The sequence below is a fragment of the Oncorhynchus tshawytscha genome, linkage group LG01, assembly GCF_018296145.1.
Source record: "Oncorhynchus tshawytscha isolate Ot180627B linkage group LG01, Otsh_v2.0, whole genome shotgun sequence".
Lineage (NCBI taxonomy): Eukaryota > Metazoa > Chordata > Actinopteri > Salmoniformes > Salmonidae > Oncorhynchus > Oncorhynchus tshawytscha.
The window spans coordinates 9,781,988-9,854,076 of NC_056429.1; the positions used below are offsets into that span (position 1 = coordinate 9,781,988).

The 72,089-nt window shown below is 43.1% G+C and overlaps 3 protein-coding genes across 5 annotated transcripts in view; 1 reads left to right on the plus strand and 2 right to left on the minus strand.

Annotated features, from left to right (window-relative positions):
• Positions 1 to 4,776: 4,776 nt before the first annotated feature.
• Positions 4,777 to 10,933, minus strand: LOC121838823 (E3 ubiquitin/ISG15 ligase TRIM25-like). 2 transcript variants are annotated; one of them, XM_042327979.1, is made up of 6 exons: positions 10,277 to 10,933; positions 9,125 to 9,220; positions 6,286 to 6,510; positions 5,843 to 6,002; positions 5,658 to 5,717; positions 4,777 to 5,426 (listed from the first exon to the last, which is right to left on the minus strand). In XM_042327979.1, the coding sequence occupies exons 1-6, from the start codon at positions 10,871 to 10,873 to the stop codon at positions 4,915 to 4,917; spliced, it is 1,650 nt and encodes a 549-aa protein (XP_042183913.1). In that variant the 5' UTR covers positions 10,874 to 10,933; the 3' UTR covers positions 4,777 to 4,914. The 2 variants fall into 2 exon arrangements, with proteins under 2 accessions (XP_042183913.1, XP_042183956.1); XM_042328022.1 differs by lacking the exon at positions 6,286 to 6,510.
• Positions 10,934 to 28,000: 17,067 nt separating this feature from the next.
• Positions 28,001 to 43,106, plus strand: LOC112219198 (tripartite motif-containing protein 16-like). The gene is made up of 6 exons (XM_042328255.1): positions 28,001 to 28,620; positions 29,679 to 29,774; positions 41,565 to 41,798; positions 42,010 to 42,169; positions 42,295 to 42,354; positions 42,589 to 43,106. Exons 1-6 carry the CDS (start codon positions 28,039 to 28,041, stop codon positions 43,095 to 43,097), a joined length of 1,641 nt encoding a protein of 546 aa, XP_042184189.1. The 5' UTR covers positions 28,001 to 28,038; the 3' UTR covers positions 43,098 to 43,106.
• An 18,785-nt stretch (positions 43,107 to 61,891) lies between these two features.
• The window catches only part of LOC112218341 (tripartite motif-containing protein 16), an 11,844-nt gene continuing 1,646 nt past the window's right edge, over positions 61,892 to 72,089 (minus strand). The window contains exons 2-6 of one of the 2 annotated variants that reach the window (XM_024379050.2): positions 70,787 to 70,882; positions 63,218 to 63,451; positions 62,874 to 63,033; positions 62,689 to 62,748; positions 61,909 to 62,454 (exon numbers count right to left, since the gene is read on the minus strand). In XM_024379050.2, the coding sequence (XP_024234818.2) occupies positions 61,934 to 62,454; positions 62,689 to 62,748; positions 62,874 to 63,033; positions 63,218 to 63,451; positions 70,787 to 70,882 (1,071 nt within the window). In that variant the 3' untranslated portion in view covers positions 61,909 to 61,933. Of the gene's footprint in view, positions 62,455 to 62,688; positions 62,749 to 62,873; positions 63,034 to 63,217; positions 63,452 to 70,786; positions 70,883 to 72,089 lie in introns of both variants that reach the window. The other variant, XM_042328182.1, reaches the window with a different exon arrangement.

The window sequence follows — 72,089 nt, forward strand, 5'->3', positions numbered from 1 at the left end:
TCATGGATATTTTGCCCCAATGAACAGTGAAGTTCTCCGGTCAGATGTCCAGGTCTACAGTACTGGTTGATGACAGGGTTGTGTTGGATGACAGTGAAGGGGAAGGGCTGGATGTGGAGGATGGCTGTGAAGGGGAAGGGCTGGATGTGGAGGATGGCTGTGAAGGGGAAGGGCTGGATGTAGAGGATGGCTGTGAAGGGAAGGGCTGGATGTGGAGGATGACTGTGAAGGGGAAGGGCTGGATGTAGAGGATGGCTGTGAAGGGGAAGGGCTGGATGTGGAGGATGAGTGTGAAGGGGAAGGGCTGGATGTAGAGGATGGCTGTGAAGGGGAAGGGCTGGATGTAGAGGATGGCTGTGAAGGGGAAGGGCTGGATGTGGAGGATGACTGTGAAGGGGAAGGGCATGATGGCTCAAATGTTAATGTATCCTTGATGGCACCAGCTGTGTCACTCCTTGCTTGTCCTAGACTCAAATGTTACTCTGTCAACGTGAACAATATCGACAAAAATATGTACTCCGGCTGAAATGTTCCACAAAGCCCCTGATACTGTGAGATCCCAGATGATCTCCAGCTATGGCACATCAAGCACCTCTCACAACTCATCTGCTATAACACCATCCTCTACTCCTTCACATCTCTTACCAACTCATCCATCTGCTAAAACACCATCCTCTACTCCTTCACATCTCTTACCAATTCATCCATCTGCTAAACACCATCCTCTACTCCTTCACATCTCTTACCAACTCATCCATCTGCTAAAACACCGTCCTCTACTCCTTCACATCTCTTACCAACTCATCCATCTGCTATAACACCATCCTCTACTCCTTCACATCTCTTACCAACTCATCCATCTGCTAAAACACCATCCTCTACTCCTTCACATCTCTTACCAATTCATCCATCTGCTAAACACCATCCTCTACTCCTTCACATCTCTTACCAATTCATCCATCTGCTAAAACACCATCCTCTACTCCTTCACATCTCTTACCAACTCATCCATCTGCTAAAACACCATCCTCTACTCCTTCACATCTCTTACCAATTCATCCATCTGCTAAACACCATCCTCTACTCCTTCACATCTCTTACCAACTCATCCATCTGCTAAAACACCGTCCTCTACTCCTTCACATCTCTTAAAACCTCTAGTGACTCCCCATCCCGCATGAGGGAGCGTAATCATCGACTGACACTAATTTGCATAACGCAACGGACATAAATATTCCTAAAAAATATTCCTATTCATGAAAATCACAAGTGAAATATATTGAGACACAGCTTAGCCTTTTGTTAAGCACCCTGTCATCTCAGATTTTCAAAATATGCTTTACAGCCAAAGCTAGACAAGCATTTGTGTAAGTTTATCGATAGCCTAGCATAGCATTTTGTCCAGCTAGCAGCAGGTAACTTGGTCACGGAAATCAGAAAAGCAATTAAATTAAATTGTTTACCTTTGATGAGCTTCGGATGTTTTCACTCACGAGACTCCCAGTTAGATAGCCAATGTTCCTTTTTTCCAAAAATATTATTTTTGTAGGCGAAATTGCTCCGTTTGTTCTTCACGTTTGGCTGAGAAATCACCCGGAAATTGCAGTCACGAAAATGCCGAGAAATATTCCAAATTAGCTCCATAATATCGATAGAAACATGGCAAACGTTGTTTATAATCAATCCTCAAGGTGTTTTTCAAATATCTATTCGATAATATATCCACCGGGACAATTGGTTTTTCAGTAGGACCGATTGGAGTAATGGCTACCTCTGTATTTTACGCGAGAATCACTCTGGGAGCCATCAGGTGACCAGTTGCACAATGTAGCCGCTTATGGGTATTCTTCAACATAAATGCGTAAAACTACGTCACAATGCTGTAGACACATTGGGGAATACGGAGAAAGAGTAATCTGGTTGATAGCCCCTTCACTGCTCAATAGGGACGCATTGGAACGCAAAGCTTTCAAAACATGAGGCACTTCCGGATTGGATTTTTCTCAGGCTTTCGCCTGCAATATCAGTTCTGTTATACTCACAGACAATATCTTTACAGTTTTGGAAACTTTAGAGTGTTTTCTATCCTAAGCTGTCAATTATATAAGGGGCCGCCTGCCTCCAAGTCCTGGGAAAAGTAGTTGTCTGTAGAAACACCAGGGGCCTCAGGAACATTTTCACTTTGTGTTTCCAACACTGTCTCATAAGCATGTTTGATGGAGCTGTTTTTGTGTTCTGGATAAATGAGACGCAAATGTACATTTAACAGCATATGTTTTTTCACATCCCATAAAAGGATAACTCATTTCTCTGCCCTCTAGCAAACCATCCTTCAGTCAAATATCTATTGGGCAAATAAACATTTTGTCTGCTGATTGAAATGGAGCACTTTTCACAGATCTTTGATATGTCTTGTGGTCTCTGTAGAAGTGAGACTTAAAGGCAGTAAATTGCCTGAATGAACGGGAACATTTGGGCCACAATTAAAAGATCAATTGAGGTTTCATGTGCTGTCTGAATGATAATACTGTATTAGATTCATGCAAACAAGATTTACACTGAAACATTTGAACTGTGTAAGGTTGATTCTGGGGAATAACAAATAAACTAAACTGTATGTGAAAACAGACCTGAGTTTAAATACTGTTTATCATAATGTTGAATACTTAATAAGCGGTGCTTGATTAAGTTTGTATTCCCTGGCTTTCGTTGTGCAGCTGGAGGATGAGGCCCTCGTCACCTGTTGTGATCTGTCCAACAAATATCCCCCGGTGAAGGCAGGGTCCTGTCTCATCCAACACTTCAATGACTGTTATGGAAGTGAGCATTATCTAACATTAATTATTTTGTCTTGTGAAATTATGTTGAAAAAGAATGTCATTAATGAGGGAATCAATAAGTCCAGTACAACCATTACCTCTCATTCACATCCCTCTATCATCACTCCCTGGGGGAGTACAACCATTACCTCTCTCCTCTTTCACATCCCTCTATCATCACTCCATGGGGGAGTACAACCATTACCTCTCTCCTCTTTCACATCCCTCTATCATCACTCCATGGGGGAGTCCAACCATTACCTCTCTCCTCTTTCACATCCCTCTATCATCACTCCATGGGGAAGTCCCAATAATCTCTCCTTCCTCCTGAAGTGGAACATTCCTTCTCTACTCCTCACAAATGTTAAAGCATTGGGTTGGTGTTGGCATGGGGTAGAGGGAGTTTACATAAACCAGTCATTTCCTTTAAATCCATGAAGGGGAGTGGACAAGTTCTACAGGAATTAAACCATATTGAGGGTGTCTGCTTTCTATAGAGAGAGAGAGAGAGAGAGAGAGAGAGAGAGAGAGACACACACAGAGAGAGAACATCAGGTAAAGTTGTGGAGATGAGGGTATATGTGATCAGAACCCCTCCAGTCTGGTTAACCACAGTTAGGTCCAGTATAGACGATCAATACAAGTCACCATTTAGAATGTGATCCAGTTCAATGGATCTGAACAGAACTGGGGGACGTCAGACATGAAGTTGTCTAAACACAACTGGAATATCATTAGTTAGTGATTCATTGTTAATGGATTTTCAATGAGGAACACAGAGGAACAACCTGACAACACACATAACAAACTAACAATAAAAACAAAGAGGAGGAAACCACTAAAGTCATTACCATATTGTCATGTTGTAATGACAGGGAGAAACCATCTAACATCTAGAATACTACTTTAGATCTGGTCTAAAGAAGCCTAGTGCACTACGCAGGGAATAGGGAGCTATTTGGAACAGAGACACTAACTCATGTATGAAAATCTTTCTCTCCCTCGTCTGTCTGATATGTCTGCCCATTTCCCCTCCCATTTCATTCTATTCTATCAGCCACACCACTAGCTCACCTCCACACAATCCATTTACAAGTTAAAGACACACCTTGGAATAAATAACAAAGGAAAACTATTACAATATGAAGTTTGTGTTGTATATTTTATTTCATAAATCATATTTAATCACTGAACAGTAGCAGACCTAACTTAATCTGTTTCTGACTCTGGATAGTGGATCAAAAAGACCATCAATCTCCAATGACATTAAAGTACTATTCTGAACATTACTGATATACTGAGTGGCAAGTCAAGATATCTGCTGGTTTTATTGTTTGGTCAATACCTCCACCTGCTGGACAGGATTAATGTTGCTTGACTGAGCAGTATGGGAGGATGAAAGATGACAAATTTAAGGCCGGTTTCCTGGACATCTACATTGAACATACTTTTTAGTCCAGGACTAGGATTAATCTGTGTCTGGGAAACCAGTCCATATAGTTGAGTTACTATCTGTTCATGTCCAGGAAACCAGTCCATATAGTTAGTGATTCTACCTGTTCAATGCCACTGAGGAGAATTACATCGAGACAGAGAACCAATTGAGAAAACATATCAATGGTTCTGAATGCCAACCAATATACATCAACACCACACATCATGATTCATGGAAATGTACAACATTAAAACATTGCATTTTATTAAATATGAAAACAAATTATTTTAATGCATGAAATCTGAAGATCAAAACAGTCAAAAAAATATTTAGTAAAGAAAAACAGAGCAGAATGAATCATCACATCTGTGGACCATCACCACCAGCATGACTAGTATCTATGTGGACCCTACTACAGTTTAACCAGCTCAGCTATAGACTACACCAGCATGACTAGTATCTATATGGACCCTACTACAGTTTAACCAGCTCAGCTATAGACTACACCAGCATGACTGGTATCTATGTGGACCCTACTACAGTTCAACCAGCTCAGCTATAGACTACACCAGCATGACTAGTATCTATGTGGACCCTACTACAGTTCAACCAGCTCAGCTATAGACTACACCAGCATGACTAGTACCTATGTGGACCCTACTACAGTTCAACCAGCTCAGCAGTACCAGAGAGCCAAAACCCAGGATAGAGGGGCTGAGTGAATGTGGTCTGGACTCTGTAGAGGAGGGTCATTGTGTCAGAGACATTGTAGAAGGACAGAGTACCTGCCTTGTGATCCAGGTACACTCCTACTCTGGAGGACTGAGGGCCTGATGCTTTAGTCTCAACATTATTGTGTCTGAAATAATAACCATCACTAGAGCACTGTAAACTCCAGGACTTGTCATTGATTCCGAATGCATTACCTCTCTCTGTTCTGCTGATGTCTTTATATGAGACTGTTGTAATAACATACACCCCACTCCACTCCACCTCCCAGTAACAGCGTCCAGACAGACCCTCTCTACACAGAACCTGGTAGTTGTTTGTGAATCTGTCTGGATGGCCAGGATATGGTTGGTCTTGGCGTGTTTGGGACACATTTCTGTTCCCTTCAGACAGAGAGAGACGTGTGCCTGCTGTGTTTGGGTCCAGTGTGAGCTGACAGGAATCTGGGAGAAGAGCAGAGACCAATGAGGGGAGTTAGAACAATAAGTTAAGTCAGATACTGTATCTACCCTGTCTTTGATTAGAGCACAGCAGAGATCAAATCAGAGAAATATGAGGAGTCAAATAGATACCTAGTCTTTGATTAGATCTACTATTGCTATATATTTCTAGAGAGATTGTTAGGAGTGTCAGTAAAAAGAGACTGTTAGTTACTTCACAATAAAGAGACTCACATTGTAACAACTGTTCTCTGGTCTTGGGCTCTGGAGGCAGTACAACCTCCACTATATTCACTACAGACACACAAACACATTGACAGAGAGAGGGAATGTTATCATCATACCATATTCCACATGTATATGACTAGTAGGGAACTTTCAATGGTCTAAAGTTGATGTTCTTATTATTTTCAACACACCTGTAGTGGAGATCTTGTTCCATTCTCCTTTAAGGAAGTCTTCTAGTTTCTCTCTCAGTTCAGACACAGTCTTACTCACGTCTCCAAAGTACTGAAGAGGACGGACAACGATGCTGGGTAAGTCTGAAGATACACTGATACTGGAGAGAGACTGATAACTCTGGAGAGAGAGAGAGAGAGGGGGACAGAGACAGAGGGACACAGAGAGAGCGAGAGAGGGACAGAGAGAGTGGGGGACAGAGACAAAGAGGGACGGGGGACAGAGGGGGACAGAGAGCGAGAGGGTGACAGAGAGCGAGGGACAGAGAGAGCGACAGAGAGAGGGAGACAGACAGAGAGAGGGAGCGACAGAGAGACAGAGAGAGAACAGAACCAAATGATTGAGACGAATAGTTTCACATTAAGTTAATTTCATATCACATGTAACAAGACTGTTGAGTTACCTGGAGGAAAGTGATGTGATCCTCTGTGTGTGAGAGCTGCTCCAGCTCAGTGCTTCTCTTCCTCAGCTCAGCTATCTCCTGCTTCAGTTGCTCCAGGAGTCCTTCAGCTTGTCTCACTTGAGACTTCACTTGGGCTCTGATTAGCTCCTTCACCTCAGAGCTCCTTCTCTCAATGGAGCGGCTCATCTCAGCAAATATCTTATCACTGCCCTTCACTGCAGAGCGCTGTTGAGAGAGAGATGGACTTGTCTTAATTTAATGAGCCATCCTCATTACACTGACACACACCCCCCCTAAAAACACATTGCGTGCCACCACAACCTCCACACAATCGCATTATACAGTACCCGATACCACAGTACAATACACCATCCAGCACCACATTCCAACCGTACATCCAACCCCTCCTCTCCAGCCGTACAGACAGCCCCCCTGAGCTCCCATACCTCCTGAAACATCTCCACACCGTTGATCGTTTTGTAAAACTCCATTTCAACCCTAAGGCGTCAACAGTAATGAGATTACCCTGGCAACACAGAAAAAACATGATGAACAGTCTGTCATTGCAGAAGACACCCCTCCCCAACTCCCATGTCAACCCGAGCCAACCAGCTATTGGAGTCAAGGGCTCCATGTAATACCTTCCACTGGATGACCCCTGACCTTTCCAGCACTGGGAGCTGATAGAGCACCCTCCACCTATACCCTGCCATGCTTTCAGCCCCCACAATCCCCTGCCACTGATGCCCCTTCACTCTCGCTAAGCTCCTGATGTGTCTAACCTTGACAATGAGGGTGTACAACACCTTACTTTACCTCTGAAAACTCCCCCAGGCTCAGAGTGTCCTTTGGACTCTCCTGCCAGTCCCCAGTCTCTGCTCTCACTTGCAGTGGTGTAAACGGTGGTGGCCCCTCCTCAGGCTGCTCCAGCCCCCTCCTCACAGGGTCAAGCAGAGCCTCCTGGACCTCCTCCATGACTTTCTCCAGCAGCCTAAGAGACGTCAGTCCCGAATGCTGTGCCAACTCTCCCCCACCCCCGACCAGAAAATAATTCACTAACTTGCTCGGGAGGGAGGATTCTGCCAAGTTGTTGATGATCAGCACCCTCCCTCTGTATGACATTTGGGAGAGGAGCCACTTTGCCAAATGGCTGTTGATGATGCAATGCCAAAAACCAGGAGGTTATACCTGTCTAGACTTTTGTGTGTGTTTATTGTCAGGTACTGTTTGGAGATCAACAATTGCCTGTCAGCACACCATTCATGATCAGAGACCCACACAACCCACTACCACGGAAGTGATGGAATGAGAGAGAGAGAGAGAGACATCATTACAACACTGTACATAGACATAATATAACGTTTCTCCTTCTTTGGAGTTTACCGGCGGTTGGAAACCCACATGTTGCATTACCTCTGTAATATCAAACTATAATATAAACTATCATATCAATCTACTTAACTTCGTGATACAACATGGGAAAAGGAACATTCAATTGAATAAAAAATAACAATAAAAAACCACTCTTCCAACTAACCCTACACTCAGTAAAAATGTATTAAAAACCCACTACCCCATTCAACTACTTTGACCCAATCTGCTCCTGCACCATGCCAATGACCTGGGAGGATGGGACACCACCACTCAACACACCCTGTAACTCTTCTGAAATCAAATCTAGTATGACCAAATACTTCTCTGCAGCTGCCACCACAACATCTATTTTCTGTGATTTACGTTCCATCTCTGTGGTACAGTTGATAACCATTGCTATGAACGCTAAGAAGCCAACCTTACTGAAGCATATATCACTCGTTGTCCTATCCCTCTGTGCTGCACAGATCTACTACTCACAGGGATCCTCTCAGGATCCCTCACCCTTGACCCATCCTCCTCTACTTTCTTCACTGCCTCAGCATACGACACCTTCTGCACAACTCTGACTCTATCCACCTCAACCTGCCTCTCTCTCACCGGGCACTTCTGATCCCCAGCAACATGGACACCCCTACAGTTGACACACAACTTTATCCACTGACACTACACAATCCTCTTTCCCATGACCTCCTGCACACTTCCCACATCTTGGAATCTCCCTCCTACAAACTGCTGCAACATGACCATAAACGTTGCACCTGAAACAGCTCAGTGGATTCAACACAAAGACTCTAACAGGATAACTGATATATCCTAACATGTCAGGTAAAGACTCAAAACTTAAAAGGACTGACAGTGACTCCTCTGTTTCACCACGCTCACCACCGGGTCTGCGTCGTACCAAACGGTGGTCATCACAAACACCAGGAGTCTTCAACTTCAATTGCTCCACCTCCACACTTAACGCTACCCCAGAAATCACTCCTTTCAATGGTGTCCTGTTCCCAAGACCAAAGCAAGAAACATATCCTGACCAATGTAAACATCTGTTTCCCATGCCAATATAACCCATTTGACAGAGAGAGAGAGAGAGAGAGAGAGAGAGAGAGAGAGAGAGAGAGAGAGAGAGAGAGAGAGAGAGAAAGAGAGCTCCATGTTAATGTATAGGGGACACAAGTCAGTCATGGTTATGTGGTGAGGTAGGCCCGCTTGCGACTTCAAAATCAGTGTCGGCCCAATGGGGACTGTCTTCTAGGTGTAAAGGTCAAGATGTTGGTCTCTCCCGCAGTAGACCTAGGTTCACATCCCATTGGTTACATTAAGCAGTCTATTGTCTGAAAGGGGTCCAGACAGCCTGCTCCCAACAGTGGTGTCAGTGGCATTGGAGAGGGGCCCCTCTCCTCTCACTCTGACTGGAAGAGAGAAGTGAACTGGTGTGTCTCCTCTGGTCAACAATACTCACCTTGAGAGACTCCACAGCCTGTTGGAGCTCCTTCAGCTCCTTCTCTCTCTCCTGGAATCTCTGCTGGACCTTCTGCTGACTCATCCTCAGCTGCCTCTGTGGAGAATCACTCTTCAATGAGCTATGAAGCTGTAGTAGTCCAGTAGATCAATAGTATAGTAATGTGACATAGGGCCCATAGAGAGGAATTGTGATAGAAAACTTACATACTTATCTGATTTATTTGATATTAATAGTAAACAATTATATAATTATCTAAGCTAAGGCTGAGTTTAATTGTGTCTAGGTTTTACTAGATATAGTCTGGGTGTAGGGGACATGGGTTTTAATAGAGATCGCTTGAAGCTGACAATTGATTAATGTCTTGGTGATTAAATGCATGTGAGACAAATGTCTCCGGTCTGACTGAGCCTGTATTCTATAGATAAGATTGTGTGAATGACTCGAGATAGAGAGAACCTGAAACAATAGAATCCTTTCATCTGGGAAACTTATCCTGAAGGAGTAGAATAACCCCCCCATGCAGATAAACATCAGTATGGACACAGATTGGGTTATAGTGCCCAATCTGCATGGGGGGCAGCCATGGTTGATGCAGTTTTAGGTTTGGTATATAAAGACCCGGTATTCCCTGAATGATTCAAGCACTCGGTCCGACAGTCAAGACAATAATTCAGCGATATTAAATAAAGATGGTAGTTTGAAGAAATGACCGAGTCTCTCTCAGTACTGACTTTCCACAACACTATCAAGTTGTATTTGTTCTGTAGATCAATAGTATAGTCATGTGACATAGGGCCCATAGAGAGAAAGGTCTACAATCTTGATGGACCCTTTACATTATAATGTTGATTTGTTGCTATTTGAATGATTATAGTTTTAACAGTCGGTGTAAATGTATCAAGGAGTTGAGACTGAACTTTAGACTCATTAAAGGCCATTCAGAATGATAACAGTGTTTGACTTTAGACAATGGTGATACATTTGGAGAGTCTGGGTTAACATGGCAATATACTCAAGGTTGTGTTCATATTTGTTCTTCCGTGGATCAATTTCATTTGAATGATCTCATATTCAAACAGTCTTAGTTCCTACTGTATCTTTAATTATTTGTTTATCAGACAGTCATCAAACAAATTGTTCTGGTCTTACCTGTTTCTCAGTCCTCTCTGCTGCAGCTGACACTGTATCATGGCCTTTATGTTCATCCATCACACACTGATAACAGATACACTGCTGATCGGTACGACAGAAAACCTCCAGCAGTTTGTCATGATGAGAGCAGATCTTCTCCTGTAGTTGTGCGGTGGCTTTGACCAGCTTGTGCTTCATGAAAGTAGGAGATTCATAGTGAGGATGGAGGTGAGTCTCACAGTAAGAGGCCAGACACGCCAGACAGGACATGAGGGCTTTCTGTTTTCTGGTCCCAGTGCAGACATCACACGCCACATCTCCAGGTCCAGCATAACACAGATCAGGAGAGGGAGCAGCCTGGAGTCCTGTCTTCTTCAGTTCCTCCACCACCTCAGCCAACATGTTATTTTTCCTTAGAGTAGGCCTTGGAGTGAAGGTCTCTCTGCACTGAGGACAGCTATAGACCCCTCTCAGAACATTGTTATCCCAGCAGTCCTCAATACAGATTCTACAGTAACTGTGTCCACAGGCAGTAGTGACCGGCTCCTTCAGTAGCTCCAGACAGACAGAACAACAGAACTGGTCCTGGTCCAGCAGAACTCCTTGTTGAGCCATTTGGATGGTTGTTCACTCTCACACAGACAGATGAGACAGAGACTCAGGTCAGTTTTGTTTCCTCAGAAGAGAGTTTGTGGGAGGGGAGGGACTTCCTGGTTCTGCCAGAGGGGTGGGGTCAGCAGGGTAGCCTAGGGGTTAGAGCATTGGACTAGTAACCGGAAGGTTGCAAGTTCAAACCCCCGAGCTGACAAGGTACAAATCTGCCATTCTGCTCCTGAACAGGCAGTTAACCCACTGTTCCTAGGCTGTCATTGAAAATAAGAATTTGTTCTTAATTCACTATACACAAACTCAGTGAGCATAACCTTGCTATTGAGAAAGGCCGCTGTAGGCAGACCTGGCTCTCAAGAGAAGACAGGCTATGTGCACACTGCCCACAAATTGAGGTGGAAACTGAGCTGCACTTCCTAACCTCCTGTCAAATGTATGACTGTTTTAGAGACACATATTTCCCTCAGATTACACAGATCCACAAAGAATTTGAAAACAAATTTTGATAAACTCCCATATCTACTGGGTGAAATACCACAGTGTGCCATCACAGCAGCAAGATTTGTGACCTGTTGCCACAAGAAAAGGTCAACCAGTGAAGAACAAACACCATTGTAAATACAACCCATATTTATGCTTATTTGTTTTCCCTTTTGTACTTTAACCATTTGTACATCGTTACAACACTGTATATATACATATAATATTACATTTGTAATGTCTTTATTCTTTTGGAACTTCGGTGAGTGTAATGTTTACTGCTCATTTTTATTGTTTATTTCACTTTTGTATATTATCTACCTCACTTGCTTTGGCAATGTTAACGTATGTTTCCGATTCCAATAAAGCCCCTTGAATTGAATTGAATTGAATTGAGAGGGGGAGGGATTAGAAGGAGTAAGAGAGAGAGGGGGGGATAGAGAGAGAGAGAGGGGGAGATAGAGAGAGAGGGGGAGATAGAGAGAGAGATTAGGAGAGAGAAATTAGAGAGAGAGAGAGATTAGGAGAGAGAGATTAGAGAGAGAGAGATTAGGAGAGAGAGAGATTAGAGAGAGAGATTAGGAGAGAAAGATTAGAGAGAGAGATATTAGGAGAGAGATTAGAGAGAGATTAGAGAGAGAGATTAGGAGAGAGATTAGAGAGAGATTAGAGAGAGAGACATAGATTAGAGAGAGAAAGAGAGATTAGAGAGAGAGATTAGGAGAGAGAGATTAGAGAGAGAGAGAGATAGATTCGAGAGAGAAAGAGAGATTAAAGAGAGAGATTAGGAGTGAGGCCACATTTCATCTGATCTGTCCTACAGGCCACAGTAATCTGATCCGTACTACAGGCCACATTTAATCAGATCCGTACCACCAGGCCACATTTAATCTGATCTGTCCTACCGGCCACATTTAATCTGATCTGTCCTACAGGCCACATTTAATCTGATCTGTCCTACAGGCCACATTTAAACTGTATTTTACCCACTTTAATCTGATCAAGACCAAGCTAAATTAGAAATGGTGGTTTAGACTCAAAGATACGACTCTGCTGTGCTCTACAACTAAAGCTGCCTAACCAGTATAACAGATACATACCTTTATATGGCTCTGGGACACATCTATATACTGTATGGCTCTGGGACACATCTATATACTGTAAGGCTCTGGGACACATCAATGGTCAAAAGTTTTGAGAATGACACAAATATTAATTTCCACAAAGTTTGCTGCCCAGTGTCTTTAGATATTTTTGTCAGATGTTACAATGGAATACTGAATTGGACCGACCAACCAGTGCTCCCGCACATTGGCTACCCGGGCTATCTGCATTGTGTCCCGCCACCCGCCAACCCCTCTTTTACGCTACGGCTACTCTCTGTTCATCATATATGCATCGTCACTTTAACCATATCTACATGTACATACTACCTCAATCAGCCTGACTAACCGGTGTCTGTATGTAGCCTCGCTACTTTTATAGCCTCGCTACTGTATATAACCTGTCTTTTTACTGTTGTTTGATTTCTTTACTTACCTATTGTTCACATAATACCTTTTTTTGCACTATTGGTTAGAGCCTGGAAGTCAGCATTTCACTGTAAGGTCTACTACACCTGTTGTATTTGGCGCACGTGACAAATAAACTTTGATTTGAAGTATTATCACAAGCATTGCATAATTGTTAAAGGCTTTTATTGACGATTACATGAAGTTGATGCAGAAAAATATTTGCAGTGTTGACCCTTCTTTTTCAAGACCTCTGCAATCTGCCCTGGCATGCTGTCAATTAACTTCTGGGCCACATCCTGACTGATGGCAGCCCATTTTTGCATAATCAATACTTGGAGTTTGTCAGAATTTGTGGGATTTTGTTTGTCCACCTGCCTCTTGAGGATTGACCACAAGTTCTCAATGGGATTAAGGTCTGGGGAGTTTCCTGGGCATGGACCCAAAATATCAATGTTTTGTTTCCCGAGCTACTTAGTTATCACTTTTGCCTTATGGCAAGGTGCTCTATCATGCTGGAAAAGGCATTGTTCATCACCAAACCGTTCCAGGATGGTTGGGAGAAGTTGCTCTCGGAGGATGTGTTGGTACCATTCTTGATTCATGGCTGTGTTCTTAGGCAAAGTTGTGAGTGAGCCCACTCCCTTGGCTGAGAAGCAACCCCACACATGAATGGTCTCAGGATGCTTTACTGTTGGCATGACACAGGACTGATGGTAGCGCTCACCTTGTCTTCTCCCGACAAGCTTTTTTCCCGGATGCACCAAACAATCGGAAAGGGGATTAATCAGAGAAAATGACTTTACCCCAGTCCAGAACAACATGTTGGTGACTGTCTGATAAACAAATAATTAACGATACAGTAGGAACTATGGCTGTTTGAATATGAGATCATTCAATTGAAATAGAGCCACGCAAAACAAATATGAACACAACCTTGATTATGTTAACCCAGATTCTCCAAATGTATCACCATTGTCTAAAGTCAAACACTATTATCATTCTGAATGGCCTTTAATGAGTCCAAAGTTCAGTCTCAACTCCTTGATACATTTACACCGACTGGTAAAACTATAATCATTCAAATAGCAGCAAATCAACATTATATTGTAAAGGGACCATCAAGATTGTAGACCTTTCTCTCTATGGGCCCTATGTCACATGACTATACTATTGATCTACAGGACAAATACAGTTTGATAGTGTTATGGAAATTCGGTACTTTCAGGTTCTCTCTATCTCGAGTCACACACACAATCTTATCTATAGAATACAGGCCCAGTCAGACCGGAGACATTTATCTCAAAAGCATCACTAATCATAGACTGGAATGTGGCTGTTTGGTTTTTATCACCAGGACATCAATCAATTGTCTACAAACGGTGTCAGTGGAGGAGGTGTTAAACCTATTGAAATCATTACCTGGTGGTAAATCTACAGGTTATGGTCTTATGGACAATTCTTTGCTTCTATCAATTTTTTGCTTCACTGTGCTGCTCCCCAGATTGCAGTTCCACTGAGATACATATTTAATTGGTCACTGGAAAAGGGGATGTTTGCAAATGTATGGAAGCATGCGAAACTGTCCTATTCCGAAAGACAGCAAAGAACCCATTACTCCTGCTAATAGTCGACCAATTAGTCTACTCCCTACACTCAGTAAGATGTTGGAGGGTATTGTGAGTAGACAAATGTGGGAGTACATGGAAAAGAATGATCTGATTACAGCCAATCAGCATGCTTATCGCAAAAACCATTCCACGACCACTGCATTGGTTGACATGACTGATCAGTGGCTCAATGCTATGGATAATGGCAGGTTGTGGTGGTACTATTTTTAGATTTCAGTGCAGCATTTGATTTAGAGGATCATTAAATAATTTTGACAAAAGTCATGCATTATGGTTTTAAGGAGGTAGCATTGAATTGGGTACAGTCATATCTAACTGACAGGAAACCTATATCCACCTATATCAATGGTTAATTTTCTTCCCATAATATGTTAAACTGTGGAATACCGCAGGGCAACTGCCTTGGCCCACTTCTTTATTTAATATATACCAACGACCTTCCCTATGCCATGGTTGAAACTCAATCTACTATGTTTGCAGATGATACTACAATTTATGCAGCAAGACAATTGATTCAACAGGTACAGCAGGCTTTACAAGGAGATTTGGAGAATATCAGGAAGTGGGTTTGCCAAAACAAACTTGCTTTAAACACCAAGAAAACCAAAGGTATGTTGGTCTGTTCAACTAGGAAAAGGCCAAAACAGCATGGGATACAATTAAGTATGGGAGGAGTACAAATTGAAGAAGTGGCAGAAACCAAACTATTGGGAGTGCAGCTAGACAACTCATGGTCGTCTCAAATAACTAATCTATGTTAAAAAAAAAATTAAAACAGCATGCACAATCAGAAGGATAGCTAAATATTTTCCAGGAAAAATTCTTCAGCAAATAACACAAGCATTAATTGAGAGTCAGGTGAACTACTGTTCGGTGGTCTGGGGAAATGCATCATCAAGTGAAGTTAGGAGGCTGCAGAATGCACAGAATAAAGCAGCAAGGATTGTTTTAAGGCGGAGATATGGTTCTTCTGTTGCAGTCATATGCGCAGTGTTCTTGGTTGGTCATCAGTCGACAAGGTAATTGAAAAAAAACATGCTTATTTTATTTCATAATATACATCATTTAAAACGGCCAAGTTCTATTCACAACGGTATTCAGTTGGTAAGAGACAGACATTCCGTAAATACTAGGAATAGATTGTCCACCATCTACGCGTTATCCAGACAGAAAAGAGAAATAGGCAAAAGAACATTTAGATTTAGAGCAATACAGAAATTGAATAAATTAACTGAGCAAACTAGAAACCTTTCAATATATAAATGTAAACATTATTTTAAAACAATTTAAATATAGTATATAGAAATGTTGTTGGATTATAGTAGATGAAGAATCAATCTTTTTTAGATTGAGTATTTATTGGGTCATTATGCTAGTATTATGTATATTTGTAATAGTGTGTTATATGTGAAAGTGTGTTTGTATTATAAATAGTATTTTAATGTTTTAGGACTCTTGGAAGATTAATCCAAATGGGGACTAGAAGAGATCAGCTTCAAATCAAAACCCATCAAAGACTATCTCTAGTAAAACATTCCTCTAACCCAGACTATCTCTAGTAAAACCCATGTCCTCTACACTCAGACACTTATCTCTAGTAAAACCCATGTCCTCTACACCCAGACTATCTCTAGTAAAACCCATGTCCTCTACACCCAGACTATCTCTATTGTCCTCTAAAAGACTATCTCTAGTAAAACCCATGTCCTCTACACCCAGACTATCTCTAGTAAAACCCATGTCCTCTACACCCAGACTATCTCTAGTAAAACCCATGTCCTCTACACCCAGACTATCTCTAGTAAAACCCATGTCCTCTACACTCAGACTATCTCTAGTAAAACCCATGTCCTCTACACCCAGACTATCTCTAGTAAAACCCATGTCCTCTACACCCAGACTATCTCTAGTAAAACCCATATCTCTAGTAAAACCCATGTCCTCTACACCCCAGACTATCTCTATTAAAACCCATGTCCTCTACACCCAGACTATCTCTATTAAAACCCATGTCCTCTACACCCAGACTATCTCTAGTAAAACCCAGACTAGCTGCAGGAAGATAGAGTGGACACAATAAAACTCAGCCTTAGCAGGCCAGTCTTACTCTTAGATAATTATATAATTGTTTACTATTAATATCAAATAAATCAGATAAGTATTTAATTTTTCTATCACAATTCCTCTCTATGTCACATTACTATACTATTGATCTACTGGACAAATAAAGGTTGATAGCTCATTGAAGAGTGATTCTCCACAGAGGCAGCTGGGGATGAGTCAGCAGAAGGTCCAGCAGAGATTCCAGGAAAGAGAGAAGGAGCTGAAGGAGCTCCAACAGGCTGTGGAGTCTCTCAAGGTGAGTATTGTTGACCAGAGGAGACTTCTCTCTTCCAGTCAGAGAGAGAGGAGACCTACATCACTGCTGGGAACAGGTTGTCTGGACCCCTTTCAGAGAATAGACTGCTTAATGTAACCGACAGGATATGAACCTAGGTCTAATGCGGGAGAAACCAACATCTTGACCGTTACACAAAGAGGACATTCCCCATTGGGCCGACACTGATTTTGAAGTCGCTTTCGGGCCTACCTCATCACATAACTATGAGTAACCATGACTGACTCAAATGTAGAGGTGTCCATGTTGCTGGGGATCAGAAGTGTCCGGTGAGAGAGAGGCAGGTTGAGGTGGATAGAGTCAGAGTAGTGCAGAAGGTGTCGTATGCTGAGGCAGTGAAGAAAGTAGAGGAGGATGGGTCAAGAGTGAGGGATCCTGAGAGGATCCCTGTGAGTAGTAGATCTGTGCAGCACAGAGGGATAGGCCAACGTACATACAAATACATTTAGTTAATTATATATTTTTAAAGATAAATATTTATATTTTGATGGTTGGCATTGTCTTCCAACGTAACTACCCCTTAACGTATAAACACAGACACTGGACATAGACACTGAAAATGAGTTTATAGCTCTCAAAAGATCCTTTGCTTTGCTGAGCAGTTCGTTTTCAGGAGTGTGCTGCCTGCCTTCAGAGGAGTCTGTCTGTGAATAATGGGGCGGCAGGTAGCCTAGTGGTTAACTAGGCAAGTCAGTTAAGAACAAACTCGTATTTACAATGACAACCTACTGGGGAACAGTGGGTTAACTGCCTTGTTCAGGGGTAGAACTACAGATTATTACCTTGTCAGCTCGGGAATTCAATCCAGAAACCTTTGGGTTACAATCCCAATGCTCTAACCACTAGGCTACCTGCTGCCCTTTCACAGAGGCCTAGTTTACATTTCCGTGAGTCATTTAGCAGACACTCTTATCCAGAGCCACAAGGGTTAAGTGACTAAAAAAGGCAAATTACAGATTTTTCACCTAGTCGGCTTGGAGATTCGACTAGGTGAACCTGTTACTGTTACTGCCTAACGCTCTTAACTGCTAGATTACAAACAACTAAGTGTTTAACACAAAAGTCAAATGGTAATAGATAAATGGTAAGCTGGTTAAATAAAAGACTGCTGTTATAACATGTCTTTTTATTTCACTAAATATCTCACAATGTGTAAATGTAAAATGTTTTATGTCGGATTTTAATCAGGAAAATCTCCTCTTTCTAATGACATAAGGTTGGGTACTCTGCTGTTATTGATCGCTAGACCAGAAATAGTCAGAACTTTCATTTCTTGCCGACTTCGTGGAAATGCAGACATAAAAGCACTTGGCACCATCGAGGTGCGGGTGTTTACTTCCTTCACCAGTTGTTATTATTATAATATATATTTTCTCCAGTTTCGTCATAAAAACAGATGGTAGTGGTAAAATAAAAAGGTAGACATTTTTTGGTGCCATTTAGGGAAAATGGAATTGGGTTTATGGCTGGATCAGCAGCTCTTCATCAACCGGCTGGAGAGACTCAATACAACAGGGGTCTCTGATTTCTATGCTGCAGTACTGAGGGTCTGGCAGCTGCTGAGACCCACACGAGACGGGGGTGTGGTGCCTGGTCCGTATGTATGGGAGGAGACCATCTTCCACAACCCACTGATCACTGGGTTTGGTGGACCTGGAGAGCAGGGTGGCAGCATTCTGACTCAGCAGCACAGAGGCTACTGTACCGTATGGAGGTGGGCTTAGAGGGAGTGAAGGGGCATCAGTGGCAGGGGGTTATGGGAGCTGAGAGCATGGCAGGATATAGGTGGAGGGTGCTCTATCAGCTCCCAGTGCTGGAAAGGTCAGGGGTCATCCAGTGGAGGGTATTACATGGAGCCCTGGACACCAATAGCTGGTTGGCTCGGGTTGACCTGGGAGTTGGGGAAGGGTGTCAATGACAGACTGGTCATCATGTTTTTTCTGTGTTGCCAGGGTAATGCCATTACTGTTAACGCCTTAGGGTTGAGATTGAGTTTTACAAAATTATCAACAATGTGGAGATGTTTCAGGAGGTATGGGAGCTCAGGGGGGCTGTCTGTACGGCTGGAGAGGAGGGGTTGGATGTACGGTAGGAATGTGGTGCTGGATGGTGTATTGTACTGTGGTATTGTTGAGTCAGTGTGTTGGCAGCAGCCACTCAATGTTAGTGGTGGCTGTTTAACAGTCTGATGGCCTTGAGATAGAAGCTGTTTTTCAGTCTCTCGGTCCCTGCTTTGATGCACCTGTACTGACCTCGCCTTCTGGATGATAGCGGGGTGAACAGGCAGTGGCTCGGGTGGATGTTGTCCTTGATGATCTTTATGGCCTTCCTGTGACATTGGGTGGTGTGGGTGTCCTGGAGGGCAGGTAGTTTGCCCCCAGTGATGCATTGTGCAGACCTCACTACCCTCTGGAGAGCCTTACGGTTGAGGGCGGAGCAGTTGCCGTACCAGGCGGCGATACAGCCCGCCAGGATGCTCTCGACTGTGCATCTGTAGAAGTTTGTGAGTGCTTTTGGTGACTAGCCGAATTTCTTCAGCCTCCTGAGGTTGAAGAGGCGCTGCTGCGCCTTCTTCACGATGCTGTCTGTGTGAGTGGACCAATTCAGTTTGTCTGTGATGTGTATGCCGAGGAACTTAAAACTTGCTACCCTCTCCACTACTGTTCCATCCATGTGGATAGGGGGGTGTTCCCTCTGCTGTTTCCTGAAGTCCACAATCATCTCCTTAGTTTTGTTGACGTTGAGTGTGAGGTTATTTTCCTGACACCACACTCCGAGGGCCCTCACCTCCTCCCTGTAGGCCGTCTCGTCGTTGTTGGTAATCAAGCCTACCACTGTTGTGTCGTCCGCAAACTTGATGATTGAGTTGGAGGCGTGCGTGGCCACGCAGTCGTGGGTGAACAGGGAGTATAGGAGAGGGCTCAGAACGCACCCTTGTGGGGCCCCAGTGTTGAGGATCAGCGGGGAGGAGATGTTGTTGCCTACCCTCACCACCTGGGGCGGCCCGTCAGGAAGTCCAGTACCCAGTTGCACAGGGCGGGGTCGAGACCCAGGGTCTCGAGCTTGATGACGAGCTTGGAGGGTACTATGGTGTTGAATGCCGAGCTGTAGTCGATGAACAGCATTCTCACATAGGTATTCCTCTTGTCCAGATGGGTTAGGGCAGTGTGCAGTGTGGTTGAGATTGCATCGTCTGTGGACCTATTTGGGCGGTAAGCAAATTGGAGTGGGTCTAGGGTGTCAGGTAGGGTGGAGGTGATATGGTCCTTGACTAGTCTCTCAAAGCACTTCATGATGACGGATGTGAGTGCTACGGGGCGGTAGTCGTTTAGTTCAGTTACCTTAGCTTTCTTGGGAACAGGAACAATGGTGGCCCTCTTGAAGCATGTGGGAACAGCAGACTGGTATAGGGATTGATTGAATATGTCCGTAAACACACCGGCCAGCTGGTCTGCGCATGCTCTGAGGGCGCGGCTGGGGATGCCGTCTGGGCCTGCAGCCTTGCGAGGGTTAACACGTTTAAATGTCTTACTCACCTCGGCTGCAGTGAAGGAGAGACCGCATGTTTTCATTGCAGGCCGTGTCACTGGCACTGTATTGTCCTCAAAGCGGGCAAAAAGTTATTTAGTCTGCCTGGGAGCAAGACATCCTGGTCCGTGACTGGGCTGGATTTCTTCCTGTAGTCCGTGATTGACTGTAGACCCTGCCACATGCCTCTTGTGTCTGAGCCGTTGAATTGAGATTCTACTTTGTCTCTGTACTGACGCTTAGCTTGTTTAATAGCCTTGCGGAGGGAATAGCTGCACTGTTTGTATTCAGTCATGTCACCAGACACCTTGCCCTGATTAAAAGCAGTGGTTCGCGCTTTCAGTTTCACACGAATGCTGCCATCAATCCACGGTTTCTGGTTAGGGAATGTTTTAATCGTTGCTATGGGAACGACATCTTCAACGCACGTTCTAATGAACTTGCACACAGAATCAGCGTATTCGTCAATGTTGTTGTCTGACGCAATACGAAACATCTCCCAGTCCACGTGATGGAAGCAGTCTTGGAGTGTGGAGTCAGCTTGGTCGGACCAGCGTTGGACAGACCTCAGCGTGGGAGCTTCTTGTTTTAGTTTCTGTCTGTAGGCAGGGATCAACAAAATGGAGTCGTGGTCAGCTTTTCCGAAAGGGGGGCGGGGCAGGGCCTTATATGCGTCGCGGAAGTTAGAGTAACAATGATCCAAGGTCTTTTGGAAAGACCGTGGTGGAACTTACCGCTGGTTTGGTGCTTGTTCACTGGGACGATTCTAACTGGAACATCCCCCCTCATAAGCAAGCTACGCAAACCAGCCAATAAGATGCCATGTTGAGTAGGTGAAGGCAAGACAAACTCAAACCAAAAACCCAATGGCTTAACAATAAAGTGGCAAGGGGAATCACCAATATAACCCTGTTACACTTCCTACTCGGCTACTCTGCAACACACTCAGTTCTAGGTACCTGGGACACAGGGGAGACTGCTTGGGTGGATCTGTCTTAATACTGTCACCTGTCTCAATATTGTCACATGTCTCAATACTGTCACATGTCTCAATACTGTCACCTGTCTCAATATCACCTGTCTCAATACTGTCACCTGTCTCAATACTGTCACCTGTCTAAATACTGTCACATGTCTCAATACGGTCACCAGTCTCAATACTGTCACATGTCTCAATACTGTCACCTGTCTCATCTACACAGACTATATTGACACTTTGTTCAGGTCACCTCACGAGTTCAAGGAAATTCTCAAATGTGTATCAATGAAAATCTTGAAGTCCAGGATTGAAAGAACTAAAATGGCTTCCCGTCCTCCTCATGTCTTCCTGTCCTCCTCGTGTCTTCTGTCCTCCTCGTGTCTTCTGTCCTCCTTATGTTCTTTGACTCATCTGCAATGACTATATTTATATTTATAGATGAGAGAATCTCATACTGCACCTGTAAGATATCCACCAGAACACCAGAGTGTTTATGGTCATCAACATGGCTAAGAAGAAGAAAAAATGCTCCAGATTACCTTCATGCAGGGTGTTTGGGTACCAGTTACCTGTAGTTGGACAGGAGAACAGATTCCCTTCATAGTGTGTTTGGGTACCAGTTACCTGTAGTGGGACAGGAGAACAGATTCCCTTCATAGTGTGTTTGGGTACCAGTTACCTGTAGTTGGACAGGAGAACAGATTCCCTTCATAGTGTGTTTGGGTACCAGTTACCTGTAGTTGGACAGGATAACAGATTCCCTTCATAGTGTGTTTGGGTACCAGTTACCTGTAGTGGGACAGGAGAACAGATTCCCTTCATAGTGTGTTTGGGTACCAGTTACCTGTAGTGGGACAGGAGAACAGATTCCCTTCATAGTGTGTTTGGGTACCAGTTACCTGTAGTGGGACAGGAGAACAGATTCCCTTCATAGTGTGTTTGGGTACCAGTTACCTGTAGTGGGACAGGAGAACAGATTCCCTTCATAGTGTGTTTGGGTACCAGTTACCTGTAGTGGGACAGGAGAACAGATTCCCTTCATAGTGTGTTTGGGTACCAGTTACCTGTAGTGGGACAGGACAACAGATTCCCTTCATAGTGTGTTTGGGTACCAGTTACCTGTAGTGGGACAGGACAACAGATTCCCTTCATAGTATGTTTGGGTACCAGTTACCTGTAGTGGGACAGGAGAACAGATTCCCTTCATAGTGTGTTTGGGTACCAGTTACCTGTATTGGGACAGGAGAACAGATTCCCTTCATAGTGTGTTTGGGTACCAGTTACCTGTAGTGGGACAGGAGAACAGATTCCCTTCATAGTGTGTTTGGGTACCAGTTACCTGTAGTGGGACAGGAGAACAGATTCCCTTCATAGTGTGTTTGGGTACCAGTTACCTGTAGTGGGACAGGAGAACAGATTCCCTTCATGCAGGGTGTTTGGGTACCAGTTACCTGTAGTGGGACAGGAGAACAGATTCCCTTCATAGTGTGTTTGGGTACCAGTTACCTGTAGTGGGACAGGAGAACAGATTCCCTTCATGCAGGGTGTTTGGGTACCAGTTACCTGTAGTGGGACAGGAGAACAGATTCCCTTCATAGTGTGTTTGGGTACCAGTTACCTGTAGTGGGACAGGAGAACAGATTCCCTTCATAGTGTGTTTGGCTACCAGTTACCTGTAGTGGGACAGGACAACAGTTTCCCTTCATAGTGTGTTTGGGTACCAGTTACCTGTAGTGGGACAGGACAACAGATTCCCTTCATAGTGTGTTTGGGTACCAGTTACCTGTAGTGGGACAGGAGAACAGATTCTCTTCATAGTGTGTTTGGGTACCAGTTACCTGTAGTGGGACAGGACAACAGATTCCCTTCATAGTGTGTTTGGGTACCAGTTACCTGTAGTGGGACAGGACAACAGATTCCCTTCATAGTGTGTTTGGGTACCAGTTACCTGTAGTGGGACAGGAGAACAGATTCCCTTCATAGTGTGTTTGGGTACCAGTTACCTGTAGTGGGACAGGAGAACAGATTCCCTTCATAGTGTGTTTGGGTACCAGTTACCTGTAGTGGGACAGGAGAACAGATTCCATTCATAGTGTGTTTGGGTACCAGTTACCTGTAGTGGGACAGGAGAACAGATTCCCTTCATAGTGTGTTTGGGTACCAGTTACCTGTAGTGGGACAGGAGAACAGATTCCCTTCATAGTGTGTTTGGGTACCAGTTACCTGTAGTGGGACAGGACAACAGATTCCCTTCATAGTGTGTTTGGGTACCAGTTACCTGTAGTGGGACAGGACAACAGATTCCCTTCATAGTGTGTTTGGGTACCAGTTACCTGTAGTGGGACAGGACAACAGATTCCCTTCATAGTGTGTTTGGGTACCCGTTACTGTAGTGGGACAGGATAACAGATTCCCTTCATAGTGTGTTTGGGTACCAGTTAACTGTAGTGGGACAGGACAACAGATTCCCTTCATAGTGTGTTTGGGTACCAGTTACCTGTAGTGGGACAGGAGAACAGATTCCCTTCATAGTGTGTTTGGGTACCAGTTACCTGTAGTGGGACAGGACAACAGATTCCCTTCATAGTGTGTTTGGGTACCAGTTACCTGTAGTGGGACAGGAGAACAGATTCCCTTCATAGTGTGTTTGGGTACCAGTTACATGTAGTTGGACAGGACAACAGATTCCCTTCATAGTGTGTTTGGGTACCAGTTACTGTAGTGGGACAGGACAACAGATTCCCTTCATAGTGTGTTTGGGTACCAGTTACCTGTAGTGGGACAGGAGAACAGATTCCCTTCATAGTGTGTTTGGGTACCAGTTACCTGTAGTGGGACAGGACAACAGATTCCCTTCATAGTGTGTTTGGGTACCAGTTACCTGTAGTGGGACAGGAGAACAGATTCCCTTCATAGTGTGTTTGGGTACCAGTTACCTGTAGTTGGACAGGACAACAGATTCCCTTCATAGTGTGTTTGGGTACCAGTTACCTGTAGTTGGACAGGATAACAGATTCCCTTCATAGTGTGTTTGGGTACCAGTTAACTGTAGTGGGACAGGACAACAGATTCCCTTCATAGTGTGTTTGGGTACCAGTTACCTGTAGTGGGACAGGAGAACAGATTCCCTTCATAGTGTGTTTGGGTACCAGTTACCTGTAGTTGGACAGGATAACAGATTCGCTTCATAGTATGTTTGGGTACCAGTTACCTGTAGTGGGACAGGAGTACAGATTCCCTTCATAGTGTGTTTGGGTACCAGTTACCTGTAGTGGGACAGGAGAACAGATTACCTTCATAGTGTGTTTGGGTACCAGTTACCTGTAGTGGGACAGGACAACAGATTCCCTTCATAGTGTGTTTGGGTACCAGTTACCTGTAGTTGGACAGGATAACAGATTCCCTTCATAGTGTGTTTGGGTACCAGTTACCTGTAGTGGGACAGGACAACAGATTCCCTTCATAGTGTGTTTGGGTACCAGTTACCTGTAGTTGGACAGGATAACAGATTCGCTTCATAGTATGTTTGGGTACCAGTTACCTGTAGTGGGACAGGAGTACAGATTCCCTTCATAGTGTGTTTGGGTACCAGTTACCTGTAGTGGGACAGGAGAACAGATTACCTTCATAGTGTGTTTGGGTACCAGTTACCTGTAGTGGGACAGGAGAACAGATTCCCTTCATAGTGTGTTTGGGTACCAGTTACCTGTAGTTGGGCATGAGAACAGATTCCCTTCATAGTGTGTTTGGGTACCAGTTACCTGTAGTGGGAAAGGATAACAGTTCTATCAGTGGCCATAGGATTGAATCACCATAATGCAGACAGACCCCCATCAACCATTCCAACATGCATGTGTGTTCCTCTTCAGTTGCTATGGTTACAATGATGATCCCCAGTTTACAATTGGCTCATTCATCCTCCTCCTCTCCCCTGTAACTATTCCCCAGGTCGTTGCTGCAAATGAGAACGTGTTCTCAGTCAACTTACCTGGTAAAATAACGGATACATTTAAAAAAAAAAAAAATGCATCTGTTAGTGAAGTCTTTACCTCCAGAGAGTAGGTAGACCAGCTGGATGATGAGGGCTCCCAGGAAACAGCCCCCTCCGTAGGACAGGGTGAGGAAGTGCAGGGAGATGCCTCTGATATGACTGGGTGTCAGGTGGAAGGAGATCACAGATCCTGGAACAGAGAAGAGAGGAAGGCTGGAAAGACAGGCATTAATTTGGTTCAAACGTCCCTTGTCTGTCTCTAATACACCAGTAGGGGTATCCTAACCGTAGCTTCCAGAGTTCAGAATACTGTCCACAATGATGGCAGCTGGTTCCAACACTCCACATTCTAACTACATATGGTGTCCATTGACATTTTAGCTACATATGGTGTCCATTGACATTCTAGCTACATGGGGTGTCCATTGACATTCTAGCTACATGGGGTGTCCATTGACATTCTAGCTACATGGGGTGTCCATTGACATTCTAGCTACATGGGGTGTCCATTGACATTCTAGCTACATGGGGTGTCCATTGACATTCTAGCTACATGGGGTGTCCATTGACATTCTAACTACATATGGTAGTATGCTCGAGCACTAGTTGGCACTGTCTCCCAAAATGACCTCTAACTTCCTTCATACTAGATGCAGAGACACAAAAAGGGTATCCATCAGTTTATCTGACTCTGGGTCAGTAGATAAAGGGCTTCATCTGACTCTGGGTCAGTAGTTTAAGAGCTTCATTGCCGAAATCCTAAGTATCCCTTTAACCTTTAAACTGAGTTGTTAAGTGATTGCCCAGTGATTCTGCTCTGAGGAGAGATATGTATTTTATTATGCCTTTTGAAAGTGTTTTGTGAAACATTTATTTTTGACAAAACTCCAGGACATTGTCCTATTTAAACCAGTCCTTTGCCTCTAGTGTCCTGGTCAGGCCCTGAAAACACCCTACAGACAGTATTCTACTACTAGGGATGGGTAGAAATGATTGCATTTATTAATTTTACATTTACATTTTAGTAATTTAGCAGAAACTCTTATCCAGAGCGACTTTCAATTAGTGCATTAGTATCTTAAGACAGCTAGGTGAGACAACAATATATTACAACCGTATCAAGTACATTTTACCTCAACAAAGTATTTATCAACATTTTTACATATACATTTATATTTAGTTCATTTAGCAGACAGTCTTATCACACCATAGTACTATCATACTGCTGATACCAATGTTGTCATATAGCAGACAGTCTTATCACACCATAGTACTATCAGACTGTTGATACCAATGTTGTCATATAGCAGACAGTCTTATCACACCATAGTACTATCAGACTGTTGATACCAATGTTGTCATATAGCAGACACTCTTATCACACCATAGTACTATCAGACTGTTGATACCAATGTTGTCATATAGCAGACAGTCTTATCACACCATAGTACTATCAGACTGTTGATACCAATGTTGTCATATAGCAGACAGTCTTATCACACCATAGTACTATCAGACTGTTGATACCAATGTTGTCATATAGCAGACAGTCTTATCACACCATAGTACTATCAGACTGTTGATACCAATGTTGTCATATAGCAGACAGTCTTATCACACCATAGTACTATCATACTGCTGATACCAATGTTGTCATATAGCAGACAGTCTTATCACACCATAGTACTATCAGACTGTTGATACCAATGTTGTCATATAGCAGACAGTCTTATCACACCATAGTACTATCAGACTGTTGATACCAATGTTGTCATATAGCAGACAGTCTTATCACACCATAGTACTATCAGACTGTTGATACCAATGTTGTCATATAGCAGACAGACTTATCACACCATAGTACTATCAGACTGTCGATACCAATGTTGTCATATAGCAGACAGTCTTATCACACCATAGTACTATCAGACTGTTGATACCAATGTTGTCATATAGCAGACAGTCTTATCACACCATAGTACTATCAGACTGTTGATACCAATGTTGTCATATAGCAGACAGTCTTATCACACCATAGTACTATCATACTGCTGATACCAATGTTGTCATTTAGCAGACACACCATAGTACTATCAGACTGCTGATACCAATGTTGTCATTTAGCAGACACACCATAGTACTATCAGACTGCTGATACCAATGTTGTCATTTAGCAGACACACTATAGTACTATCAGACTGTTGATACCAACGTTGTCATTTAGCAGACAGTCTTATCACACCATAGTACTATCAGACTTCTGATACCAATGCAGGGTGAAAGGGGGCCACAAAATGTGAACCATGATAAAAAATGGAATAGAAAACTATTTAGTATTTTAAAAGTAAAAATGCAATGGAGTGTAGTTCTGCCCAGTGTAATTCAAATGACAAAATACTCAGAAGTAATTCAAATACATATTTCAAATACATGTAACAGAAATAATAACCATCTCTGCCTACTACCCAACAATCTGTTATACTTCCTTATCAAAGAAACCACACCCCCTCTACATACTGAGAACACAGTCAAGTAGGAAGCCACTCCCTGTCCTCTGGTGTAGAGTTCCATGAAACAGAAAGTCATTGTTGACACTGAACAGAAAGTCATCTTTGACACTGTCACTGCTTAACCTACGGGAGAGAGCACCAAAATGGCAGAGAATCAGGAACTGTTCTGTTGCTCCATCTGTCTGGATCTACTGAAGGATCCGGTGACTACTGCCTGTGGACACAGTTACTGTATGGGCTGTATTAAAGAAAGCTGGGATCAGGATGATCTGAAAGGTTTCTACAGCTGTCCACAGTGCAGACAGACCTTTATCCCAAGGCCTGTTCTAAACAGGAGCACTGTGCTGGCTGAAGTGGTGGAGAAACTGAAGAAGACAGGACTCCAGGCTGCTCCCCCTCCTGCTCTGTGCTATGCTGGACCTGGAGATGTGGTGTGTGATTTCTGCACTGGGACCAGAAAACAGAAAGCCCTCATGTCCTGTCTGGCGTGTCTGGCCTCTTACTGTGAGACTCACCTCCAACCTCACTATGAATCTCCTGCTTTCAAGAAGCACAAGCTGGTCAAAGCCACCACACAACTACAGGAGAAGATCTGCTCTCATCATGACAAACTGCTGGAGGTTTACTGTCGTACCGATCAGCATTGTATCTGTCTGCTGTGTACAATGGATGGACATAAAGGCCATGATACAGTGTCAGCTGCAGCAGAGAGGACTGAGAAACAGGTAAGACCAGAACAACTTGTTGGTGACTGTCTGATAAACAAAGAATTAAAGATACAGTATAAACTAAGACTGTTTGAATATGAGATCATTCAAATTAAATCAATCCACAGCAGCACAAATATGAACACAAACCTTGAGTATATATTTTTTTATTTATCCTTTATTTAACTAGGCAATTCAGTTAAAAACAAATTATTTCATACAATTAAATGTTTTACCTTTCAATAACTAAGCAAGTTGGTTAAAAACACATTCTTATTTACAATGACGGCCTGCAATGAACAACAGTTGGTTAACTGCCTTGTTCAGGGGAAGAACAACAGATTTATACCTTGTCAGCTTGGGGATTCAATCCAGCAACCTTTTGGTTACTGTCCCAACACTCTAACCACTAGGCTACCTGCAACCCCGATGACGGCCTACTATCGGCCAAACCCTAACTCGGACAACGCTGGGCCAATTGTGCACCACCCTAGGGAACACCCAATCACGGCTGGTTGTGATACAGCCTGGAATCAAACCAGGGTCTGAAGTGATGCTTCTAGCACTGAGATACAGTGCCATAGACCACTGCGCCACTCGGGAGATATGATAACCCAGATTCTCCAAATGTATCACCATTTTCTAAAGTCAACCACCATTATCATTTGTTATCAAACACCCAATCAGCTCCTCTGATTTGTGAATTGTTAAAACTATAATAATTCAAATCAAATGTCATGTTATTGGTCACACACATATTTAGCAGATGTTATTGGTGGTGTAGTGAAATGCTTGTGCTCCAACAGTACAGTAATATCTAACAATTCACAGCAATAAACACAAATCTAAAGTAAAAGCATGCATTTCAGAAATATTTACATTTTAGATTGAGCAACGTCGGAGTGGCGTTGACTAAAATCTAGTAGAATCACATAACATTATAATATAATTTCACGCAGTAAATCCTCAATTTTAATACATATCTTCTACGGGCCCTATGTATAGTCACATGACTATACTATTGATCTACTGGACAAATAAAGCTTGATAGCTCATTGAAGAGAGATTCTCCACAGAGGCAGCTGGGGATGAGTCAGCAGAAGGTCCAGCAGAGATTCCAGGAGAGAGAGAAGAAGCTGAAGGAGCTCAGACAGGCTGTGGAGTCTTTCAAGGTGAGTATTGTTGACCAGAGGAGACACACCATTTCACTCCTCTCCTCCATTCAGAGAGAGGGAGAGGGGCCCCTCTCCAATCCCACTGACCCCACTGTTGGGAACAGGCTGTCTGGACCCCTTTCAGAGAATAGACTGTGTAATGTAACTGACAGGATATGAACCCAGGTCTACTGCAGGAGAAACCAACATATTGACCGTTACACCAAGAGCACATTCCCTATTGGACCGAGGGCTGAATTTGATGTGACAGGCATGGCTACCTCATCACATAACCTTGAGTAACCATGACTGACTCATGTCCCCTATACATTAACATGGAGCTCTCTCTCTCTCTGTCAAATGGGTTATATTGGCATGGGAAACATATGTTTACAAAACCTTTGTATTGATGTGCCATCCTGGATGAGCTGCACTACCTGAGTCACTTGTGTGGGTTGTAGACTCCGTCTCATGCTACCACTAGAGTGAAAGCACCGCCAGCATTCAAAAGTGACCAAAACATCAGCCAGGAATCATAGGAACTGAGAAGTGGTCTGTGGTCACCACCTGCAAAACCACTCCTTTATTGGGGGTGTCTTGCTAATTGCCTATAATTTACACATGTTGTCTATTCCATTTGCACAACAGCATGTGAAATTTATTGTCAATCAGTGTTGCTTCCTAAGTGGACAGTTTGATTTCACAGAAGTGTGATTGACTTGGAGTTACATTGTGTTTAAGTGTTCCCTTTATTTTTTTGAGCAGTGTATTATGGCTGTGTACAGTGTTGTAACATGTCTTTGTCTCTCTCGTTCCATCACTTTCATGGTAGTTGGTTGTGTGGGTCTCTGGATATGAATGAGGTGCTGACAGACAATCATTGATGGATATTTATAGAGCTCTGATCAGGACAACAGTTGATTACAGGTGTATAGTTTATGGAACAGCAGCACAGACTTGTCTTCAGAAGCTGGACAGAATCCAGTATATGGCTTTAAGGATATGTATTGGTGCATTTAAATCAACATCTGTATGTGTCTTACTAGTGGAGGCAGGTGAGATGCCTTTGGATATACGACGTAATAAATTGTCATTAGCTTATTGGGTTGAAAGGCTGTGAGGTTGAGCCTCCCACTGCTACTGTTCTAGATGACTGTTGGGAATATACTAGTCGACAAGGCAGTGGTTTGGTTGGACAGTTGGAAAGCTTGCTGATGACAGTGGTTTGAGGGAGTTGGAGGTTGGCCCTTCTGTGGTAATAGGGGATGTTCCTCCATGGTTACTCACAGATCCTGTTGTTGATCTAACCTTGGTAGAGAAAAGGAAAGATTGGTCAGAAGTCAGTGATAAAGGGAAACTGCTTGACAGTTGATCTGTTGGTAGTTGCCCTCCAGTGGGTGGAGGACGTACAACCTGTTAGAATTATAGTATGCTCAGATTATCTGTCTATATTGAATAGTTTCTCATCTGGTTTATCTAATCGGAGTGACCTTCTATTGGAGGTATCAATGTTAATATGGAGAATTGAGAGAATGGGTGTAGTAGTGAGATTCTACTGGATCCCAGCAATTTATATTAATGTTCCACTGGGTAGAAGGTGAGGCCAAATGTAAGCTCAGAGCCATTTTGATAGATGTGTGGCAGAAGACATGGGACTCTGAGCATTTCTATGCCCTCCAAAGAAAGGTTGGTGGACCAAGATTCAAAGGTCAGATTATGAAGGAAGAGGTGGTGTTTACTTGATTGTGTTTAGGACATTGTACATTGAACTGGTCCTTCCATCTGGTTGACAGCATGTGAAAGGTTTGTGTCTGGAGGGTATTGTCAATGAAACGGTGGAGCTTGTGTTGTTATATTGTTGTAAGGATGTTATAGAGAGGGAAAGGTTGAAGTGTAGGGTCATTGAGGTTGGACGGGGTTGGGGGGGATTGGAAGGGATTTAGGGGATGGGGGAGGGTCTATTAGAAGTTAGTAGGGCTCTTTTTTATGTTCTCAGAAGTACTGAGGTAGGTAGGAGGATTTATAAATGTTGTAAACCATGATTAAACACTCCAACACTGTAGGTGGCGCCATACACATTTGCAAAGTTTATATGTCACGTGCACCGAATACAACAGGTGTAGACCGTGTGTGTATGTGTGTGTGTGTGTGCAGGTAAGTAAAAAAATAAAAGACATTTGAAAATAAGAGTAGCAAGGCTATATACAGACACCGGTTAGTCAGGCTTGTTGAGGTAGTATGTACATGTAGGTATGGTTAAAGTGACTATGCATATATAACGAACAGAGAATAGCAGTAGCGTAAAAGTAGGGGTTGGCGGGTGGTGGGACACAATGCAGATTGCCCGGGTTAGCCAATGTACGGGAGCACTGGTTGGTCGGGCCAATTGAGGTAGTATGTCCATGAATGTATAGTTAGAGTGACTATGCATATATGATAAACAGAGAGTAGCAGCAGTGCAAAAGAGGGGTTTGGTGGGGGCGGGGGGGTGGCACACAATGCAAATAGTCCTGGTAACCATTTGGTTACCTGTTCAGGAGTTTTATGGCTTGGGGGTAAAAACTGTTGAGAAGCCTTTTTGTCTTGGCACTTGGTACCGCTTGCCATGTGGTAGTAGAGAGAACAGTCTGAGAAACTGGGGTGGCTGGGGTCTTTGACAATTTTTAGGGCCTTCCTCTGCCACCACCTGGTGTAGAGGTCCTGGATGGCAGGCAGCTTTGCCCCAGTGATGTAATGGGCCGTACGCACTACGCTCTGAAGTGCCTTGCGGTCGAAGGCCGAGTAATTGCCGTACCAGGCAGTCATGCAACCGGTCAGGATGCTCTTGATGTTGAAGCTGTAGAACCTTTTGAGGATCTCAGGACCCATGCCAAATCCTTTTAGTTTCCTGAGGGGGAATAGGCTTTGTCGTGTCCTCTTCACGACTGTCTTAGTGTGTTTGGACCATTCTAGTTTGTTATTGATGCGGACACCAAGGAACTTGAAGCTCTCAACCTGCTCCACTACAGCCCCGTCGATGAGAATGGGGGTGTGCTTGGTGCTTCTTTTCCTGTAGTTCACAATCATCTCCTTAGTATTGGTTACGTTGAGGGATAGGTTGTTATTCTGGCACCACTCGTCCAGGTCTCTGACCTCCGCTCTATATGCTGTCTCGTCGTTGTCGGTGATCAGGCCTACCACTGTTGTGTCGTCTGGAAACGTAATAATGGTGTTGGAGTTGTGCCTGGCCATGCAGTCGTGGGTGAACAGGGAGTACAGGAGGGGACTGAGCACGCACCCCTGGGGAGCTCCAGTGTTTACGATCAGCGTGGCAGATGTGTTGCTACCTACCCTCACCATCTGTGGGCGGACCGTCAGGATGTCCAGGATCCAGTTGCAGAAGGTGGTGTTTAGTCCCAGGTTTCTTAGCTTAGTGATGAGCATTGAGGGTACTATGGTGTTGAACGTTGAGCTGTAGTCAATGAATAGCATTCTCACATAGGTGTTCCTTTTGTCCAGGTGGGAAAGGGCAGTGTTGAGTTCAATAGAGATTTCATCATCTGTGGATCTGTTTGTGCGGTATGCAACTTGGAGTGGGTCTAGGGTTTCTGGAATAATGGTGTTGATGTGAGCTGTTACCAGCCTTTCAAAGCACTTCATGGCTACGGACGTGAGTGCTGCGGGTCTGTAGTCATTTATGCAGGTTGCCTTTGTGATCTTGGGCACAGGGACTATGGTGGTCTGCTTGAAACATGTTGGTATTACAGACTCAATCAGGGACATGTTGAAAATGTCAGTGAAGACACCTGCCATGTCCGGAGCACACGTCCTGGTAATCCATCTGGCCCCGCAGCCTTGTGTATGTTGACTTGTTTAAAGGTCTTACTCACATCGGCTACGGACAGCGTGATCACACAGTCATCCGGAACAGCTGGTGCTCTCATGCATGCCTCAGTGCTGCTTGCCTCGAAGCGAGCATAGAAGTGATTTAGCTCATCTGGTAGGCTTGTGTCACTGGGAAGCTCAAGGCTGTGCTTCCCTTTGTAGTCTGTAATAGTTTGCATTGTAGGTTGCGCCATGCACCTTTAACGTTGGTTTGCAGACCGCCATTATATCATAGAAGAAGAAGAAGTTGGTCGTGTGAGGGTTTTGTGGTTCGTGAGGAGCGTTACTATTCTATTTTTGTTTGGTTGTTGTGTATTTTCTGAATTCATTTTCTCATGGTGGAGGGTTTGTTTATTGGTTTCCACTGTTTATCGGTTAGAGTTGAGAGGGGAGTAGGGGAGTAGGGTAGTTTGTTTGGGTGGCGTGATGGCCTCAATCAAGTGGAGAAGAAACGCTGTCGCTTCCGTTGCGTTCTGGAGAATGGTGTGGAGGAATTTTTTATCATGGTCGGCGAACAGGTGGGAGCGGAACATATACACTCTGAGTATCTAGAATGAACAAGGAGGTGGTTGTGGTAATGAAAAGGTGAGTCTTGTTGCCCTGCTAGTTACCAGTGGGATTTTTGTGAGGAGTGTGTTGGTGCCGATTTCGACAAGAGTAGTGGTGTCTAATCTGCCTCCGTTTATTACTGTAATGGAATTGGCAGGGAGCCTCGAACCCTCGACCTTCAAGCCCAATGTCCAGCGCGCTTTCGACTGTGTCGCAAAAGCATGCCGTGCGGCAGAGTCGATATCCAAGCTTATAAACCCAGGGTCGTTACATTACGTACAAACAGATCCGTAAAGAGTTGGTTAGTTTTGGTAAATTTACAAGTGGTTTTCGTTTCGTTCTCTCGGATAAGTGTCTCTTTTCGTAGGCAAGTGTTTATTTCTTAACAAACTTCAAGGTAAAACAGGGGGAGGGGTGGTACACAGGGTTTGTTTAGGACAGACAAGCGCTACCAGCCGGCAGTGGGGGCTAGGACTAGGCTGGACATTTTTTAACAACATTTCCTGATAAAAGTAGTTCATTGCATTCGCCAAGGAGCCCAGTTATATAATATTACCATATCTCCCAGCTGTTTGCCGTAGTTTTGAAGTAATCACGAAAAGGTCCCTTTTCACCCTGCCAGCTCCTATTAGTTGTATTGAACACTGTGACACCAACTCACCTTCTGAAAGTTCTATTCCCAGTCCATTGTTCTGTGTCACAATGTCAGCTTCACTATTGTTATCAATGAGACCAGCCCGCGTTAACCTAACCATACAAACTGTGAGAAATAACGAGGAGCTCCCTCAATGTGTTTTGTGGGGGGGAAGTGCTTTGTTAATGAGTCAATCAAAATTAACAAATTCATATAACGACACGTCCTGACCAAACATCCACAGCATGACGGTAAACTCGGGGAGTTCTTTCAGAACAGGGCAGAATGCTTCAGGAAACAGTGCTTCCACAGTGGAGAAGTACGTCTGCTAGCAAGGCATTGTCATTTTGTAACAGGTGATGATAAGAAGAAATAATACTATCTCACAGTAGTATATGTGAGTTTCTCTTTAAAACGATCCCCTGACCTTGTACACAGATTATAGCTAACGTTAGCCAAAGCAAGCTAGCTAGCTACTGATAGTGCAACCCTAAGTAACAGTACAGGTGAAGATGAAAAATGATCAGGTCTAATGTACATCTTACTGTAGAAATTATTGTTGAAAACAAGTCTAGGTTGGAACCGTTGCTGTTAAAATACAAGTCATCATTTTTATTCTGAACTGAAATAAACTGATTAAAGTGAGATACTTTTTGAGCCAAACACACACACACTCACACACAGTTTTGGGTTGGTCATCTCCAGCAGGAAGTGGTCTCCTGCCTAACTGAGAACACCCACACACAGTTCTGGGTTACTCATCTCCAGCAGGAAGTGGTCTCTTGCCTAACTGAGAAAGCAGTAGATGTCCTGGTCCAGTTTGGCACCACATACCTCTGTCAGTCAGGATTCTCAACTCTGGATTACTTTTTAAACAGTACAGAAACAGTCTCAATGCTGAGCAGTGTTGCACTGTCAAACTGATCCCAGAACAGACATGCTTGTGGAAAACTTCAACCAGCCACATACCTCTCATTAGGACTGTGTGTGTGTGTGTTTTCTGGCCATTAGGACTGTGTGTGTGTGTTTTCTGGCCATTAGGACTGTGTGTGTGTTTTCTGGCCATTAGGACTGTGTGTGTGTGTGTTTTCTGGCCATTAGGACTGTGTGTGTGTGTGTGTGTGTGTGTGTGTGTTTTCTGGTCATTAGGACTGTGTGTGTGTGTGTTTTCTGGTCATTAGGACTGTGTGTGTGTGTGTGTTTTCTGGCCATTAGGACTGTGTGTGTGTGTGTGTGTGTGTGTGTGTTTTTTCTGGCCATTAGGACTGTGTGTGTGTGTGTTTTCTGGCCATTAGGACTGTGTGTGTGTGTGTTTTCTGGCCATTAGGACTGTGTGTGTGTGTGTTTTCTGGCCATTAGGACTGTGTGTGTGTGTGTGTTTTTCTGGCCATTAGGACTGTGTGTGTGTGTGTGTGTGTGTGTGTGTGTGTTTTCTGGCCATTAGGACTGTGTGTGTGTGTGTGTGTGTGTGTGTGTTTTCTGGCCATTAGGACTGTGTGTGTGTGTGTGTGTTTTTCTGGCCATTAGGACTGTGTGTGTGTGTGTGTGTTTTCTGGCCATTAGGACTGTGTGTGTGTGTGTTTTCTGGCCATTAGGACTGTGTGTGTGTGTGTGTGTTTTTTCTGGCCATTAGGACTGTGTGTGTGTGTGTGTTTTCTGGCCATTAGGACTGTGTGTGTGTGTGTGTGTGTGTTTTCTGGCCATTAGGACTGTGTGTGTGTGTGTGTGTTTTTCTGGCCATTAGGACTGTGTGTGTGTGTGTGTGTTTTCTGGCCATTAGGACTGTGTGTGTGTGTGTGTTTTTTCTGGCCATTAGGACTGTGTGTGTGTGTGTTTTTCTGGCCATTAGGACTGTGTGTGTGTGTGTTTTCTGGCCATTAGGACTGTGTGTGTGTGTGTGTGTTTTCTGGCCATTAGGACTGTGTGTGTGTGTGTGTGTGTGTTTTCTGGCCATTAGGACTGTGTGTGTGTGTGTGTGTTTTCTGGCCATTAGGACTGTGTGTGTGTGTGTGTTTTCTGGCCATTAGGACTGTGTGTGTGTGTGTGTGTTTTCTGGCCATTAGGACTGTGTGTGTGTGTGTGTTTTCTGGCCATTAGGACTGTGTGTGTGTGTGTGTTTTCTGGCCATTAGGACTGTGTGTGTGTGTGTGTTTTCTGGCCATTAGGACTGTGTGTGTGTGTGTGTTTTCTGGCCATTAGGACTGTGTGTGTGTGTGTGTTTTCTGGCCATTAGGACTGTGTGTGTGTGTGTGTGTTTTCTGGCCATTAGGACTGTGTGTGTGTGTGTGTGTTTTCTGGCCATTAGGACTGTGTGTGTGTGTGTGTGTTTTCTGGCCATTAGGACTGTGTGTGTGTGTGTGTTTTCTGGCCATTAGGACTGTGTGTGTGTGTGTGTTTTTCTGGCCATTAGGACTGTGTGTGTGTGTGTGTTTTCTGGCCATTAGGACTGTGTGTGTGTGTGTGTTTTCTGGCCATTAGGACTGTGTGTGTGTGTGTGTTTTCTGGCCATTAGGACTGTGTGTGTGTGTGTGTTTTCTGGCCATTAGGACTGTGTGTGTGTGTGTGTTTTCTGGCCATTGGGACTGTGTGTGTGTGTGTGTGTTTTCTGGCCATTAGGACTGTGTGTGTGTGTGTGTGTGTTTTTTCTGGCCATTAGGACTGTGTGTGTGTGTGTGTTTTCTGGCCATTGGGACTGTGTGTGTGTGTGTGTGTTTTCTGGCCATTAGGACTGTGTGTGTGTGTGTGTGTTTTCTGGCCATTAGGACTGTGTGTGTGTGTGTGTTTTTTCTGGCCATTAGGACTGTGTGTGTGTGTGTGTGTTTTCTGGCCATTAGGACTGTGTGTGTGTGTGTGTGTGTGTGTGTTTTCTGGCCATTAGGACTGTGTGTGTGTGTGTGTTTTCTGACCATTAGGACTGTGTGTGTGTGTGTGTTTTCTGGCCATTAGGACTGTGTGTGTGTGTGTGTTTTCTGACCATTAGGACTGTGTGTGTGTGTGTGTTTTCTGGCCATTAGGACTGTGTGTGTGTGTGTGTGTTTTCTGGCCATTAGGACTGTGTGTGTGTGTGTGTGTTTTCTGGCCATTAGGACTGTGTGTGTGTGTGTGTTTTTCTGGCCATTAGGACTGTGTGTGTGTGTGTGTGTGTGTGTGTGTGTTTCTGGCCATTAGGACTGTGTGTGTGTGTGTGTGTTTTCTGGCCATTAGGACTGTGTGTGTGTGTGTGTGTGTGTGTGTTTTCTGGCCATTAGGATTGTGTGTGTGTGTGTGTGTTTTTTCTGGCCATTAGGATTGTGTGTGTGTGTGTGTGTGTTTTCTGGCCATTAGGATTGTGTGTGTGTGTGTGTGTTTTTCTGGCCATTAGGACTGTGTGTGTGTGTGTGTTTTTCTGGCCATTAGGACTGTGTGTGTGTGTGTGTGTTTTCTGGCCATTAGGACTGTGTGTGTGTGTGTGTGTTTTCTGGCCATTAGGACTGTGTGTGTGTGTGTGTGTTTTCTGGCCATTAGGACTGTGTGTGTGTGTGTGTTTTCTGGCCATTAGGACTGTGTGTGTGTGTGTGTTTGTGTGTGTGTTTTCTGGCCATTAGGACTGTGTGTGTGTGTGTGTGTGTGTGTGTGTGTTTTCTGGCCATTAGGACTGTGTGTGATTGTTTTTTGAAATATTTGTTTTCTTTAAATTGAACCTTTATGTAACAAGGCAAGTAAGTTAAGAACAAATTCTTATTTACATTGACTGCCCACCCCGGTCAAACCTGGACGACGCTGGGATAATTGTGCGCCACCCTATGGGACTCCCGATCACAGCCGGATATGATACGGCCTGGATCAATCAGTTTATTCCAGTTCAGAATAAAAACTATGACTTCTATTTTAACAGCAGCAGCTCTGATCTAGACTTGAGTGCCAGTTGAGTACTTGTGAGGCGTCTGTTTCTTAAACTAAACACTCTAATATACTTGTCCTCTTGCTCAGTTGTGCACTGGGGCCTCCCACTCCTCTTTCTATTCTGGTTAGAGACAGTTTACACGGTTATGTGAATGGAGTAGGACAGAGCGTTGTACGAGAGCTTCAGTTTCTTGGCAATTTCTCACATGGAATAGCCTTCATTTCTCAGAACAAGACTAGACTGATGAGTTTCAGAAGAAAGTACTTTGTTTCTAGCCATTTTGAGACAGTAATCGAATCCACAAATGCTGATGCTCCAGATACTCAACAAGTCTAAAGAGGGACAGTTTTATTGCTTCTTTAATCAGCACAGCAGTTTTCAGCTGTGCTAACATAATGGCAAAAGGGTTTTCTAATGATCAATTAGCCTTTTAAAATTATAACCTTGGATTAGCTAACACAACGTGCCATTGGAACACAGGAGTGATGGTTGCTGATAATGGGCCTATGTACAGTTAAAGTCAGAAGTTTACATACACCTTAGCCAAATTAATTTAAACTCAGTTTTTCACAATTCCTGACATTGAATCCTAGTAAAAATGTCCTGTCTTAGGTCAGTTAGGATTACCACTTTATTTTAAGAATGTTTAATGTCAGAATAATTGTAGAGAGAATTATTCATTTAAACTTTTATTTATTTCATCACATTCCCAGTGGGTCATGAGTTAACCTACACTCAATTAGTATTTGGTAGCATTGCCTTTATAATTGTTTAATTGGGTCAAACGTTTGGGGTAGCCTGCCACAAACTTCCCACAATAAGTTGGGTGAATTTTGTCTCATTCCTTTTGACAGACCTGGTGAAACTGAGCCAGGTTTGTAGGCCTCCTTGCTCGTTCTGGGATTGATTTGCACTTTTTGCACGAAAGTACGTTCATCTCTAGGAGACAATACGTGTCTCCTTCCTGATCGGTATGACGGCTGCGTGGTCCCATGGTGTTTATACTTGCGTACTTTTGTTTGTTCAGATGAACGTGGTACCCTCAGGCGTTTGGAAATTGCTTCCAAGGATAAATCAGACTTGTGGGGGTCTACAAGTTGTTTTCTGATGTCAAGCAAAGAGGCACTGAGTTTGAAGGTAGGTCTTGAAATACATCCACAGTTACTTTTTAAAAATGTATTTTACCTTTATTTAACTAGGCAAGTCAGTTAAGAACAAATTCTTATTTTCAATGACAGCCTAGGAACAGTGAGTTAACTGCCTGTTCAGGGGCAGAACGACAGATTTGTACCTTGTCAGCTCGGGGGTTCGAACTTGCAACCTTCCAGTTACTAGTCCAACGCTCTAACCAGTAGGCTACCCTGCCACCCCACAGTTACACCCCCAATTGACTCAAATGATGTCAATTAGCCTATCAGAAGCTTCTAAAGCCATGACATAATTTTCTGGAATTTTCCAAGCTGTTTAAAGACACAGTCAACTTAGTGTATGTAAACTTCTGACCCACTGGAATTGTGATACAGTGAAATAATCTGTCTGTTTTAACAATTGTTGGAGAAACGACTTGTGTCATGCACAAAGTAGATGTCCTAACCGACTTGCCAAAACTATAGTTTGTAAACAAGAAATTTGTGGAGTGGTTGAAAGCGAGTTTTAATGACTCCAACCTAAGTGTATGTAAAATTTCGACTTCAACTGTAGATATTGCACTACAAATCTGACGTTTCTAGCTACATTAGTAATTTACAACATGATCAATTTTATAATGGACACAATTCTTTATTTTATTTAAAAAACAAGGACATTTCTACGTGACCCCAAACTTTTGAATGGTAGAGTATATATACATGTACATACATACAAATACGTTTAATTAATTATATTTATAAATATATATATTTAGATGCGTGGCATTGTCTTCCAAAGTAACACCTCCTTAAAATATAAACACAGACACTGAAAACAAGCTTTTTAACATAAATCTGGTAGCTCTCAAAAGATCCTTTGCTTTGCTGAGCAGTTAGTTTTCAGGAGTGTGCTGCCTGTTTGCTTTCAGAGGAGTCTGTCTGTGAACAATGAAAAGTTAATGCCACACTTTTTTAAATTAACCTTTATTTAACTAGGAAAGTCAGTTAAGAACAAATTCTTATTTACAATGACAGCCTACCAGGGAGCAGTGGGTCAACTGCCTTGTTCTGGGGAAGAACAACATATTTTTACCTTGTCAGCTCGGGGATTCAATCCAGTAACCTTTCGGTTAAAATCCCAATGCTCTAAGCACTAGTCTACCTGCCGCCCTTTCACAGATGCCGAGTTTACGTTTACATGTGAGTCATTTAGCAGAGGCAGGTTGCCATAGTAATGGATACTCCAGTGGGAAAAGACTTGGTTGGCTCATCCCAGGAAATATTGCCTGTTACTGGGGAGGGTGCACTGATCAGGGAGGAAGTTCAGGGGGGCAGACTGGGGAGGAGGAGGACGGTACGGTGCCAACGGAGGAGGAAGGGGGTGAGTCTGCGGAAGATGCCTTGTTTTCAGAGGCTCATTGTATCCAGAGCTGACAGCCAGTCAGGCAGAGGGCACAGTATATTTCTGGGCTCTGAGGGGTGGGTTAGGAGGTTCTGGGAAGGACTGTCACTGGTGGTGTCGAGACTGACGAAGTGGAGGTGGCTCCTCTCCCATTCTCAACCCCCCGGTGGTCTGCTTGTGGACCTGAAGAGCAATTTAGTAATTATTGCGGCATAACTGACTCAGTGCGGCGGTGTTCTGTACCTGCCTGTCCAGGATGAGGAGAGGACCTGGAGAGCAGGGTGGCAGTGTTCTGAATCAAAGTGGTTCTGAGGCTACTGTACCTGTCTCTCTCTCTCTCTCTCAACAGCACTCTGCACATTCAGCAGTGGAGGACAGTGATCAAATCTTTACTGAGCTGATACAATACATTGAGAAAAGGAGCTATGAGGTGAAGGAGCTGATCAGAGCCCAAGAGAAGGCTCAAGTGAGTCAAGCTGAAGGACTCCTGGAGCAACTGAAGCAGGAGATAGCTGAGCTGAGGAAGAGAAGCACTGAGCTGGAGCAGCTCTCACACACAGAGGATCACATCCATTTCCTCCAGGTAACTAAACTGCCTTGTTACATGTGATATGAAATTAACTTCATGTGAAACTATTCATCTCAATCAGTATGTTGCCCCCCCTCTCTCGTCCCTCCCCCTCTGTCGTCCCTCCCCCCCCCCCATCCCTCTCTCCCCCTCTCTGTCCGTCCCTCTCTCTATCCGTTCCTCTCTCTGTTCCTCTCGCTCTCTGTCCCTCTCTCTCTCTCTCCAGAGTTATCAGTCTGTCTCCAGTATAAGTGTATCGTCAGACTTACCCAGCATCGTTGTCCGTCCTCTTCAGTATTTTGGAGATGTAAGTAAGACTGTGTCTGAACTGAGAGAGAAACTAGAAGACTTCCTTAAAGGAGAATGGACCAAGATCTCCACTACAGGTGTGTTGAAAATGATAAGAACATCAACTTTAGACCATTGAAAGTTAACTACTAGTCATATACATGTGGAATATAGTATGATGATAACATTCCCTCTCTCTGTCAATGTGTTTGTGTGTCTGTAGTGAATATAGTGGATGTTGTACTGCCTCCAGAGCCCAAGACCAGAGAACAGTTGTTACAATGTGAGTCTCTTTTTGTGAAGTAACTAACAGCCTTTTTTACTGACACTCCGAACAATCCCTCTAGAAATATATAGCAATAGTAGATCTAATCAAAGACTGGGTATCTATCTGACTCCTCATAGTTCTCTGATTTGATCGCTGCTGTGCTCTAATCAAACACAGGGTAGATACAGTATCTGACTTAACTTATTGTTCTAACTCCCCTCATTGGTCTCTGCTCTGATCTTCTCCCAGATTCCTGTCAGCTCACACTGGACCCAAACACAGCACACACAGATCTCTCTCTGTCTGAAGGGAAAAGAAAGGTGACCTATACAGGCCAAGTTCAACCATACCCTGATCATCCAGACAGATTCACCAACCAGTACCAGGTTCTGTGTAGAGAGGGTCTGTCTGGACGCTGTTACTGGGAGGTGAAGTGGAGTAGTTATGTTATTACAGCAGTCTCCTATAAAGACATCAGCAGAACAGAGACAGATAATATATTTGGATACAATGACAAGTCCTGGAGTTTACAATACTATAGAGGTGGTTATTGGTTCAGACACAATAATGTTGAGACTAAAGTATCAGGCCCTCAGTCCTCCAGAGTAGGAGTGTACCTGGATCACAAGGCAGGTACTCTGTCCTTCTACAGTGTCTCTGACACAATGACCCTCCTCCACAGAGTCCAGACCACATTCACTCAGCCCCTCTATCCTGGGTTTTATGTCTCTGGTACTGCTGAGCTGGTTAAACTGTAGTAGGGTCCACATAGATACTAGTCATGCTGGTGTAGTCTATAGCTGAGCTGGTTAAACTGTAGTAGGGTCCACATAGATACTAGTCATGCTGGTGTAGTCTATAGCTGAGCTGGTTATACTGTAGAAGGGTCCACATAGATACTAGTCATGCTAGTGGTGAACATCCTCAGATGTGATGATTCATTCTGATGTTTTTCTTTCCAATTCATTTTTTCTGACTGAATTTATCTTTAGAGATTTCCTCCATTTAAAATGCTTTGTATTAATATTTAATGAAATGCTATGTTTTAATCTTGTACATTTCCATGAATCATGGTGTTGATGTATATTGGTTGTCATTCAGAACCATTGATATGTTTTCTCGTATGTATTTTGTATGTATTTTTCCTCAGTGGAACAGATAGTAACTAAACTATATGGACTAGTTTCCCAGACACAGATTAAGAGTAAAAAGAATGTTCAATGTTGATGTCCAGGAAACTGACTCTAAATTTGACATCTGTCATCCTCCGATTCTGCTCAGTGAAGCAACATTAAACCTGTCCAGCAGGTGGTGGTATTGACCAAACAATAAAACCAGCAGATATCTTGATTTGCCACTCAGTATATCAGCAATGTTCAGAATAGTACTTTAATATCATTGGAGATTGATGGTCTTTTTAATCCACTATCCAGAGTCAGGAACAGATGAAGTTAGGTCTGCTACTGTTCAGTGATTAAATATGACTTATGGTGATGGGAAATAAAAAAATACAACACTAAACTTCATCTAGTAATAGTTTTCCTTTGTTATTTATTCCAATGTGTGTCTTTAACTTGTAAATGGATTGTGTGGATGTGAGCTAGTGGTGTGGCTGATAAAATAGAATTGAAAGGAAGGAGGGGAGGAAGAGGGCAGGAGTGAAGGGCTGTTAAAGAAACCAGATGAGGAAGAGACAGATGATCAGGGGAAATACTGCCTCTGTTCTAAATGGTTCCCTATTCCCTACGCAGTGCACTATGGTGCTTCTGACCAGGTATAAAGTAGTGTTCTACATAGGGAATAGTGTGTAGATGTATTACAATATCATGCTTTAGTGTTTGGCTCAAAAAAAATATTAGATCTCAACCCACCCATTTCATTGCTGTCATCCCCCAGTTCTGTTAAGATATCCTCTCATTGAACTGGGCCTGGGTCACTTTGTATTGATAGTCCATCCTGGGATTTACTCTGGTTCTACATACAGTATCTGTATTGATAGTCCATACTGGTCTTTACTATGGTTCTACATACAGTACCTGTATTGATAGTCCATACTGGACTTTACTATGGTTCTACATACAGTACCTGTATTGATAGTCCATACTTGGCTTACTAGTAGTTATCAGTACACATGGGGTGTGTCCCAATGATTTTTCCTTTCTGTTTAAGTGTGAACTTGTCCACTTCCCTTCATGGAGTTTAAAGTACATGACTGGTATATGTAAACTCCCTCTACCCCATGCCAACACCAATCCAATGCTTTTACATTTGTGAGGAGTAGTGAAAGAGAGATTTTTGCGACACCCCCATGGAGTGATGATAGAGGGATGTGAAAGAGGAGAGGTTAAAAAAAAGTAAAATAAATAATAATTACACAAAAAATAAACATTTACATTCAAGAAAGTATTCTGGTAATAAAGTAAACCTGTATTAAAAGTCACCATGAAATGTACAGTTCCATAGTTTATCGTGGGGAATTCTTCCTCTCTCCTATAAGAGTCATTGAAGTGTTGGATGAGACAGGACCCTGACTTCACAGGGGGATATTTGTTGGACCCGTCACAACAGGTGATGAGGATCTCATCTTCCAGCTGCACAAAGAAAACCAGGGATTGCAGTGTGCTCCAGTCTCCAGCAGGGGGCAGTAATACCCTATGGACCTGAAAGGGAAAGTGAGAAGTAAATATCAAAGGTGAATGTACGTTAATGTTTCCACAGAGACCTGAGTCATATTCACTAGGCACCAAACTGAAGAAAATGAACTGAAACAGGGAGGGACTAACTGAAGTTAAAATAAAAGTTTGTTTGTTGCAAAATCTGTTGCTACAGTGTGCCCTAATGAATTCAACCCTGGATTCATATACTACACTGAACAAAAATATAAATGCAACATGCAAACTGTTGGTCCCATGTTTCATGAGCTGAAATAAAAGATCCCAAAATGTTTGCATACACACAAAAACGTTCTCTCTCTCAGTGTGATCAAATTTGTTTACGTCCCTGTTACGGATCATTTCTCCCTTGCTAAAATAATCCAGGCACCTGATGGGTGTGGCAAATCAAGAAGCTTATTAAATAGACTGATCACTAAACAGGTGCACTTTGTGCTGGGGATGATAGAAGGCCACACTAAAATGTAAAGTTTTGTCACAACGCAATGCCACAGATGTCTTAAGTTTTAAGGGGGCATGCAAGTGGCATGCTGACTTCAGGAATGTCCACCAGAGCTGTTGCCAGAGAATTTAAGGTAATTTCTCTACCATAAGCCGCCTTCAACGTTGTTTTAGAGAATTTGGCAGTACGTCCAACCGGCCTCACATCCACAGACCATGTGTAACCACAGCAACCCAGGACCTCCACTTCCGGCTTCTTCACCTGCAGGATCATCTGAGACCCGCCACCCGGACAGCTGTAATAAAGGGGGGAAAAAAAACACAATCTGATTGGCTGGCCCTGGCTCCCAAGTGGGTGAGCTTATGGCCTCACAGGCCCACCCATGGCTGCGCTCCTGCCCAGTACTGTGAAATCCATAGATTAGGGCCTAATTCGTTTATTTAAAACCGTTGAAATTGTTGCATGTTGCATTTACGTTCATGTTTTTGTTCAGTATATTTGACATCTTACAAATATTTCGAGCAATTCCTTTAGTCCTCCAGGTGGGAGGGATTTGTTTGTAATTGTAGGAATTTTCTATTGGTTATGTTACAACAGGCAAACTCAATCAATTCTTTTAAATGGTATTTGAATGCAGGTCTGTTTCAAATCAAATTAAATCAAACTTTATTTGCCACATGCGCCGAATACATCAAGTGTCGACTTTACAGTGAAATGCTGACTTACAAGCCCTTAACAAACAGTGTAGACCTTACAGTGAAATGCTTACTTACAAGCCCTTAACCAACAGTGTAGACCTTACCGTGAAATGCTTACTTACAAGCCCTTAACAAACAGTGTAGACCTTACCGTGAAATGCTTACTTACAAGCCCTTAACAAACAGTGTAGACTTTACAGTGAAATGCTTACTTACAAGCCCTTAACCAACAGTATAGACCTTACCGTGAAATGCTTACTTACAAGCCCTTAACAAACAGTGTAGACCTTACCGTGAAATGCTTACTTACAAGCCCTTAAGCAACAGTGTAGACCTTACAGTGAAATGCTTACTTACAAGCCCTTAACAAACAGTGTAGACCTTACCGTGAAATGCTTACTTACAAGCCCTTAAGCAACAGTGTAGACCTTACAGTGAAATGCTTACTTACAAGCCCTTAACAAACAGTGTAGACCTTACCGTGAAATGCTTACTTACAAGCCCTTAACAAACAGTATAGACCTTACCGTGAAATGCTTACTTACAAGCCCTTAACAAACAGTGTAGACCTTACTGTGAAATGCTTACTTACAAGCCCTTAAGCAACAGTGTAGACCTTACCGTGAAATGCTTACTTACAAGCCCTTAAGCAACAGTGTAGACCTTACCGTGAAATGCTTACTTACAAGCCCTTAAGCAACAGTGTAGACCTTACCGTGAAATGCTTACTTACAAGCCCTTAAGCAACAGTGTAGACCTTACAGTGAAATGCTTACTTACAAGCCCTTAAGCAACAGTGTAGACCTTACCGTGAAATGCTTACTTACAAGCCCTTAAGCAACAGTGTAGACCTTACAGTGAAATGCTTACTTACAAGCCCTTAAGCAACAGTGTAGACCTTACCGTGAAATGCTTACTTACATGCCCTTAAGCAACAGTGTAGACCTTACCGTGAAATGCTTACTTACAAGCCCTTAAGCAACAGTGTAGACCTTACAGTGAAATGCTTACTTACAAGCCCTTAAGCAACAGTGTAGACCTTACCGTGAAATGCTTACTTACAAGCCCTTAAGCAACAGTGTAGACCTTACCGTGAAATGCTTACTTTACTTACAAGCCCTTAACAAACAGTGAAGACTTTACCGTGAAATACTTACTTACAAACCCTTAAGCAACAGTGCAGTTCAATATTTACCAAGTAGACTAAAATAAAAAGTAATGAAAAAATAAACACAATAAGAATAACAATAACGAGGCTTTTTACAGTGGGCATCGGTATGCGTGGGTACAGGCTAGTTGAGGTGAAGTGACTATGCATAGATAATAAACAGTGAGTAAAAGCAGTGCACAAGAGGAGGGGTCATTGTAAATTGTCCGATGGTAATTTTATGAATTGTTCAGCAGTCTAAAGGCTTGGGGTAGAAGCAGTTGAGGAGCCTTTTGGTCCCAGACTTGGCTCTCCGGTAACCAGTTGCCTTGCGATAGTAGAGAAAACAGTCTATAACTTGGGTGACTGGAGTCTCTGACAATTTTATGGGTTTTCCTCTGACACCGCCTATTATATAGGTCCTGGATGGCAGGCAGCTTAGCCCCAGTGATGTACAGGGCCGTACACATCACCCTCTGTAGTGTCTTGCTGTAGGAGGACGAGCATTTGCCGTACCATGGAGTGATGCATCCGGTCAAGATGCTCTCAATGTTGCAGCTCAAGAACCTTTTGAGGATCTGAGGACCCATGCCAAAAATGTTTAGTTTCCTGAGGGGGAATAGGCTTTGTCGTGCCCTCTTCACGACTGTCTTGGTGTGTTTGGACCATTCTAATTTGTTGGTGATGTGGACACCAAGGAACTTGAAGCTCTCAACCTGCTCCACTACAGCCCCGTCGATGAGAATGGGGGCATGCTCGGTCCTCCTTTTCCTGTAGTCCACAATCATCTCCTTTGTCTTGATTACGTTGAGGGATAGGTTTTATTCTGACACCACACTGCCAGGTCTCTGACTTCCTCCCTATAGGCTGTCTCGTCGTTGTCGATAATCAGGCCTACCACTGTTGTTTTGTCTGCAAATTGAATGATGGTGTTGGAGTCGTGCCTGGCCATGCAGTCGTGGGTGAACAGGGAGTACGGGAGGAGACTGAGCACGCACCCCTGAGGGGCTCCAGTGTTGAGGATCAGAGTGGCAAATGTGATGCTGCCTACCCTCACCACCTGGGAGCGGCCTGTCAGGATGTCCAGGATCCAGTTGCAGAGGGAGGTGTTTAGTCCCAGGATCCTTAGCTTAGTGATGAGCTTTGAGGGCACTATGGTGGTCAATGCTGAGCTGTAGTCCTGTAGTCAATGAATAGCATTCTCATGTAGGTATTCCTTTTGTCCAGGTTGGAAAGGGCAGTGTGGAGTGCAATAGAGATTGCATCATCTGCGGATCTGTTTGGGCTTGATGCAAATTGGATTGGGTCTAGGGTTTCTGGGATAATGGTGTAAATGTGAGCCATTACCAGCCTTTCAAAGCACTTCATGGCTATGGACGTGAGTGCTACGGATCTGTAGTCATTTAATCAGGTTACCTTAGTGATCGTGGGCACAGGGACAATGGTGGTCTGCTTGAAACATGTTGGTATTATAGACTCAATCAGGGACATGTTGAAAATGTCAGTGAAGACACCTGCTAGTTGGTCAGCACATGCCTGGAGCACACGTCCTGGTAATCAGTCTGGCCCCGCGGCCTTGTGAATGTTGACCTTTTATTTTTTATTTTATTTATTTCACCTTTATTTAACCAGGTAGGCTAGTTGAGAACAAGTTCTCATTTGCAACTGCAACCTGGCCAATATAAGCAATGGAAATTCAACACATACAACAACACAGAGTTACACATGGAATAAACAAACATACAGTCAATAATACAGTAGAACAAAAGAAAACAAAAAGTCTATATACAGTGAGTGGAAATGAGGTAAGATAAGGGAGTTAAGGCAATAAATAGGCCAAGGTGGCGAAGTAATTACAATATATTCATTAAAACACTGGAATGGTAGATGAGCAGAAGATGAATGTGCAAGTAGAGATACTGGGGTGCAAAGGAGCAAGATAAATAAATAAATACAGTATGAGGATGAGGTATCGATGGGATGTTTACAGATGGGCTATGTTCAGGTGCAGTGATCTGTGAGCTGCTCTGACATCTGGTGCTTAAAGCTAGTGAGGGAGATATGAGTCTCCAGCTTCAGAGATTTTTGCAGTTCGTTCCAGTCATTGGCAGCAGAGAACTGTTCGGAAAGACGACCAAAGGAGGAATTGGCTTTGGGGGACCAGTGAGATATACCTGCTGGAGCGCGTGCTACGAGTGGGTGCTGCTATGGTGACCAGTGAGCTGAGATAAGGTGGGGCTTTACCTAGAAAAGACTTGTAGATAACCTGTAGCCAGTGGGTTTGGCGATGAGTATGAAGCGAGGGCCAACCAACGAGAGCGTACAGGTCGCAATGGTGGGTAGTGTATGGGGCTTTGGTGACAAAACAGATGGCACTGTGATAGACTGCATCCAGTTTGTTGAGTAGAGTGTTGGAGGCAATTTTATAGATGACATCACCGAAGTCGAGGATCGGTAGGATAGTCAGTTTTACGAGGGTATGTTTGGCAGCATGAGTGAAGGATGCTTTTGTCACATCCTGACCTTAGTTCCTTTTTTATGTCTCTGTGTTAGTTTGGTCAGGGCGTGAGTTGGGGTGGGTATTCAATGTTTTTGTTCTATGTTTTGTATTTCTGCTTTTGGCCTGGTATGGTTCCCAATCAGAGGCAGCTGTCAATCGTTGTCTCTGATTGAGAACCATACTTAGGTGGCCTGTTTTCTTTTTTGTTGGTGGTTATTTTCAGTTTCTGTGTTTTTTCACCATTCGGGACTGTTTCGGTTTTTCTTTATTCGCTTGTTTTCTGTGTTCATGAAATAAATATGAGGAATACTTACCACGCTGCATATTGGTCCGATCCTTCCTACTCCTCCTCAGAGGACGAAGAGATTCATTACAGCTTTGTTGCAATATAGGAAGCCAATTCTAGATTTAATTTTGGATTGGAGATGCTTAATGTGAGTCTGGAAGGAGAGTTTACAGTCTAACCAGACACCTAGGTATTTGTAGCTAGCCACATATTCTAAGTCAGAGCCGTCCAGAGTAGTGATGCCGGACGGGTGAGCAGGTGCGGGCAGTGATCGATTGAATAGCATGCATTTAGTTTTACTTGCGTTTAAGAGCAGTTGGAGGCCACAGAAGGAGAGTTGTATGGCATTGAAGCTCGTCTGGAGGTTAGTTAACACAGTGTCCAAAGAGGGGCCAGAAGTATACAGAATGGTGTTGTCTGCGTAGAGGTGGATCAGAGAATCACCAGCAGCAAGAGCAACATCATTGATGTATACAGAGAAGAGAGTCGGCCCGAGGATTGAACCCTGTGGCACCCCCATAGAGACCGCCAGGGGTCCGGACAACAGGTCCTCCGATTTGACACACTGAACTCTATCAGAGAAGTAGTTGGTAAACCAGGCGAGGCAATCGTTTGAGAAACCAAGGCTGCCGAGTCTGCCAATAAGAATGTGGTGATTGACAGAGTCAAAAGCCTTGGCCAGGTGGATGAAAACGGCTGCACAGTAATGTCTCTTATCGATGGCGGTTATGATGTCGTTTAGGACCTTGAGCGTGGCTGAGGTGCACCCATGACCAGCTCTGAAACCAGATTGCATAGCGGAGAAGGTATGGTGGGATTCGAAATGGTCGGTAATCTGTTTGTTAATTTGGCTTTCGAAGACCTTAGAAAGGCAGGGTAGAATAGATATAGGTCTGTAGCAGTTTGGGTCTAGAGGGCCTCCCCCTTTGAAGAGTGGGATGACCGCGGGAGCTTTCCAATCTTTGGGAATTTCAGAGAGAGTTTGAACAGGCTAGTAATAGGGGTTGCAACAATTTCGGCAGATAATTTTAGAAAGAGAGGGTCCAGATTGTCTAGCCGGGCTGATTTGTAGGGATCCAGATTTTGCAGCTCTTTCAGAACATCAGCTATCTGGAATTGGAGAAAGTAGAAATGGTGGGGGCTTTTGCAGGTTGCTGTGGAGGGTGCCGGGCAGGGGTAGTCAGGTGGAAAGCATGGCCAGCCGTAGAGAAATGCTTATTGAAATTCTCAATTATAGTGGATTTATCAGTGGTGACAGTGTTTCCTAGCCTCAGAGCAGTGGGCCGCTGGGAGGAGGTGCTCTTTTTCTCCATGGACTTTACAGTGTCCCAGAATTTTTTTGAGTTAGTACTACAGGATGCAAATTCCTGTTTGAAAAAGCTTGCCTTAGCTTTCCTAACTGCCTGTGTATATTTGTTCCTAACTTCCATGAAAAGTTGCATATCACGGGGGCTGTTTGATGCTAATGCCGAACCCCACAGGATGTTTTTGTGCTGGTCGAGGGCAGACAGGTCTGGGGTGAACCAAGGACTATATCTATTCCTAGTTCTACATTTTTTGAATGGGGCATGCTTATTTAAGATGGTAAGGAAGGCACTTTTAAAGAATAGCCAGGCATCATCTACTGACGGGATGAGGTCAATGTCATTCCAGGATACCCCGGCCAGGTCGATTAGAAAGGCCTGCTCGCAGAAATGTTTTAGGGAGCGTTTGACAGTGATGAGGGGTAGTCGTTTGGACGCAGACCCATTACGGATGCAGGCAATGAGGGCTGAGATCTTGATTGAAAACAGCAGAGATGTATTTGGAGGGCGAGTTAGTTAGGATGACATCTATGAGGGTGCCCGTGTATATGGATTTGGAGTTGAACCTGGTAGGTTCTTTGATGATTTGTGTGAAATTGAGGGCATCAAGCTTGGATTGTAGGATGGCCGGGGTGTTAAGCATGTCCCAGTTTAGGTCACCTAGTAGCATGAGCTCTGAAGATAGATGGGGGGCAATCAATTCACATATGGTATCGAGGGCACAGCTGGGGGCAGAGGGAGGTCTATAGCAAGTGGCAACAGTGAGAGACTTGTTTCTGGAAAGGTGCATTTTTATAAGTAGAAGTTAGAATTGTTTGGGTACAGACTTAGATAGCCTGCAGAATTCTGTATTACTATCTTTGCAGTAGATTGCAACACCATCCCCTTTGGCAGTTCTATCTTGGCAGAAAATGTTATAGTGAGCAATGGAGATATCAGGGTTTTTGGTGTTTTTCCTAAGCCAGGATTCAGACACGGCTCAAACATCCGGGTTACTAGAGTGTGCTAAAGCAGTGAGTAAAACAAACTTAGGGAGTAGGCTTCTAATGTTAACATGCATGAAACCAAGGCTTTTACGGTTACAGAAGTCAACAAATGAGAGCACCTGGGGAGTGGGAGTGGAGCTAGGTACTGCAGGGCCTGGATTAACCTCTACATCACCAGAGGAACAGAGGAGAAGTAGGATAAGGGTATGGCTAAATGCTATACAGCTGGCCGTCTAGCACGTTCGGAACAGAGAGGAAAAGGAGCAGATTTCTGGGCACGATAGCATAGATTCAAGGCATAGTGTACAGACAAAGGTGAGGTAGGATGTGAGTACATTGGAAGTAAACCTAGGCATTGAGTAATGAGAGACGTTTAAACCAGGTGATGTCATTGCATATGTAGGAGGGGGGACAACATGGTTGGTTAAGGCATATTGAGCAGGGCTAGAGGCTCTACAGTGAAATAAGACAGTAATCACTAACCAGGACAGTAATGGGCAAGGCATATTGATATTAGAGAGAGGCATGCGTAGCCAAGTGAACATATGGGTCCAGTGAGTGGTTGGGCTGACTGGGGACATGGCGATTCAGACAGTTAGCAGGCCGATGCTAACACGCTACCAGTTAGTAGGTCGGGGCTAAACAAGATAGCAGTTAGCAGACCGGAGCTAAACAAGCTAGCAGTTAGTAGACCGGGGCTAGCAAGTTAGCCTTTGGGGGACATCGCGATGGGGGTAAGTCTGTTTTTGCCTCTTCGTGCGGTGACGTCAATAGACCAGTCGTGGAGTTAGTAGGGTTCCAAGTAACTAGCAGGCCTAGCAGGTTAGCAGAATGGGCCTTCAGCTGGCGTCGCGTCTGAGGGGCCTGTTGGAATCGTCGGACAGATTGTCGGTATTCCAGTCATAGAGGATCGGTGGTGTTCCGTGCCCCGTAGCGGCAGTAGAAGGGATTCAGATGTTATAGCCCATGAGTGAGCCGGGAGACGGGTCTAGCGGGGAGGAGGATCAGCAGGGTGGAGATGTTGTTACCTACCCTCACCACCTGGGGGTGGCCCGTCCAGAAGTCCAGTACCCAGTTGCACAGGGCGGGGTCGAGACCCAGGGTCTCGAGCTTGATGACGAGTTTGGAGGGTAGTATGGTGTTAAATGCTGAGCTGTTGTCGATGAACAGCATTCTCACATAGGTATTCCTCTTGTCCAGATGGGTTAGGGCAGTGTGCAATGTGGTTGCGATTGCGTTGTCTTTGTGTACCTATTGGGGCGGTAAGCAAATTGGAGTGGGTCTAGGGTGTCAGGTAGGGTGGAGGTTGTAAATGTTTGTAGGCTTATGTAGCCAAATTGTATCTATGATCATATGCTATCCATTCATAAAAAATAACTATTTAACCTTCATTTATCCAGGTTTTTCTCATTGAGATAAGATCTCTTTTCCAAGAGAGACCTGGTCCAATAGCAGCAAGGGGAACAACGTTTCGGACAAAACAACTTACATACACTAACACAACATTAAACAAAACTATAAACACACACAGTACAACAATTACATATTACGTTAAAAAACACGAAAGTCTTGACTAAAAAACAGCTGTCCTAAAGACAATTACACTTTACTATATTTACAATGATCAAGTGTTTAAACTCCACCAACAAAACTAGATTATCAAATTTTAAAATGCTCAAGAGAGAATTCCAGGACCACGGAGCTGAGTTACTAAAACTATTTCTACCATGACCTGTTCTAATTTCTGTTACTGGGGTGGCAGGGTAGCCTAGTGGTTAGAGTGGTGGACTAGTAACTGGAAGGTTGTAAGTTCAAACCCCTGAGCTGACAAGGTACAAATCTGTTGTTCTGCCCCTGAACAGGCAGTTAACCCACTGTTCCTAGGCTGTCATTGAAAATAAGAATTTGTTCTTAACTGACTTGCCTAGTTAAATAAAGGTTTTTTAAAAAATTACTGTTAGAAGCAAATGGGACTGTAGTTGATATTTATTTACCAGCCTGATTAAAAAAGAACAAAGATAAAAATGGTATATTACCCCGTATGGTCTTATAAATCAGTGTATACCAGTGTTTAAGCCTACACAAGGTCAATGACGACCAGCCAACGGCACTGTAGAGATCACAATGATATGTTAGACATTTTTGATTGGTAATGAACCTGAGATATACTGAATCAAGGGTAGTGGTTGAGGCCTGCATATATATTACATCACTAAAATCTAAAACCGCCAGTAATGTACATCGTACCAGCTCCTTCCTGGCCTCCAGAGTTAAACAAGCCTTATGCCGGTAACACGGTAACAAAAACCTATTCTCAGCTTGAACTTCCTTCAAGTTCTCCTTATCAAGTTCTTATCAAGTTCCTTATCAAGTTCTCCACATGAACAGTGAAGCTTAGCTTGTCATCAACCCTCACACCAAAATATGTGTACACTTTGACTTGCTCTATAGTATGTATATAATACTATATAATACTCTATAGTATGTATATAATACTATATAATACTCTATAGTATGTATATAATACTATATAATACTCTATAGTATGTCTAGCCAATGTAGCAATGACATGATTAGTAACATGCCTAGCATTTGAAATTCAGAACCAGCTTCGAATCATACAGATTCTGTTGTATGATGTCAATTGCCTTCGACAAATCAATAAAGACAGACACACTTCTTATCAAGAGCACAGTGGATGTCATTTAAAACCTTAAATGTTGCTGAAACAATGCTGTGGCCAGACCTAAAGCCTGACTGCATTCCATTTAAGATGTTGTTTTCTTGGAGGTAGGCCTTCAGCTGCCTACTAAATAAGGACTCCAGTACCTTTGACAGTACAGATGATTTTGATATGGGTCAATAGTTGTCAAGTAGCGAAGGATCTCCACCTTTCAGGAGAGGCAGTACAAAAGCAGATTTCCATAACTTGGGGATTTCCTTAATGTCAAGCGTGAGGTTAAAAATATAGGGGGGAGCAATTATGTCTGCATCTAGGTGGAGGAAGCGGGGGTCTAGTTCATCAGAGACTGGGGATTTCTTTCTATCAATTTCTTTCAGGGCTTTACACACTTCTGAAACAGAGAAGGATAATAAGGAGAACCTGGTGAAGGAGAGCACAGGGGTGTCAGGTAAATTCACAGGGGGCTCAATTATACCTTTTCACCTTCTCAAATTAACTGCCTGCATCTAGAAAATGCTGATTCAAGGCTTTCAGAATGGAGGTTCTCTCAGTTACGACCTGAGTGTCCACCAACAATAGTTTGGGAAGCTGTGAATCTTGTTTGCACTCCAAACCTTTCACTGCTTGCCAACATTTGGAGGGATTATTTAAATGAACCGAAGTAGATTTCAGGTAGTGGTCTGCTTTCACTTCCAGATCAAAGCCACACCCATATTTCGAAGACTTTAAAAGCCATCCAATCATTTGCTGAACCAGACCCTCTTGCTTTAGCCCACAAAGCATTTAGTTCCCTTATGATTTTAATAAGTTCCTCAGTAAACCAGGGATTCTCTCTGCCCTTAAACCCGAATTTATTTAAAGAGGCCTATTGAATTCATCCTGGAATACGTTGTGGAAGTAAGAAAAGGCTAGTTCAACATCAGGGATTAATTCCATTCTATTCCATTCAATGATAGATACATCATGTAAAAAACCTTGAATATCAAACCGCTGACAAACACTGTTGACAATCTGAGTGAGATTATAGGTATTGCATAGAATTTTGAGATGATCAGAACTAGATGTTCACCAATCCTGATTCAGATCACCCATCAGGACAAACTTTCAGAAAGCGTAAATACATCAGGGTCGTCAGTTTTATCCATATATCCACAAAATCAAGCTTCGGCAGAAGACTTCTTACATCCATATGCAGAAACTTCAGGTCGCTCTGACTACTTAATTGGGCAGAGGGAAGAATGTCAGGACCTGGGCCGGATTGCACATTTCCAGACAGTAGAAGCAGCAACATAATGGCCAGTCTGGATCGGGGGTTACAACATTTGGATTGACAGACAGCACTTGAAGGACAATCCATAGTCACCAGAGTCTTTAACGCCATATATTTCATGAGATGTGTACAGTCCAGAGACATGGTTAAGTACCAAGAAAACAGTCCTGACATGTAAGAGCAAGAGTCCCATTTCTCCCATGTTGTTTGGGAGAAATGTGCATAGATCTCAAGTGCATTTACTGAGCAAGCGTGTGGTTTCTTTCGAAACTCAAGGGAGAAACAGTCATATATTTCCTCATTCATAGAGAAAGCGTGTGGTTTCTCCCAAAACTCAAGGGAGAAACAGTCATATATTTCCTATTCACAGAACACACCAAGTTTTTCCAAACTTTTGACTGGTACTGTATGTTAAGGGGATTGTTCACCCCAATAGAAAGGTTCATACCTCTAAATACCAACTTTTTAGATGGAGCCATTTCCCCCATTAGTTTGGGATTCAGACCTGCAGTCATCTTGATTTCAGACCACTTTGGAGAAGTGTTCCAGAGGCTGTAAATCTATTAATAAGCAGTGGTTGATTGAGTTTGTTGTAATGGAACCAATAGAAAAGTCCTAAAAGTACAAACATCAAACATTTCTTGTTCAGCTAGTCCCTCCATTTCAGTTCATTTTCTTCAGTTTGGTGCCTAGTGAATATGACAGGTCTTTGTGGAAACATCAATGTAAATTCACCTTTGATTTTTGCTCCTCACTTTCCCTTTCAGGTCCATAGGGTTTTGCTGCCCCTGCTTGAGACTGGAGCACACTGCGGTCCCTGGATTTCTTTGTGCAGCTGGATGATGAGGTCCTCATCAACTGTTGTGACGGGTCCAACAAATATCCCCCGGTGAAGTCAGGGTCCTCTCTCATCCACCACTTCAATGACTCTTATAGGAGGAAGTGAGCATTATCTAACATTATTTATTTTGTGTTGTGCAATTATATGAAAAAGAATGTCAGTAATGAGAGAATAAATAAGTCCAGTACAACCATTACCTCTCTTTCACATCCCTCTATCATCACTCCATGGGGGAGTACAACCATTACCTCTCTCCTATTTCACATCCCTCTGTCATCACTCCATAGGGGAGTCCAACCATTACCTCTCTCCTCTTTCATATCCCTCTGTCATCACTCCAGGGGGGCGTCCCAATAATCTCTCCTTCCTCCTGAAGTGGAGAATTCCTTCACTACTCCTCACAAATGTAAAATCATTGGATTGGTGTTGACATGGGGTAGAGGGAGTTTACATATACCAGTCATTTCCTTTTTAAATCCACGAAGTGAAGTGGGAGAGAGAGAATCAGATAAAGTTGTGGAGATAAGGGAATATTTGAGCAGAAACCCTCCAGATACAGATACTGTATGTATAACAATAGTAAAGACCAGCATGGACTATCAATACAGGTACTGTATGTAGAACCATAGTAAAGACCAGTATGGACTATCAATACAGGTACTGTATGTAGAACCATAGTAAAGACCAGTATGGACTATCAATACAGGTACTGTATGTAGAACCATAGTAAAGACCAGTATGGACTATCAATACAGGTACTGTATGTAGAACCATAGTAAAGACCAGTATTGACTATCAATACAAAGTGACCATCTAGAATGAGGCCCAGTTCAATGAGAGGAGGTCTTAACAGAACTGGGGGATGACAGACAGGAAGTGGGGGGGTGGAGATCTAATATATTTTTGTGCCAAACACTAAAGCTTGATATTGTAATAAATCTACACCCTATTCCCTATGTAGAACACTACTTTAGACCAGGTCAGAAGCACCGTAGTGCACTACGCAGGGGACAGGGAACCATTTTTCAACCGAGTCAGTAATTCCCCTGAACATCTTTCTCTTCCTCATCTGGTTTCTTTAACAGCCCTTCACTCCTCCCCTCTTCCTCCCCTCCTCCCTTTTCATTCTATTCTATCAGCCACACCACTAGCTCACCTCCAAACAATCCATTTACAAGTTAAAGACACCTTGGAATAAATAACAAAGGAAAACTATTACTAGATGAAGTTTAGTGTTGTATTTTTTATTTCCCATCACCATAAATCATATTTAATCACTGAACAGTAGCAGACCTAACTTCATCTGTTCCTGACTCTGGATAGTGGATCAAAAAGACCATCAATCTCCAATGATATTAAAGTACTATTCTGAACATTACTGATATAGTGAGTGGCAAATCAAGATATCTGCTGGTTTTATTGTTTGGTCAATACCACCACCTGCTGGACAGGATTAATGTTGCTTGACTGAGCAGTATGGGAGGATGAAAGATGACAAATTTAGGGCCTGTTTCCTGGACATCTACATTGAACATACTTTTTAGTCTAGGACTAGAATTAATCTGTGTCCAGGAAACCAGTCCATATACTTTAGTTACTATCTGTTCCATGTCCAGGAAACCAGTCCATATAGTTTAGTTACTATCTGTTCATGCCCAGGAAACCAGTCCATATAGTTTAGTTACTATCTGTTCATGTCCAGGAAACCAGTCCATATAGTTTAGTTACTATCTGTTCATGTCCAGGAAACCAGTCCATATAGTTTAGTTACTATCTGTTCATGTCCAGGAAACCAGTCCATGTAGTTTAGTTACTATCTGTTCATGTCCAGGAAACCAGTCCATATAGTTTAGTTACTATCTGTTAGGAAACCAGTCCATGTAGTTTAGTTCCTATCTGTTCATGTCCAGGAAACCAGTCCATATAGTTTAGTTACTATCTGTTCATGTCCAGGAAACCAGTCCATATAGTTTAGTTCCTATCTGTTCATGTCCAGGAAACCAGTCCATGTAGTTTAGTTCCTATCTGTTCATGTCCAGGAAACCAGTCCATATAGTTTAGTTACTATCTGTTAGGAAACCAGTCCATATAGTTTAGTTACTATCTGTTCATGTCCAGGAAACCAGTCCATATAGTTTAGTTACTATCTGTTCATGTCCAGGAAACCAGTCCATATAGTTTAGTTACTATCTGTTCATGTCCAGGAAACCAGTCCATATAGTTTAGTTACTATCTGTTCATGTCCAGGAAACCAGTCCATATAGTTTAGTTACTATCTGTTCATGTCCAGGAAACCAGTCCATATAGTTTAGTTACTATCTGTAAGGAAACCAGTCCATGTAGTTTAGTTACTATCTGTTCATGTCCAGGAAACCAGTCCATATAGTTTAGTTACTATCTGTTCATGTCCAGGAAACCAGTCCATATAGTTTAGTTACTATCTGTAAGGAAACCAGTCCATGTAGTTTAGTTACTATCTGTTAGGAAACCAGTCCATGTAGTTTAGTTACTATCTGTAAGGAAACCAGTCCATGTAGTTTAGTTACTATCTGTAAGGAAACCAGTCCATGTAGTTTAGTTCCTATCTGTTCATGTCCAGGAAACCAGTCCATATAGTTTAGTTACTATCTGTTCATGTCCAGGAAACCAGTCCATGTAGTTTAGTTACTGTTCTGTCCAGGAAACCAGTCCATGTAGTTTAGTTACTATCTGTAAGGAAACCAGTCCATGTAGTTTAGTTACTATCTGTAAGGAAACCAGTCCATGTAGTTTAGTTACTATCTGTAAGGAAACCAGTCCATGTAGTTTAGTTCCTATCTGTTCATGTCCAGGAAACCAGTCCATATAGTTTAGTTACTATCTGTAAGGAAACCAGTCCATATAGTTTAGTTACTATCTGTTCATGTCCAGGAAACTAGTCCATGTAGTTTAGTTACTATCTGTTAGGAAACCAGTCCATGTAGTTTAGTTACTATCTGTTCATGTCCAGGAAACCAGTCCATATAGTTTAGTTACTATCTGTAAGGAAACCAGTCCATATAGTTTAGTTACTATCTGTTCATGTCCAGGAAACCAGTCCATATAGTTTAGTTACTATCTGTTCATGTCCAGGAAACCAGTCCATATAGTTTAGTTACTATCTGTTAATGTCCAGGAAACCAGTCCATATAGTTTAGTTACTATCTGTTCCACTGAGGAGAATTACATAGAGGCAGAGAACCAATTTAGAAAACATATCAATGGTTCTGAATGACAATCAATATTCATCAACACCATACATCATGATTCATGGAAATGTACAAGATTAAAATATAGCATTTTATAAAATATGAATACAAAGCATTTTAATACATGAAGATCAAATCAGTCAGGAAAATATATATTGTATAAAAAAAAGAGCAGAATGATTCATCACATCTGGGGACCATCACCACCAGCATGACTAGTATCTATGTGGACCCTACTACAGTTTAACCAGCTCAGCTATAGACTACACCAGCATGACTAGTATCTATGTGGACCCTACTACAGTTTAACCAGCTCAGCTATAGACTACACCAGCATGACTAGTATCTATGTGGACCCTACTACAGTTTAACCAGCTCAGCTATAGACTACACCAGCATGACTAGTATCTATGTGGACCCTACTACAGTTTAACCAGCTCAGCTATAGACTACACCAGCATGACTAGTATCTATGTGGACCCTACTACAGTTTAACCAGCTCAGCTATAGACTACACCAGCATGACTAGTATCTATGTGGACCCTACTACAGTTTAACCAGCTCAGCTATAGACTACACCAGCATGACTAGTATCTATGTGGACCCTACTACAGTTTAACCAGCTCAGCTATAGACTACACCAGCATGACTAGTATCTATGTGGACCCTACTACAGTTCAACCAGCTCAGCTATAGACTACACCAGCATGACTAGTATCTATGTGGACCCTACTACAGTTTAACCAGCTCAGCTATAGACTACACCAGCATGACTAGTATCTATGTGGACCCTACTACAGTTTAACCAGCTCAGCTATAGACTACACCAGCATGACTAGTATCTATGTGGACCCTACTACAGTTTAACCAGCTCAGCTATAGACTACACCAGCATGACTAGTATCTATGTGGACCCTACTACAGTTTAACCAGCTCAGCTATAGACTACACCAGCATGATTAGTATCTATGTGGACCCTACTACAGTTTAACCAGCTCAGCTATAGACTACACCAGCATGACTAGTATCTATGTGGACCCTACTACAGTTTAACCAGCTCAGCTATAGACTACACCAGCATGACTAGTATCTATGTGGACCCTACTACAGTTTAACCAGCTCAGCTATAGACTACACCAGCATGACTAGTATCTATGTGGACCCTACTACAGTTTAACCAGCTCAGCTATAGACTACACCAGCATGACTAGTATCTATGTGGACCCTACTACAGTTTAACCAGCTCAGCTATAGACTACACCAGCATGACTAGTATCTATGTGGACCCTACTACAGTTTAACCAGCTCAGCTATAGACTACACCAGCATGACTAGTATCTATGTGGACCCTACTACAGTTTAACCAGCTCAGCTATAGACTACACCAGCATGACTAGTATCTATGTGGACCCTACTACAGTTTAACCAGCTCAGCTATAGACTACACCAGCATGACTAGTATCTATGTGGACCCTACTACAGTTTAACCAGCTCAGCTATAGACTACACCAGCATGACTAGTATCTATGTGGACCCTACTACAGTTTAACCAGCTCAGCAGTACTATAACAGAGATAAAACCCAGGATAGAGGGGCTGAGTGAAAGTGGTCTGGACTCTGTGGAGGAGGGTCATTGTGTCAGAGACACTGTAGAAGGACAGAGTACCTGCCTTGTGATCCAGGTACACTCCTACTCTGGAGGACTGAGGGCCTGATACTTTAGTCTTAACATTATTGTGTCTGAAACAATGACCACCACTAAAGCACTGGTACTGTAAACTCCAGGACTTGTTATTGTATCCAAATACACCATCTGTCTCTGTTCTGCTGATGTCTTTATATGAGACTGCTGTAACAACAACATTACCACTCCACTCCACCTCCCAGTAACAGCATCCATACAGACCCTCTCTACACAGAACCTGATACTGGTTGGTGAATCTGTCTGGATGGTCAGAATATGGTTGGACTTGGCGTGTATAGGTAACCTTTCTGTTCCCTTCAGACAGAGAGAGGCGTGTGCCTGCTGTGTTTGGGTCCAGTGTGAGCTGACAGGAATCTGGGCGACGATCAGAGCAGAGACCAATGAGGGGAGTTAGAACAATAAGTTAAGTCAGGTACTGTATCTACCCTGTCTTTGATTAGAGCACAGCAGAGATCAAATCAGAGAACTATGAGGAGTCAGATAGAGACCCAGTCTTTGATTAGATCTACTATTGCTATATATTTTGAGAGGGATTGTTAGGAGTGTCAGTAAAAAGAGACTTAGTTACTTCACAGTAAAGAGACTCACATTGTAACAACTGTTCTCTGGTCTTGGGCTCTGGAGGCAGTACAACATCCACTATATTCACTACAGACACACAAACACATTGACAGAGAGAGGGAATGTTATCATCATACCATATTCCACATGTATATGACTAGTAGGGAACTTTCAATGGTCTAAAGTTGATGTTCTTATTATTTTCAACACACCTGTAGTGGAGATCTTGGTCCATTCTCCTTTAAGGAAGTATTTTAGTTTATCTCTCAGTTCAGACACAGTCTTACTCACATCTCCAAAGTACTGAAGAGGACGGACAACGATGCTGGGTAAGTCTGAAGATACACTGATACTGGAGAGAGACTGATAACTCTGGAGAGAGGGACAGAGAGAGAGAGAGTGAGAGAGATGGACAGACAGAGAGAGACAGACAGACAGAGAGAGACAGACAGAGAGGGAGTGACAGACAGTGACAGACAGGATAACATAATGATTGAGATTAATAGTTTCACATTAAGTTAATTTCATATCACATGTAACAAGGCAGTTTAGTTACCTGGAGGAAATGGATGTGATCCTCTGTGTGTGAGAGCTGCTCCAGCTCAGTGCTTCTCTTCCTCAGCTCAGCGATCTCCTGCTTCAGTTGCTCCAGGAGTCGTTCAGCTTGACTCACTTGAGCCTTCTCTTGGGCTCTGATCAGCTTCTTCACCTCAGAGCGCCTTCTCTCAATGGAGCAGATCAGCTGAGTAAAGATCTGATCACTGTCCTCCATTGCTGCCTGTGCAGAGTGCTGTAGAGAGAGAGAGAGAGAGACTGGCTTGCCATCCTCATTACACTAACATCACATCCCTCCTTAAAACACATTGTGTGCCTCCACAACCTCCACACAATCACATTGTACAGTACCCAACACCACAGTACAATACACCATCCAGCACCACATTCCAACCGTACATCCAACCCCTCCTCTCCAGCCATACAGATAGCCCCCCTGAGCCCCCATACCTCCTGAAACATCTCCACACTGTTGAGCTTATAGAGCACCCTCCACCTATACCCTGCCATGCTCTCAGCCCCCATAACCCCCTGCCACTGATGCTCCTTCACTCCCACTAAGCCCACCTCCATATGGTACAGTAGCCTCTGTGCTGCTGAGTCAGAACGCTGCCACCCTGCTCTCCAGGTCCACCAAACCCAGTGATCAGTGGGTTGTGGAAGATGGTCTCCTCCCATACCCACGGCCAAGGCACCACACCCCCATCTCGTGTGGGTCTCAGCAGCTGCCAGGCCCTCAGTACTGCAGCATAGAAATCAGAGACCCCTGTTGTATTGAGTCTCTCTGGCCACATGATGAAGAGCTGCTGATCCAGCCACAAACCCAATTCCATTTTCCCTAAATGGCACCAAAAATGTCTACCCTTTCATTTGACCACTAAAACCTGTTCTTAGGAAGAAACTGGAAAAAATATAATACAAATAATAACTGGTTTATGTTTTAATTACCAGCATTTGGTAAAAACATTGTACGATGCCCAAACTTAGATCATTAGAAATAATAGGTTATCCTGATTAAAATGGTGTAGAACTTCAAACCATTAAAATAAATACATCTATTAGAGATAATTGGAGAAGTAGACAGACATGTCCCTATTCCCCCAAAACAATGGCAGTCTGAAAGTTATAACCAGCTTACTGTTTATCTACTATCATTTGACCTTTGGTGTTTAACATTTAGTGGTTTGTAATCTAGCGGTTATGAGCAGTTGGCAGTAACTGAATGGTGGCTGGTTCGAATCCCCGAGCCGACTAGATGAGGAACGTGTCGATGTTTCCTTGTACATCAACAGATTTAGGCTCTTTACCCTGGATAAGAGTGTCTCCTAAATGACTCACATGTAAACTTGGCCTCTGTGAAAGCGTGGCTAAAACATACAAACCGTTCATTATTCACAGACAGACTCCACTGAAGGCAAGCAGGCAGCACACTCCTGAAAACTAACTGCTCAGCAAAGTCTCTTTTGAGAGCTACCAGATATATATATAAAAAAAGCTCATTTTCAGTGTCTGTGTCCAGTGTCTGTTTATATGTTAAGGGGGTGTTACTTTGGCAGATAATGTCACCCATCTAAATATATATCTATATTTTTATATAATTAACTAAATGTATGGCGTTTTTGGTTTATGTTAGTGATAAAATGAACTAGAACATTTTATATTTTACAATTCTGACTAATTACTACTTTAGTAAGGATAAACACTTCAGTACTGCTGCAGTTGCTAAGTAATTCCAATGGGTGGCAGCATAAGACAGATAAGATTAGTTTAGGTCAAATACAAGTATCCAATTCAACAAGCCCCGCCAAAAGCTTGTTAAGGAGGCTGCGAATTTTCGCAGCTTTTTGTTAAAAATCGCGCAACATTTCAGCGTCCTGCTACTCATGCCAGGAATATAGTATATGCATATGATAAGTGTGTGTGTATAGAAAACACTCTGAAGTCTCTAAAACTGGTTAAATCGTGTCTGTGGCTATAACATAACGTGTTTAGGAGTGAAAATCCTTCGAAAAACTGTTCACCAAAAACACAAAAATAATATTCATCCGCCAGTCAATGTATTGTCTAAGGCGAAAGAAAATACATGGGGATCCCCTGTAAACGCCTACAGCTTCCACACGATGTCGCCAGTACTGGCATTTTGTGTCTGCTTTATCCTTGGTTAGATGACGTATAGGCCTTCCTGTCTTGAGGCGCACCACAGGATGTTGTGAAATTGAAAACATGGAAGATGATTTCAAGACTTGCTGCTATCGAATACAGATCGCCCCGTGATCAATTTGATAGATTATTAACGTTTATTAATACCTAAAGTTGGTGTAGAAAAGTAGTTTGAAGTGATTTGTAAAAGTTTATAGGCAACTTTTGTAATTTTAAAAAGTGACGTTGCGTCTTGTAAAGGGGCATTTTTCTGGATCAGACCGGTCTTCAGCAAATCACATTTTGGGTATACAATGACGGATTTAATCGGGAAAAAGACCCAATTGTGATGTTTATGTGACATATAGGAGTGCCAAGAAAGAAGCTCGTCAAAGGTAATGAATGTTTTATATTTTATTTCTGCGTTTTGGGTAGCGCCGACTACCGCAAAATCTGTTGTTTTGTTGACGGTCTGGTATTCTGGGGGGTGCATGCTATCAGATAATAGCTTCTCATGCTTTCGCCGAAAAGCATTTTACAAATCTGACTTGGTGGCTAGATTCACAACGAGTGTAGCTTTAATTCAGTACCTTGCATGTATGTTTTAATGAAAGTTTGAGTTTTATCGAAAACTATAGGTGGCGCTCTAAAATTTCCGCTGATTTGATCCCGCTACAGGGACCAAGTCCCTAACAAGTTTTAAGTCAGCGGCAGCGATCACTCTGCCTTCTCCCACAAGAGAGGGGCATGTTGAGGTACATTTACTAACTGTGAGGGTTGCATGATGTCATTTATTGTCGGACTGGAACATGCAGCGTCTTTTCTATTCCGAGGCTGTTTACTCCCACTATTAACATCATGTTATAATGCATGTTTACTAGGGTTGTGGTTAACACATCTGACTAGTGATTATTTGACCAGGGTTCAATACCTGCTATAGTTAATATTGTTTAGTTCTCCCAAAAACAACACAGGTTTAATACGAGATATAAAGCTAACTGTAAAGTAATGAGTGACCATTTTAGAAAATCATGGGACATATAGTCTTTGGTTGCATGCTATTTTATGTCAATCATATTGCTGCTTGTAGCCAATAACTGTTGCTTCATGGTCTTATGCTGCCATCTATTGGAAATATTTACCAATTAAAAGTTATTAATTCACGTAAAGACGGGTGATGCAACTGAGAAATAAGGTGTATTTTTCTTATTCATTCCAGAGATCAGTCTCAAACCTGCCCAACGCCAATTGCAGCCATTTAGAAACAACATATCATCAAAAAGGTTTTTTATTAATAAAACAAATGTCTCCTGGCTGTTTAAATCGGCCACGTCTTGAAAAAGAGAACAGGGACATGCAGTTTGTTTAGGTTTTGCACCTTTACCTGAAAAATATATATATATCTTGAACCATTACGACAATCTTGGTGGCAATACGTCAACCATCACTAACACTGAGTCACTACAACGTGTAATCAGGTGAACAGTGAGCTTCCTCACCAAGTAGCTGTAACCTAGTTAATAATAAGTTACTTGAGGTGAACCTACAAGGTTAACGAGGGCTGGTCTCATTGATAACAACAGTGAAGCTGACATTGTGACGCAGAACAATGGACTGGGAATAGAACTTTCAGAAGGTGAGTTGGTGTCAAAGTGTTCAATACAACTAATAGGAGCTGGCAGGGTGAAACATCACTTAAAATAAGGCCTGTTTTTACTATACAACTAATAGGAGCTGGCAGGGTGAAACATGACCTAAAATAAGGCCTGTTTTTCAATACAACTAATAGAAGCTGGCAGTGTGAAAAAGGCCCTAAAATAAGGCCTATTTTTTCGTGTTTACTTCAAAACAACGGCAAACAGCTGGGGCATATGGTAATATTATATAATTGGGCTCCTTGGCAAATGCAATTAACTAGTTTTATCAGAAATTGTTGTTAAAAGTGTAGTGTCCAGCCTAGTCCTAGCCCCCACTGACGCTGGTAGCGCTTGTCTGCCCTAAATCCCCACACTATCTGCGCTAACACACCCTGTGTGCCACCCTCCCCCTGTTTAACCTTGAATTTAGTTAAGGAACAAACACTTGCCTTCGAGAAGAGACACATAGCTGAGAGCACACGAAACGAAAACCACTTGTGAATTTACCAAAACGAACCAACTCTTTTACGTATCTGTTCGTTCGTAATAAACGGAGGCAGATTAGACACCACTGCTCTTGTCGAAATCAGCACCAACACACCCCTCACAAAAATCCCACTGGTAACTAGCCGGGCAACAAGACTCACCTTTTCATTACCACAACCACCTCCTTGTGCATTCTGGATACAGAGTGTATATGTTCCACTCCCTCCTGTTCTCTGACCATGATCAATAATTCCTCCACACCATTCTCCAGAACGGACCCGAAGCGACAGCGTTTCTTCTTCACTCGGTTGAAGCCATCACGCCGCCCAAACAAACTACCCTAATCCCCCTCAACTCTAACCGATAAACAGTGGAAACCAATTTTTAAAGAACTCCACCATGAGAAAATACATTTTTTTTAAAGAATGGCAACCCTCCTCAAGAAGCACAAAACCCTCACACAATCAACTTCTTATTCTTCTATGATATAATGGCGTTCTGCAAATCAACGTTAAAGGTACATGGCTCCACCTACTGTGCTGGAGTGTGTTCAATCACAGTTTACAACATTTCTAAATCCTCCTACCAAACTCAGTACTTCTGAGAACATAAAAAAGAGCCCTACTAACTTCTAATAGACCCTCCCCCATCCCCAAAATCCCTTCCAATCCCCCTCAACCCCGTCCAACCTCAATAACCCTACACTTCAATCTTTCCCTCTCTATAACATCCTTACAACAATATAACAACACAAGCTCCACCGTTTCATTGACAATACCCTCCAGACACAAACCATTCACATGCAGCCAACCAGATGTAAGGACCAGTTCAATGTACAATGTCCTAAACACAATCAAGTAAACACCACCTCTTCCTTCATAATCTGACCTTTGAATCTTGGTCCGCCGACCTTTCTTTGGAGGGCATATAAATGCCGTCCCTTGTGCTCAGTCCCATCACTTCTGCCACACATCTATCAAAATGGCTCTGATCTTCCATTTGTCCTCATGTCTACCCAGTGGAACATTAATGTCAATTATATCTTGTTTTAAAGCTATTTTAGCTAATTGGTCTACAATTTTATTCCCTTCCACACCTGAATGTGCTGTGACCCAGCAGAATCTCGCTACTACACCCATTCTCTCAATTTCCCATTATAACACTCCAATAGTATGGCAGCTGCTCGGCCTCCGACTGCAAGGCACTGCAGAGGGTAGTGCGAACGGCCCAGTACATCACTGGGGCCAAGCATCCTGCCATCCATTACCTCTATACCAGGTGGTGTCAGAGGAAGGACTTAAAAATTGTCAGACTCCAGCCACCCTGGTCATAGGCTGTTCTTTCTGCTACCGCATGGCTAGCAGTACCGGAGAGCCAAGTCCAGGACCAAAAGGCTCTTTAACAGCTTCTATCCCCAAGTCATAAAACTCCTGAACACCTAATCAAATGGCTAAACAGACTATTTGCATTTCCCCCTCTTGTACACCGCTGCTACTCTCTGTTGTTATCATCTATACACAGTCACTTTAATAACTCTACCTACAGGTACATATTACCTCAACTAACCGGTGCCCCCACACATGGACTCTGTATCAGTACCCCCCTGTATATAGTCTCACTATTGTTATTTTACTGCTGCTCTTTAATCACTTGTTCATTTTATTTCTTATTCTCATCCATATTTTTTTTAACTGGTTGGTTAGTGGCTCATAAGTAAGCATTTGAGAGTAAGGTCTAAACTTGTAGTATTCTGCGCATGTGACTAATTTACCAGATGATAAACTATTCAATACAGACAGAGAATCTGAGCATACTATAATTCTAACAGGTTGTACGTCCTCCACCCACTGGAGGGCAACTATTATCACCAACAGTTCAACTGAGTATACTGACAGTTCATCTGTTAGTCTTCTACATATCTGTACATCAAATTCAGGAAGGTAAACGTCTGCTCCTGTGCTCCACCATATATCCAAAGGCATCTCACCTGCCTCCACTAGTAAGACACATACAGATGTTGATTTAAATGCACCAATACACATCCTTAAAGCCATATACTGGATTCTGTCCAGCTTCTGAAGACAAGTCTGTGCTGCTGTTCCATAAACTATACACCTGTAATCAACTGTTGTCCTGATCAGAGCTCAGAGCTCTATAAATATCCATCAACGATTGTCTGTCAGCACCTCATTCATAACCAGAGACCCACACAACCAACTACCATGAAAGTGATGGAGAGAGAGAGAGAGAGAGAGAGAGAGAGAGAGAGTTTAACGGCGGTTGGCATCCAATATGTTGCATTACCGCCCCCAACTGGACTATAATATATATCCATCATACTTTGTGATACAAAATGGGAAATTATGACAATACTAAATAAAACCATTTCAACGAACCCTACAGTCATTAAAAACCCACTACCCAATTCCACTACTTTGACCCTGTCTGCTCTTGCACCATGACAACTAACCGTACAGTCATTAAAAACCCACTACCCCATTCCACTACTTTGACCCAATCTGCTTCTGCACCATGACAATGACCTGGGAGGACGGGACACCACCACTCAACATACCCTGGAACTCTTCTGAAGTCAAATCTCATATGACCAAATACTTCTCTGCAGCTGCCACCACAACATATATTTTCTGTGATTTACGTTCCATTTCTGCACCAGATTCTTATTTATCATGTCCATTGATGTCAGACTCTGGTTCTGAACTCTTCACCACACCTTCTACCTCACTTAACTCTCCCTCATTCATTTCCATTTCACCTCCAGAACTCAGTCTGGCGCACGGCTCACTCTGTTTGCACTTGAATTATAACATTTGAAACGTCTCTATTGCTTTGAAACCTTTGTGAGTGTAATGTTTACTGTTCATTTCTATGATCTATTTCACTTGCTTAGGCAGTGTAAATATATATTTCCCATGCACAGAGTGAGTTAGTGAGGGAGAGAGAGAGAGAGAGAGAAAGAGAGATATCCATGTTAATGTATAGGGGACATGAGTCAGTCATGGTTATTCATGGTTATGTGATTAGGTAGCCCCACCTGCGACTTCAAAATCAGTGTCTTCCTAATAGGGAATGTCCTCTTGATGTAACGGTCAAGATGTTGGTTTCTCCTGCAGTAGACCTGGGTTCATTTCCCATCAGTTACATTAACCAGTCTATTGTCTGAAAGGGGTCCAGACAGCCTGTTCCCAACAGTGCGGTCAGTGGCATTGGAGAGGGGCCCCTCTCCTCTCTCTCTGACTGGAGGAGAGAAGTGAAATGGTGTGTCTCCTCTGGTCAACAATACTCACCTTGAGAGACTCCACAGCCTGTTGGAGCTCCTTCAGCTCCTTCTCTCTCTCCTGGAATCTCTGCTGGACCTTCTGCTGACTCATCACCAGCTGCCTCTGTGGAGAATCACTCTTCAATGAGCTATCAAGCTTTATTAGTCCAGTAGATCAGTAGTATAGCAATGTGACATAGGGCCCATAGAGGAAGGTCTACAATCTTGATGGTCCATTTTCTATATGATATTTATATGTTGCTATGTGAATGATTATAGTTTTATGTTAGGTGTACATAACATGTACCAAGGGGTTGAGACTGAACTTTGGACTCAAAACAGGGCATTTAGAATGATAATAGTGTTTGACTTGTAGTGAAACGCAAAATGGATCTCCCCCCTGCCCCCTCCCGCTGCCGCTACCCTACGTACCACCAGTACAGTTAGACATGAGCAGGTCTGATGAGCTACCAGAGTGGGCACAGTCACCAGGAGAGGGCGCCAGTCAACCATCCACCTAAACAACATGGTACCCGGAAGAACCGCCTACACCATCTGACGAAGCTGTAGAATGGGAGAAACTGCTTGAAGCACTGCTAATAGAGTAAAAGGCACCGCCTTAAGCAGAAGACCATATATGTATTGTCTTGCTGCGGTTAGAGGATGCCTATGAACTAAGAGGCACAGTAGTGCTGCTGTGCTCTTTGAAATAACAAGGTGCAGAAACCACAAGTGGGACTTGAGCGGTGATCAAAAGGTATATAAAGAGAAAACGCCATCACTTTGGCGCTGACTTCTTGAATCTCGAATTCATTTAGACAACCATTTGACCTCGGGCTATTTGGAGCCCGATTCAAATTACTTTAAAGTTTCTAACTTGCTGGATACTAGAGTAAGAGTCCGTTTACCTATCGAACAGTTGACCATGTGTGCAGTATACGTTTGGACCGAGTGTACCGTTGTGACAAAGTCTTAATTGACAGAGGAACACTGTATCACCGGCCGGGTTGCTTGCCCCAGACACTGCGGTAGATCAACGGCAGAATTACCACTTGCTGAGAACGGTTGGTAAATTGTTCGACTCTGTCTCCGACCGACCCAGTGACACGTGTACTGTTGTGAGAATATCTTAACTGATTGAACACAGTACCTTGCCCTGGAATCGCGGTTTCAGGTTATTTGACAATACTATCCAAGCTGAGGGCAGGTTAGAGTACTCAGTCTAACTTGAATCTCGAAATGTAGTTGAACCACCAATTCCTCATAGGAGAGATCGATACATAAACTAAATTCTCAGAACTCTGACCGATTGAAACACCAATCCTGAACTC

Bases quoted from the DNA above. Each gene is read 5' to 3' on its own strand.
- LOC112219198 (XM_042328255.1), top strand. From the start codon at position 28,039: ATGGCAGAGAATCAGGAACTGTTCTGTTGCTCCATCTGTCTGGATCTA. The intron at 42,170-42,294 runs GTGTGTTGAAAA...GTGTGTCTGTAG, and splicing joins GACCAAGATCTCCACTACAG to TGAATATAGTGGATGTTGTA. The intron at 42,355-42,588 runs GTGAGTCTCTTT...ATCTTCTCCCAG, and splicing joins CAGAGAACAGTTGTTACAAT to ATTCCTGTCAGCTCACACTG.
- LOC121838823 (XM_042327979.1), bottom strand. From the start codon at position 10,873: ATGGCTCAACAAGGAGTTCTGCTGGACCAGGACCAGTTCTGTTGTTCT. The intron at 9,221-10,276 runs GTAAGACCAGAA...GATTCTCCACAG, and splicing joins CAGAGAGGACTGAGAAACAG to AGGCAGCTGAGGATGAGTCA. The intron at 5,427-5,657 runs GTGAGTCTCTTT...CTCTTCTCCCAG, and splicing joins CAGAGAACAGTTGTTACAAT to ATTCCTGTCAGCTCACACTG.